Below are 72,089 nucleotides of genomic sequence, written 5' to 3'. Positions count from 1 at the left end.
TCCAGCCCTGCATGGGGCTCTGTTCTCCATGGGGAGTCTGGTTTTCCCTCTCTGTGCTCCCTCTCTCTCTCAAATAAATAAGACATTAAAAAAACAAAAGAATTATCATATGCGTTACCTTTTAACTTTTGTGGTTTTTTTGAATATGAGTATGTACTCCAATTATTTTTGTGTGGTTTTCATGTATGGGTTTTTTTTTTAAGTGAATATTTGCTAATAAATAAAAGGAATGAGAAGAAAAATTGAAAAACGTTAAGGGGAAAGTTAAAAAGATAAAGAACACAAGTAAGAAAAAGAGTTGTTTAACTAAAATATAAAACAAGTACAAAAATCAAGAAACTAGAAAACAAAAAAGGAGGTGGGTAATTTAAAAATCTGGCAAGGGGAAGAAACAGGAAAACAAATGAAAAAAATATTGTGATAAAATTAAATGAGACTCAAGAGGAGGAATTAATGGAGAAATATATGTTGTCCTCCCCTTCCCAAAAGTACGTTGTCCCTCTGTGGCACATTTAGAACTAATTTGTTTCTTCTCATATGTAGTGTTATGGTTAACAGCCTGCCGCGTGGGTATCCTACTTCCACGCTTAGATTGTATACCGAGATCTTTGCTGCTTCTCAACAAGACGAGGAACATATCCAGGGTAAGATTTCCAAATCAGAAGGCCCAGATTCAGATCCTGCCAACTGGGAAAATAAAGTTTGGGCAAATTCTTTGAAGTTGCTTAACCATAGTAGTAGAGACACACTTAATTTGGGAACCATAATTCTAGCACATCGGCAGGCCAACTTAAAAATTAACTTGAAAATGCAAAGGACCTAATTAAGAGAATCTAGAGAAAAAAGGTAAAGTCTAACAAACTTACATTACCAGATTCAAGAGTTATAAAGTGAAAGCTGTCAGGACGGTATGATACAGGGATGAGGACAGACACATAGAACAATGGAACACACTAGAAGAGATTAGAGATTCTAGAAAAAAGATCCTCCCATATATGGAGGTTTGATTGAACACAATGGCACTAATGAGGCAATGGAGTGAGAGTGAATGGTGATATTCGTAAGTGGGCCAGATTAACTGGGTATCTGCATGGTTAAAAAACAAAACAAAATGAAACAAAACCACCCTGAAACTTGAACCTCCATGCCTTACAAAGAGTTTAATTCAAGATATATTACGAACTTAAGGATAAAAAGAAACAAAAGAGTTCCCAGATGGAAACATAGGGCAATATTTTCATGACCTTGCGTAGGAAAAATTTTTTTTCCACAAAATCATATTATAAAAAATTTCAAATATACAGTAACATTGAAAGTTTATGGCAGAAACCTAGATACAGATGCCCTAAATTGTACTACTAACAATTTACTCTATTTGTTTTATCACATCAAACTTTGTCAGCTTTTCCTGAGGAAGAATTCCTAGGTTTTCCTAGGAACAAATCCCATATTTATCCCTTTCTTTTTACCCCATAATATACTTATAACAGTTATAAACTAATAATAGCATACAACCACAAATTATATTATTGGCCACATGTTTTTAATATGTTAGGGTTTTTGTTCTTTTTAGATGGCATTCCACAAGAGATGTAAGAATAATTATGCTTGAAATTCATTTGAATTTGAAAACCCAGGCATGATATGCTGTGCAAAACCCCAACCTGCTGTGGCTAGGTGTTTAGTAATGTGAGGAGCTGTAGGGGTAGGCCTAGGAGAAAGGGTCAGGTTTTAGTAGCCTGGGCCCCTGGACGGTGAACTTGGCAAGTATTTCTCATTTTTTCCCTCTCCCCATGGGGGGTTGGATGGGGTGGGTAGGGACAGGTTGGCTAGAGCCGGCTGCGGCTCTGGTTCTCCTGTCCTTCAAGTGGAAGTCTAGAGAGAGCCGGGTTGGGTGTGTCGCTTCTCCCGGCTTGGGCTTGATAACACCCAGCCGGATGGATACACTGTAGTTAAATAGTTTCTCCTGGGGCCGAGCCTTATTGGAAGAACTGCACGCCCTTGCGTGTTTCCGAAGCACGGGGGAGGGGGTGGGATTCTTCTCGGCCCCAGAGGGAACCTGGAGAGCTCCGGGAGATAAAACCCCAGAAGGCGAGAGGTCCTCTTCCCTCCTTCCGAGAGCTGGGCCTCCGGGGTTTCAAGTCTCAGGCTGGTCTACACTGACCTCCAGCAGTTTTTCGCTGCAAATTTCGGTTTCCCTCCGTGGGTGCTGTTTCCCGCAGAGCTTCCTGCTGCTCGGGTTTCTGCAGGTGAGTCACCCTTCTCCGTGTCCTCCTGTTCCCTTCTCTCCGGTTACGGGGACGCACTTAACTGCGTGTCCGTCCTTCTCTGCGGTTCTAAGAAAAACTGTGGATTTTTCATTTCAGCATTTTTTTTTTCCCAGAGATTTTTTATTTATTTATTTGACAGAGAGAGATCACAAGTAGGCATAGAGGCAGGCAGAGAGAGAGAGAGGAGGAAGCAGGCTCCCTGCTGAGCAGAGATGCCCGACGGGGGACTCGATCCCAGGACCCTGAAATCATGACCCGAGCCGAAGGCAGCGGCTTAACCCACTGAGCCACCCAGGTGCCCTCATTTCAGCATTTGACCGGTTGTCGGTAGAGACCGGCGACTTCCAGCGCCCTTACACGCTGCACCCGAAACTGGAAGTGTCTCTGCTTTGCTTTTTCAATAAGCAATATAGTGTAGGGCGATCTCCGTAGCCGTATAGATGTTTTTCTTACCTTTTGACTGCATGGTCATGGTTGTTTTACTTTATATTGATTATGCATTTTAATAAATGCATAGATTCCCTGTTGGTAGACGTTTGGGTTTCTTGTCTTCGCTAATACCCACAGTATCTATCTATCTATCATCTATCTATCTATCTATTATCTATCTATAATGGTTTTACCAGGATATCTTTACGATAGATTTCTTGAAGTGTGATTCTGAATCAAACGGTCCATAAATCATTAATTTTGCTGGCTATTGCCAAGTTCCTCTGCATAGAGATTGCATTATCTTGCAACCCCACCAGCGTTGTTTGAAAAAAAAAAAAAAATGCCTACTTTGCCATAGCTTTAACAGCTTTATTCAATTGTGTTTTGTCAAATATACGAACTTTGCTAATCTGGTAGGTGATAATGGCCTCAGGGTGTTTAAATTTACATTTTTTCCTCCCTTACTGTAGTAGCAAGGTTAATCATTTTAGCATCAATGTCATGGGCATTTGAATTTATTTTGAATAAGGGTATGCACATACTGTATTTGCCTTCTGCCCACTTTCCTCAGGGTATTTTTTTTTTTTCTAGTTATAGGAGCTCTTTCCGTATTAGGAATATTAACCTTTTCAGTGATGTAACTTGCAAATAGACAAAACTTTTCAACAGAGATTCTATTTCAGTAGAAGCCCGAAGTGGGATGTCTACAGTTTATTTTCCTCCATCTGTGCTTTCCAAGTTTTGAAAACAGGGCAAAAATAGGAATTATTGTGGAAAAGTGATATGGTTGTTTCCATTTATTAATAGGCATTTTTCTCCTAACTCTTTAACATTCTTTATGTCATGCATTTTATTTCCCATGGAGAAGGAAATTTAGACTATAATTTTCTTTAAATATTTCTATTAAATTTTCCACTAACCAAGAATTCATAGCTAGAGCCATAATTATATTTCTGAGCGTGGGAGATGCTTTCCCATTTTTAAAAAAATCCAACCGCCTTGCTTGACATTAGTAATTGTGGCCCGGAGAGATCACTTAGATGCTCCAGGGCCCCAAACTGGGCAGCGGTTCATTTATCCCCGTGTGTATTCAGTTGGGGGGCGTGGGCTCAGGACCAGCGGTGATGTGGGAGGTGATAGATGGGAAGACAGAGGTGCCAGAAAACAGAAAATTGTAAAAAATCTCATTTTACTTAAAATCTAGTGGGAAAGTGGGGCATTCAGGTATATAAAATGGCATCCCTGGGCTCCCATCATTGACTCTGCTTGAGTTGATCTTAAAAGTGAGAGGAATGTGGTGATCGGTCCGGTAAGATGTGACAATAAGACATTCAGACTGGAGTTCTGTACCATCTCAGCACAATATGAATCTAAATAAGTTTTCAGTCGAGTAAGTGTTGGGAGTTCCCAGCCTCGTAACTTCGACCACTACTAAGAATACTGACTATTAGGCAATCACTTTAATTTCGTTCGTCTTTTTGTCTGTAATTTTCAGGTTAATTTTGTAAGACTTCTTCAGAAGATCAGTGTGGGGAGGGTGATGGTACCCTAACAAATGACAGATAAATTTACACAGAAGTTACACAAATGTTTCCATTTAAAAACAGATAAGACGGTAGATATGTTTTGCCATTTCAATTATGTATGTTCAGGGATAAGGTTTTCTTTAACCTGGGAATATTTATGGTATATAATGCAAACAATAACACAAACTTATTTGTCCTTGAAATAATTCATTTAGTGTACTCCTAGAAGAGAGAATATCGGATATGACAATCTTGTTCTGTTTACTCATGCATTTTAATTGGTTTCTGACATGTGTCCTACCAAAAACGATGCCATGTAATAAATCAGTAATGAAAAACCGTATTTGATGCAGATAAATTTGTTATTTGTTGGGGTAATGCATCAGATGACTTAAGGCACTCAAATAGCAATTTCTTTTTTTCTAGCAAGTCTTTTTTTCTTTTTTTCCCCCTCTTAATAAAAAAAAAACAAACATTTTATGTTCTGGAAGGGTGTTTGTTAAAAAAGTAGGAAATGAACTTTGCTCTTAAAGGCTTGATTTAAAAATAAAATCTGTCATCCAACATTTAAAAATATGATACTCATTTAATTTGTTTTCCAGATACATGTATGGTCCCTTAAATTTTCCCTTTGTTAGCTCCTCATTTAGATTTAGTGAAAAGACAGGCTCCAGATTTAGTCATACATTTCAATTTGGAAAACATGATGTGAATTTTAATAAAAATTGACCTTTTGATTAAAATTAATTTTTCCACACTCCTGTGTTAGAAAATAATTTTTAAAAAATTTTAAGTAGCTATAATTTTTCTTCTTTCTCTCCTTTACTGTCTTTCTTCCCTTTCTCTCATCTTCCTTTCTTCAGAGGATTTTTTATCTTTAGTCGTGTTCTAACTTCTTCAGATATATGCCTGGAGCTCAGACCTCTCCCCTGTGTTCTAGATGGCTATATTTAGTTTCCCAGCAGGCTTCCCCAAATAAATGTGACCAAGAAATTTCAAATACAGCATATATAGCATTAAATCTACGCATTTTCTGTCAAAACTTCCTTTCCTAGTCTATTTCTGTTATTCACCCGGTCGGTTAATACGCAACTCACAAATATTAACAGTGAGTTCATTTTTTCCCCTCCAGCTTGTTTCTTAAGTCTTGTTTGTTAAATCTCCTCCTTATTGTGATAATATAGGACTGTATTTGGTTATCTATTTATAACTAGGAAATGTGTTTTGTGCCTTGAGACCAATTCCCCTTCCTGTTATGAAAGAATTTTTCCCCTAAATTAGAAGCCTTACCACCTTATTATCGTGTGCATAAATCATGTGATTTTTTGCCCCTGGTGCACAGAATGAAGGATAAACTCTTCTTAACATTCGAGAACCCTCATGCTTTGGCCCCCATCTAATCTCAATCTTAGCCTCCCTCACCTGATCCATAAAGATTAAGATTGCTCTTAGTTTGGGCATGGCCTTTCCTGTGTTGTTTCCCACTGGAGAATCTTGTCATTCCAGACTCTTCTTTTAAGACAAAGTTGCATCCATAAGCGTGTCTCTGTGAAGGTATCCGAGATACCATCTCCATCCTCAAGGCAAAACTCAGACATGTCCTATTTCATATATTCATACACTTGTCACACATTATCCAGTTTATTTGTAAATGAGCTCACCTTTGCTAAACTGTGAGCGTTTTGAGTACCCAGTCATTTTGGTATCTGTAGCAGACTGCTCATCTCCTAATGGGACTGATGATTACCTTAATGAAGAGAACCTGGTTGAAAGCCAAGACACTTCTGTCTCATCACAGGCCATGTTCATTTCTCAGTCTCTTTGAGCTTCAGTATTTGCAGCTATTCTATGAGGACATTTGATTAAATTTGAATACTCTTTCAAATACTCTTTCAACAATAAAAATAGCTGACTTTTCTCAGTTTTTTTGACACTTGAAAATATTTGCTGTTCATTCCACACAAACAGATTTTTTAAATTACAATTACTTACTAAAGATAGATGCACCAGCCTAGGTGAATATTAAATATCTGTCTCATTTGGAAGTATTTGGCTTTTGTTTATGAATAAGACACAGTTTAAAGAATAGTGTACACTCTTAGCATTAAAGGTGACGTTAAAGGGAATCTTAACACTTCTACTCATTACTGAAATCTGAGACCGACTACTTGGCAATATTTAATGTATTCTGTGTCTTGAGTGAGCTCTGATTATTTTCCAAATATGGCTTTATTAATCTTTATTGCTGTGGAATATCAACAGATTGGTCAGATCTATTACAGTATATATAAGAATTGTTAAGAAATTAAAGTAAAGCAATATCCTATTTTTATTAGACCATGTACTTGAAGCATAGATTTAGGTAGCATGAAGTTTCGTCATTGATAACATCAAATTTGTGCCACATTCACCAGGAGCTGTAGACACACATTTCGTTCCTTTCTTCTTCTTCCTCCTCCTCCTCTTCAAAAATGTTTTCAAATGAGTAAAATAATTTTCAAGTGGTTATTTGACATAACTATATTTACATTGATACTGTATAGTATCCATGTACTGTTTGTCCTTAAAAGGTAAATTATTTCATTTTATATTACTTTAATGAGATGGTGGAGAGTTCCTAGAATTTTACGAGGTGACTTGGGTATATAAATTGCAATTTATTGAAATTATCGAGTATTTTCTACATTCCTACATTTATGCATTGCATTACATTCTGTATCTAAAATATTTTCTGTTTTTGGGAATAGTATTCTTTCTTGTCAGTTTATTTTATTAAAAACTTTAATCTTAGTGATGGTGTTGAAATAAATGTCTGCTTTTAATGACTGAAAATGACTTCCTAAGATTTTTGGATAGAATTGTCCCACTTGATTTCAGTGGGAAGATGTTTTCATAGTAAGTAGAATAGTTCTAATAAAAAGTGTAGGGTATGTATGAGGGACACGTGCTTTTTCTTTTCTTTAAGATTTTTATTTATTTGACAGACGAGATCACAAGTAGGCAGAGAGGTAGGCAGAGAGAGAGGGGGAAGCAGGCTCCCTGATGAGCTGAGAGCCCGATGAGATGATGCCGGGCTCGATCCCAAGACCCTGAGATCATGACCTGAACCAAAGGCAGAGGCTTTAACCCATAGAGCCACCCAGGCGCCTCGGCACATACATTTTTTTGACGCTTATATTTTTGCGGCAATGATAAAATTACTCTATAGTTTGAGGTACGCATTTTTATAGAGTCTATTACTTCTCTGTCGTGGGACCCAGATCATGGTCGGTCTTTGACTTCATTTTGAAAAGACAGGGCTTTTTTTTTTTTTAATTAAAAAAAAATAAAAGGATGGAAAAGCTGTTTTCTGGATGTTCTTATGTTTCTTTGGAAAAAAAAATTGAGGAATTAACACACAGGTGAGGAAAACTCTGAAAAATGACCAGTAAGGATTGAAAATGAGAGATTATGTCTTCTTAGTGAATTAACAGTTCCCTCTTCTTCATGGCAAAGAATTTCCCAAAATAAGTAAATACATGGAAACAAGAGAACTTTAGTTTAAGAATTGAGACAACTAGGTAAATCAGTATTATATGGGTCATCATGATGTTGCGTGGATGGAACATAGAAGGAAAAGAAATTCAAAATTTATTGAGATTCTTTCTAAACCCGAAATAAGATACATCAGCTATACCATAAGAAAAAGTACTAAGATGGTTTGTCATGTTCCAAATAATCTATGTTTATAAACACATTTTAACTAGGAAGAAACAGTTCATGAGCTGTGCAGTCTAAAGTGGGCCAAGGTTCCCTAAAGCTTGAACATTATTTATAAGCGATCAAGGAAGATACTTAAAAATACTTAGGACAGTGATGTGGAACAGCCTGACTATATATTATTTATTTCTCCCTCAATTTTTTATTTGAAATCTTTCAAAAAGGGAGAAGAAAGATCAGTTCAATAAACACCTGTATTCCCCCCGTCTACATTTAAAAAGTGCTAACATTTCCCTACATTTTTCATCTGTCTCACTTTCTTGCAGAGAACGGTTTCAAAAATAATTTGCTAACATCATGGAGCTTCACCTCTAAATATTTTGGCTTGACTTTACTACAAATAGAATATTCTCTTACACAATCAGAATACTACTTATCTTTATAAAAAATTAGTAAATTGAGAGTAATTTGCCAGTAATATCTAACTCAATTTTCAAATCTCTCCCATTACCTGCCCCCCCAGTTTATTGTCCCGATTCCCAACAGGGATCCGTATTTCATTTGGTTGCTACAACTTTTAACTCTACAAGCAACCCCACGCTTCTTCCTCCACAAAGACTTACTATTTATTTCAGAGAGAGCAAGTGAGTGCGAGTTGCGGGAGGGGTGGGGAGGGGTTGGGAGGGACAGAGGGAGATGGAGAGAGAGAATTTTTTTCTTAAACTTTCTTTTAAATTTATTTATTTGACAGATAGAGATCACAAGTAGGCAGAGACATAGGCAGAGAGAGAAGGAGGAAGCAGGCTCCCTGCTGAGCAGAGAGCCCGATATGGGGCTCGATCCCAGGACCCTGGGATCATGACCTGAGCAGAAGGCAGAGGCTTTAACCCACTGAGCCACCCAGGCGCCCTGTAAATGCATGCTTTAAAAAAGTTTTCAATAACATTGATTTCTTTTTGAGTCCAGATCGGTTTTCTTATAATTTAAAACAAATACTGGATATGTTTGCTTGCTTGTTCATTTTTGTCATTTACCTTGTTCCTTTATCCCCTAAATTTCCAGTAAACTAGAAGTTATACAGACTTGATTAGAGTCTGGAGTCTGGTGTACCTTGGGCAAGAAAAAATTTACAAGTGTTGCGTATTATCTGGCGGCCCAGTGAGAATTCCTGAATGCTAACCTGTTTCCTTTCACCACCCCCTTAGTCTTTAAGCGGCGTCTTGCTCCTTGGCATACAAGATGGTGCCAATTGACCTGCCATAGACTAGATTCTTTCTATGCAGGAGAAATGAATGTAAGTATGTATGAGCACGAAAGCAAAATTTGAGAAAGCAAAGTCTTCTCCAGCAAATACACATTCATCTCTTTCTCTCTTTTTCCTTTTCCTTGGGGCAAAGTAGACTTTCCCAACCCTGTTGCTTTGGGGCTGGCCAGGTGATTTGTTGTGGTCAGTGGAATAGAGCAGATGTGCAAGCAGAAGCTTTACATGTATTCATATGGTCCATCTTGTTTATTGTGATCCTTGATTTATAATGAGAATAAGCCCTAGCTAGGTTGTAATTAAAGGGAAATGAGGCGTACGTAGAACAGAAGTACATTCAGTTCACAGCCAACAGCTGAACTGAGATAATCAACAAGTAGGAACAGCCACAGCTAATGTACACAGCAAATGCACAGGGCATTTTATTTTTAAGAAAAGCAAATGAGAAAATATAATGATAAATTTTGCAATATTTTCTGAAGCAGTCTTTTTTCAATAATACCTGACATAGGGCAGAGCATATGTGTCCGTAATCGTACTGTGGATTGCCAAATTTCTATCCATATGGGAAAATAACTGTTTTTTTACTCCCACCAGCAATGTGTTTGTGTTTCCATTCATTATGTCAAAAAAAATGTATCCTCAAGCTTTTGTATTTTAGTCAAGTAATGAAAAGTACTATATAGCTTAAATATGCATTTTTATTCTACTAAAGGTGAGCATATTTTTATGTTTAAAAGTCTTACATATACATCTTCTAGATTATCTGTTCATACGTTTATTTTTAACAAGCTCCTTTTTTTTTAAAAAAAAGATTTTATTTGTTTAACAGAGAGATTGATCACAAGTAGGCAGAGAGGCAGGCAGAGAGAGGGGGAATCAGGCTCCCTGCTGAGCAGAGAGCCAGATGTGGGGCTCGATCCCAGGACCCCGAGATCATGACCTGAGCTGAAGACAGAGGCTTAACCCACTGAGCCACCCAGGCGCCCCAAGCTCCTTACTTCTTGATTTTTTTTAATATTGCTGTATATTTTAAGGATGTTAATGCTTTGTCTCTAAGTTGCAAATGCCTTCTTTTTTCAGTTTGACTTCCCAGATTTTTTTGTGTGTGTGAAGCAGTTTTTTAATGTATTTTCATAAATTACACTTCTAGATTAGATAGACCTTGCTACCATGTTACAAAAAATTTAGCTATATAAGCTTCTAGGGAGTATATGGTTAACTTGGAACACAACATACACACACAGACACAAATCATAGTACTTGATGAAGTAAGCCTCAATGAGTAGAAGTAAGCCAACAAAGAACTGAATGATTCCTTATAGATTCTGGATACCAAAATTTTCTTTGAGAAATAGAAAATATTTTAATTATGTCTAAATAAATAAGAGTATATTAAATGAAAATGAAGGCATGACAGGCAAGTGTATTATAAAAGATTCAAACAATACTTAAAGCAAGAAAATTTTTTTTAATTTTTATTTAATTTTCAGTTAGTTATTACAGTGTAATATTAGTTTCAGGTGTACAGTAGTGATTCTACACTTCCATACATCACCCAGTGCTCATCACCAATCCCCTCTCTAATCTCCATCATGTATTTAACCCTTCCCCTTCCACCTCTCCTCAGGTAACCATCCGTTTTTCTCTAAAGTTACAATAATAGTGGGGGATTTCAAGAAAAAACTTTTTGACATTAAAGTTTCAGGGTCCCATTGGAAAAAAATGATTGTTGTAGCAAGTAGAACACATGAAATTATTCAAAGTGAATCACAGAAGGGAAATTGGATTGAATATATGGCAGAATGTTGGAGAATTTGTAAAAACTGTAGAAATTTATATATGCGTATATACATATATGTATATATATAGAAATTGTAGAATGTATAAGGAGCATAAAATAAAGTATGTAATAATTGAACAAATACAGGATTTATTAAACTTTTAGGAAAGAAAAATGAGAATGGGAACAAAGTAAGTTCAAGAACAGTATGGTTGAGAATGTTCTAGAATTAATAAAAATGTGAATCCTATGATAAAGGAAAACAAAATCTGAAGAAGGACTATAAAAAGTAACACATACCTAAACACAGACACTCGATAGTGGAACTTAAGATCACACATATACACATACACTCTCACACACACACACACACACACTGAGTGGCTAGGGAGGAAAGCCAGATTAAGTATATAGAGTTGACAATTAAAGCAGACTGTGCAGTGGGAACAAATGAAGCCATGAGGAAATGGAATGTGATCAATACATTGTATTGACAGAATATAGCTTTCAAGTCCACAAAGTCATTTAAGGATAACTATGAAGTAAACGTCTCAAATAATACATACAATAAAACTTAGTATTAGGGCACCTGGGTGGCTCAGTCATGAAGTGTCTGCCTTCGGCTCAGGTCATGATTCCAGAGTCCTGGGATGGAGCCCTGCATGGGGCTCCCTGCCCAGCCAGAAGCCTGCTTCTCCCTCTCCTGCTCCCCCTTCTTGTGTTCCTTCTCTCGCTGTGTTTCTCTCTGTCAAATAAATCAAATCTTTAAAAACAAACAAAAAATAAAATTTAGCATTACAGGGACACCTTGGTGGCACAGTTGGTTAAGTGTCCTGACTCAGGTCATGATCTCAGGACTCTGAGATGGAGCCCTGTTGAGCTCCACCCTCGGGGGAAGTCTACTGAGATTGTGCCCCATCCTTTTGCTCCTCCCCACTCAACTCATGCTCGCTCTCAATCTCCCCCTCCCGCAAAGAGCGGTATTGCATTTAGAACATTACTATTTAAAATTCCAAAAGTACTACAAGAATTAAAAAAAATTTTTTTTTCAAAAGGAAATGTGAAGTAAATAATACAAGGTAAAATGAGGAAAAAAATGGTGGAGAAACCTAAAAAGGGACTCAATAAAATGATAATATCTAATTGGAATACAGGGAAATAATATACACATGAACACATTTCAAAATATCAGTATCACTTAAAGTTTTTTTTAATGTAAAGGTTATAAACAAAGTTAGAAATGAAAATATTTTAAAAAATACATATATGGGGAAGAGTTTACAATGCAGCTAAATCACTTAGATTTCAAAGATTAAAATGGCCTTAAAAAATTACTAAAAACTGAATGGATATATACATGTTCACTATTTCCTAATTTTTTATAGATGTTTATTTTTAATACATTTTAAAATAATTTTGAAAGTATAACTCAGGTATTGTATGCTCGAAATGAAATGGAAGAAAAATCTACATTTACATATGCCTATGTTGTGTCTATATATATTTAGATTTTGGGTTTTTCTGTTATATGTTATGAAAAAATAAGATTTCCATTATATAAATTTTTTTTTAAAGATTTTTTTTTATTTATCCGACAGAGATCACAAGTAGGCAGAGAGGCAAGCAGAGAGAGAGGAGGAAGCAGGCTCCCTGCAGAGCAGAGAGCCCGATGTGGGGCTCGATCCCAGGACCCTGGGATCATGACCTGAGCCGAAGGCAGTGGCTTAACCCACTGAGCCACCCAGGTGCCCCTCGATCATATAAATTTTAAATACTTAGAGAACTCACTTTCTGCTTTCCAAGAACTTACCTAGCTATACTTTAAATTACTTTTTTAGGATCTAGTGAAACATTAAAACTATGAAGAGAATACATGTTTAGAAAGTGAAGAGCTCTTTGATATTTTGCTCCTGGTTCCTATATGGAAATTATTTAACAATATTCAAATAATATCCATTCTTTAGACACTCAAAATAGAACTTTGCTTTGTAGAATTAACATATTTCTTTTATATAATCAGGAATTATATTTTTAAAGATAAAATAAGTATGATAAAAAGCCAAACTTCTCACTGTCTGAATGTTTCCCTAGAATTTAGATTTTAGAAAGAAAAGACTACTATTTACAATTATACATATTAATGTCTATTAGAAGACTTAATAAAAAAACTATTTAAAAAGTGTTAATAAAGTTAATGGTGGCTAACACAACCTTAGCCCTAATATGCTCCAAACCTTTTAAGATTCTTACGTGTTAGTTGATTTAATTTTCAAAATACTGTTACTATTTCACTTACAAGTGAAAAGGCAGTTCAGTGATTTAAAGTATTTCGGACTACATATATGTTAGAGTTAATACTGAACAGACAATTTAACAACATAACCTGTTCTCCTTATTGTACTAAACAGGAGTTAAAAAAATACACATTTTCCTACTCTGTAACTGGTCAGGGAAGAAGCATAAGTAAGGAAATGAAAGGGACCAAGGCTGGGGTATCTGCGTGGCTCAGTTAGTTAGGTGTCTGACTCTTGATTTCAGCTCAGGTCATGATCTCAGGGTCTTGGGTTCCTTGAGCTTAGCAGGGAGGGGGTCTGCTTGGATGCTGTCTTGCCTTCTGCGCCCCACCCCCACTTGCTTTCTCTTGCTCTCTCAAATAAATTTTTAAAAAAATTTTAAAAGGACCAAGAGGGGCACCTGGGTGGCTCAGTGGGTTAAGCCTCTGCCTTCAGCTCAGGTCATGATCTTAGGGTCCTGGGATCGAGCCCCAAGTCTGGCTCTCTGCTCAGTGGAGAGCCTGCTTCCCCCTCTCTCTCTGCCTGCCTCTCTGCCTACTTGTGATCTCCATCTGTCAAATAAATAAATAAATTCTTAAAAAAAAAAAAAAAAAGGACCAAGAGAATTTGAGTATGAGTAAGATTTGAACTTTTTTTTTTTTTGAATTCAGTGACAGACTGCCGGGGCCTATAATAAAATAGAATCCTAGAACAATACCAGAAGAATATCCTTGAAGTCTGAAGAACTGAAAAAGTGGAAGTGTTTTGCTTGGCAGGAGGAGAGAGAGGCAGAGGCAGGTGCTTAGGAATGAAGGGTGGCTGAAGGAAGTCTTACTTGAGTGCAGCCTTGTTTTCTTAAGGTAAGTTGGAGTGGGTAGATTGATAGGAAGAGGACACACGCTTGGTACACGAATGACAGCCGTGCAGAATTAGTGAGAAGTCGGTAACTGCGGGGTGTGCAAACTAATATTCACTAAGCGCAGGGAGAAAAATTAGAGATTAATTGGTGTAAAAATATGTTAGAGTGATTGGAGATATTTGGTATCATTATAACAGCACATTTTTCAGAGCTCAGAATCCCAAAGCAGGCAAGAAGCAGAAGCAGGTAGATTTACCAGGGTCTAAAGACTGGTGAGGCTGAGGCAGAAGTGGTGAGGTAAAAGGCTTTACTCATGATGATTCACAGACTTGTACCCCTGAAGCCAATAATACAGTATATGTTAATTTAAAAAAAAAACTTAGTTAAAAGTCTCTGGTCAAAGAAATCATAGTAATAAACTATGTAGGGCCAGAAAATATAAAATAATTGTCCTCTCTTGGTTACTGCCAGGGACTATTTAATAATAGAAGTTTCAAGTTATCACATATCTGCATAAGACATTTAAAAAAATATGTATATGTGTGTATGTATATATATATATGAATATATATATGAATGACAGAAAATTTCCATTGATTAAAAACCAAACACATGAACCTAAGGAACAAACAGGATTGGGCTACTTTCTGGTTTTTGTAAAATGGGAAGTGCATAGGTTTTGTTTCTTTCCCTATCCCATAAATATATTCAGAAGTTTTCACAGTTGGCATAGCTCTAGGAAAAGTGATTGTGGCATACACGGAGTATAGACAAGAGTGGACCCCTGAGTTTGGAGGGTAAGAACTGGGCGGGCAGCATTAAGCTGCCTCATCCAATCACATTCCTTCCACCTGTCCTCCCCCCACTGAAGGTAGAAGCTCAAGTTAAGTGGGAAAGGGTTGAACTTGGCACAAGTTTACTTAGCAAGTTACTTTTATTTCGAAGTAAAAACAACTTTATAAAAGCCTGATTGAACTTCGTCTGAGACATGGTTTGCAACCATAGTATAGAGCAAGATCATGTGGTCTTTCAAAATCCCCGCATGCTCTTTTTCACAAATTCTGTCTTCATTCTTCTTACCATAAATTTTTTATCAGCATTGTTGGAGTTAGAGTACGGGCCATTGGAATTGGAAAGAACAAAAGACAATAAAATCAAATTAGGGAAATAGTGTAGCATAGTGAGTAAGAATAAAGTGTATGTTTCTGATCAGCTAGCCCGGGATGAGTAGAGAAGCATGCGAATATTGCAAAAAACTGACGAAGGCAGGACATGCCAGTGGTGCTGAGAAATAGAAAACCGCAGTGATCGTGAAAGTGTGCAGGTCATAATCTCAGAGGGTTAGGAAACTTAGAAGGTCGGAGCTCAAGTTAAGTTTTCAGGGTGAGATCATAGCATCAGAATATATTTGAGTTGAAATGCTCTATGGGGCTATCTAGTCATTTACCTTATTTTAGAAAATTGCCCCTAAACAGATGACCATCTAAACTGTTATTAGTATATTGAAGGATGAAACCACCTATAGAAAGGCTAGCTCACAGGTTTTCAATATGAAGTGTTAAGGACCTAACTTGATCCTTATATGAAACTATATTTGCTTTCCCTATAACCTGAATTCGTTGAGTCCCCTTTTATTGTCTGGGCCAGCCTAGAATATATTACTCTCTTTCTCATGTTAAAAAGATTTAAGTGTTTTGGAGCTCTTTGGTTTCCTCCCGGTGTTCTTTTTTCAAGATAAATCTCTCCCATTTTGTCAGCTATCTTTTAATTATGTCCTTCCAAAAACACGAATTAACTCACTCTTTTTTTTTTTTTTTGGTCTAAATCTTCTATACCAACAGCTCTTAACAGGTATGGTATCTAAGCCTAAACTAAGTAAAGTACTAGCTAAATCATCCCTCCAAAGAAGAGGGATGATTATTTCTCTTCTTGTATACTTTATAATCTTGAAAGTGGTCTGCACTCTGTGTTCATCATTTCCATACTGTTTTGACTCCTATTTAATACAGTGAATTAAATTCCCAACATTTCATTTTTCACGTATCATGTTGTGAAGTCATACCTTACCTGCTTGCACTTGACATTTTTGCTGCCCCATTAAATGTCATCTTATTTCAATCTGTATTGGATTTTTATTTTTTGCTATTCTTTCCACATTTATGTCATTTAAAAATTAGTTCAGTTCACAATCAGTGTTATCCTTGAATGTGTTAGATAAAAGTTACTGAAATTCTATGACTGCAGGGCATGGTGAAGATAAAATCACTAGGATGTACATGTTGTCATGAGGAAGAAGGTGAAATAGAGATAAACAATGAGGAGACAAAGTATTCTCCCTGAACCAAAATTCTGATATCAAACAGGGTGTTCTGCAAGACACAGTCAAATTTTAGGGAGGGTGCTAGAAGTAAGACATTTGCACCAGCGAGTTTCCCACGTTGGTATTTCAACATGAGCAGACTTCCAAGAGGAGGGAAGGGAGACAGGGCCGGAGAGGGGAAGGGGGAAGAGATGACCGATGAAGAATAGGTTCATTTTGTTTAAGCTTACCTCTGGTTGGTGATTTTTCTTTTCCAAGCTAAAGCTTATTATTTTTCTATTGGAAAAAATGTTACATATTTGAATCAAGGTAGTGCTTGAACTAAGTGGTGTGATAAAACCAAAGACTGCCATTAGATAATATTCCAGAACTGAAGCATAAATCAAAAGATTTCCTTTCCTAAATAATTGAATTCATAACCCATGACTTTGAATTTCAAATTTTATTCATTCATTTTATAATAGCTTTCTAAATTGGCTTTTTCCAGCTGATATGCCAAAAACACTTGATAGCCCAAATTTTCTCATTATAGAACTACTTTGATAAACTAACTTTGAAGTCAATAGGATCATTACAGGCAAAAAAAAAAAATAATAAGTGATTCTGCAATGCTTGCAAATTTAGGTCAATGTGCAAAGATCACCTCAAAAAAGATTTTGTAGTTACAGTCCTTTTCATGTCACCATGCTAAGTAGTAAGAGGAATACAAATAATTAAAGTTCCAGAGCTTACCCTTAGTGCGTTTGAAATCTCGTAAGGTTGAAAAGAAATGCAATATTTATGCGTTCATAATTTATTCAACATCACTTATTTATTCATCATTTATTCAACAGTTCATGTTGGTAAAATACATTTCCTATGCCAAACACTTCTAGGCATTAGAGATACTTTAGTAACAAAACAAATATTCTTGCCTTCATGAAGCTTGTTCTGCAAGCAGCGATAGACAATAAAGAGTATGGGAATTAATAAGTAAATGAAATGTGCTAGAATGGGGTACAGCTGTGCATAAAATAACAGGAAAAGGAATGCTTGAGACTTTAGAGGTGAGGAGGGAGGCTGTTTTATTTTATTTTTTTGGGGGGGATGCTGTTTTATGTTGAGTGGTTAGAGTAGGGCTTACTGAGAGGGATAGATCTAAGATTAAGGGATGGAGTTGGCATGGCTGAAGGACATTTTGGACAGAAGGAAATGGGTAGGAAATACCATGACAAGGGTATTCTTGGCATGTTCAAGCAATCAGTAGAGGAACCACTGAGACTAGAGCAGTGTAGACAGTGGGGTTAGAGTGGGAGATGAGGGAAAAAAGGGATGGATTGAGAGACAGAATCATTGTTGTAGTTTGCAGCTTCTAACATGGCTCCTGGGATCCCCCAGTGTCTGGGATTCATGCTCTCTGTAATCCCCTTCACTTCAGTGTGGGTGGATCTAGTTCATTGCTTCTAGCTAATAGAATATTGCAAAGGCGATGAGGGTGACTTCAGTGACTATGCTACTAACGACTAACTTTTGTCTTTCTGGTCCTTTCTTTCTGGAATTCTTTCTTGCTCTCCTGCTTACTTGGTCTGATAAAAGCCAGTGGCTGTACTGTGAAGTGCCCTATGGGGATGTCTAGTGGCAAGAAATTGAAAGAGGCCTCTAACCAACAGTACACTAGGAATTAAATCTCATGAACAATCCTGTGAGTGATCTAGAAAACAGTATCTTTCCTGTCGAACCTTGAGATGGTATAAGTCTTGTAGAGCTACCACATAAAAAGCTGTTAAACTTGAAGTTCAGGTAAACACTGAAATATTTTTGAAAGAGGATGGTATTGGGGACATACATTAAGAATTATTTGTTGTTTATTTGAAATAAAATTTTATTTGTGTATGCTGTATTTTATCTGCTGAGTCTTGCAATGCTACTTGTAAGTGACCCAGAGAAAGAGAGCTCAGCTAACTCTGATTCCTGACCCACAGATAAAAAAATAATGTGTGTTTATTGCTGTTAGGTTTGGAGACCATTTGTTACACAGCAACAGCTAAATGACATAGCCTGTTTTTGATGAAAGTCAAAGAGGAGTGTTAACCCAGCTTTGAATGAGGGCCAGGGGACTGTTGAAGAAAGTGAAGTAGGTTGTAGTGTGTTTTAATTTATTGGTAAGAATGCTAAGACAGAGTAGAATATACTTAGAAGTTTAAAAATCTTGTTTCTTCTTTTAATCTGGCCTAGAGGGGGTTACAATTCTTTTATTCCCTAATTTACTCAACAATAATTAAACTGTCTCCTTGAACATATTCTTAAAGTTGCCTCATTGTATCAATTTTGCAAGAAAATGAGAAAAGAGTATGTGATATATCCTTGTATCCCTGTTATGTGAAAACGAAAAACAAAACAACTGATATATATAGCACTTTCTGTGTGACAGTAACTTGTAAATGTATATTAACTTAATTTTGTAAGAACTACAAAATTAAATGTATAGATGGGAGACGAAGACACAGATGTAATTTGCCTAAGATTATATAGATATTAAGAGGCAGACCAATATACACTCAGCAAACACCAGAGTTTTGTTTTTAATGAACATAAAATTCCTTTATTTCTATTGTTTGTAATCTGCCACAACCTCGAGGCTCATCTTTTATTATTTAGACTACTAATATTTTTTAGCATAAGAATATACCTTTCATCCCTTAGAAGCTTCATTATTTTTCTTATGAAATCCATCTCTTGAAAAATTAAATAGTCACAGTCAGCTGAATGTTAAAAATGAGGCTTCCTTTCACTGGATTCATTTATCCCCTCAGGCAGGTATTTAATCAATTTGGCTTAAAGTCCTGGCTCTGTCACATATGAACTTCCCAACCATTAGCAGTTTCCTTAATTGCTCGTAGCCTCAGTTTTCTCAACTATAAAATGGAAATAATAATAATTATTATTATGGGATGCTGAAAAGATTTAAAAAATTCATCGTACAGTGCGTGTGCAGCATCTGATCTAAGAGGTGCATGCTAAATGCTAATCATGCCATCTCCCATTTTTCACTGTGCTGAGTATCCAATCATTTCTTTCTTAATCACTTGAAATCTGGCCAGAATTCACAGCTAACACTGAGGAGCCCTCAGTGATTTATATCTGTTCAAAACCAGAAGCATTTCTTCAGCCCTCATTCTCCTTGTTATCTTTAGAATTTTTGACACTTTTATTGTCCCTTTGACTTCAAAATGTATTGCTCCCTGACTTCCGTTGTATTGTCTTTCACTGGTCTCTCCCCACTCTCTCTGATCCTTCCTTTGTGTGCTGTATTAGTACTGCTGCGTCAAGGAATCAGTCCATCTCTATTATTAAGCACGTCCTGTGTGATCATCAGTAGCCTGGGCTTCTCAAAATCGACATCCATACGTGTTTACTTAGTTTCTCTTAATTTTATTAATTTATTTCCAAAATTCTTTTTTTTAAAAGATTTTATTTATTTATTTGACAGAGAGAGATCACAAGTAGACGGAGAGGCAGGCAGAGAGAGAGGGAAGCAGGCTCCCGCTGAGCAGAGAGCACGATGCGGGACCCGATCCCGGGACCCTGAGATCATGACCTGAGCCGAAGGCAGCGGCTTAACCCACTGAGCCACCCAGGCGTCGTATTTCCAAAATTCTTATGGTAAATAACTTTTTTTGCCTCCCCCCTTTTCTTTTTTGGTGCCAGGTATTCACTTGTTTGACCCAGTCCACCCTTACTTGCCTTGCGTTGTGGTACTGGAGCTGGACTCAGGGGCTATTTTGGCCAGCTGAGCTGGGAAGCCCAGTCAGTGAGCCCGCTGGAGGGATCCTGTAGGGGAAAGGGGGTTCTCCTGGTTCTGGTGTGTTTTTCCCCTTCAAGCTCTGGCATTGTACACCAAGCCAGCCTTTGAGCCAGCTGCGTGCACACCCGGGAGTGCTTGTCCTCCAGCGATCCTGTCCCGTGGTTCCTGCTCATGGACCTCAGCCAACCAGCATTCTGGCAGAAAGCTTCTGCTCATCAGGCTTTATTGAGTACCTGTGGGCCAGCTCTAGCAGGAGACAACCTAGGCACCGTCTTCTCCATCTAGTTGGTTTCTCACTTGCCAGCCTTGGTCCCACTTGGCCCCTTGGTGGACTAACTGCTTTGGCAGCTCAGTAACCTTCTCCAGTATCAATGGGCCATAGCCACAGCCTGCTCCAGAAGGCTTGACTCTTCTCTTTGGGGGGGATCCCTTTCCTTCCTGCTGCTTCCTTGCTCTTTAAATTCTTTTTTATTCTGTTGTGTTTTATATGAATTTTATTTTCATATTCAGATTACTGGTGTGGTTTTGTGTTCTGACTAGATTCTACATGATACGGGATAGGTATGGGGGTAGGTATGGGGGAAGATCTCAGGAGATAAACCCTAAGATACAGTATTTTAGAATTAGTTCAGTCATGTTTGTGTGCCTGAGCATGGTGTTGGGCTCTTTGTCAATGGGAAGTGAGATGCTAACAATGTATAAATTCCATTTAGTGTGTTAGGCCAGGTAATTCTCTGAAGTGGTTGTACAAATTTGCACTCTGACTAGCAGTGTAGTTTGGTTCCTATTACCCTATAACCTTGCAAATATTTGCCATCGTGTATTTTTCTGACTTTACTTATCTTGGCAAATGTGTAGCCATGTCTATTTTTAGTTTTAATTTTAATTTATAATTAAGAGTAATGAGGGTGAATATGTTTTCATATGCTTATTGGGATGTTCAAAATATTTTAAAAAAACATTCCTTTTTTGAATAACTTGCCCACCCCCCCCCATGGCTCAGATACTTTTTACTTACTGATTTGTAGGGGTTCTTTATATACCATAAAATATTATAACTATTATTAACTAATAATGTGTTGTAGATATTTTTCTTCCAGTCCATGGAGATAACCATTTAGAGTAAGAAAATTCAAATGCTAAGGAATAAATGTTAAATTTACAGGACATGAGTGTAAAACTGTAAACTGAAAAAAAAATACAGTTTATATGAGCTGCTATGTTCTTGAGTTGGAAACCTACAAGATGTAAAGATATTGATTATCCCCAATATTATTACCTATAAATTCAGTAAAATCTCAATCAAAATATAAGCTCGTCTTTTTTGGAAATTGATAAACTATTTGCAGAATTCATATGAAAACAGGATGTTGAAGAATGTTTTACCGGATACTAAGACCTACTCCGAAGCATTACTAATACATACAGTGTGATTTGGGCACAAATGTATACAAATAGAACAATAAGAAATGACACTTGAGGAACAGAACCAGCATTCTTTTCCTTAGAAAAGAATCTCTAGTCATGGTGCCTAGAGCTAATAGGTTAACAAATTCTTTGACCTCTACATGTATAAAAATGTTTGCTTTCCAAACTTTTTCCCAAAAAGGTTGTGTTTGGAAAACAGGTTTTTCCCAACCGGTTGTGTACTGGTATCTTATATTAGTGCCTCTTCCATGAGGTAATTTTTCCTAAATAGGGTTCATGAAGGAAATTTTGAGTAGCATAGTTTGCATGTAACTGTAACTCACAAAAATTCCCCTTTGACTTTTTATTTATAATGATTTATTCCCACTGGAGTTTTTCATATATTTTATTTCTTAAATTGTTTGAAAGTAGTATTTAGCAGACTAATGTCACAAACATAGTATATTCCTTGTATTTCCTTGTGAATAAATTCATTCCTTTTTTGTAGTCATTGTGATGCTTTATCAGAGGTTAAATTTAACATCTCTCAACTGGTTTAGTGGCCTATTTGTACAGGCTGGTGGGGGGAGGGGTGATCTGGTAATCTTGTTTGATTAACAGTGTTCTTAAAAAAGCATAGCATTTTGACAAATTTGAATGTTTTCATTTAATTTCAAAAGCTAATTTCCAAGGGCTAGTTTTTTTGGAGAATGGTCTTGCCTGTTCACAGAAAATAGAAGAGCCAGTGTTAACAATGGGCTTCCCTTTGAAGATACTGTTGAGCTTCTGAGCTTTATTGAAAAGATCATGCCAATTTGCCATGACTTTCCCAATAGAAAAAATGGAAAACTTTGTTACAACCATCACTCACATATTTTGTCAATTTTGATCGTGTTTTCTTCCCTAGTGGTTGATGTAATTATTCTTAAATAGTTTCACAGTTTTTTTTTTTTCTACAATTAAAGTCAGTGCACTGCTCAAAGAATCTTACATGCATGAATTTTTCTTTCTTTCTTTCTTTTTTTTTTTTTTTTTGAGTATGCTAGATTGTTTTTTTTTTTTTTAAGGGAGGGGGAGAGAGAGAGACAGCAAGTGGATGGGGAGGAGCAGAGGAAGAGGGAGAGAAAGAATCTTAAGCAGGCTCCATGCCCAGCACAGAGCCCCATGAAGGACTCGATCTCAAAACCCTGAGATCAAGACCTGAGCCTCCATCAAGAGGTGGGCGCTTACTGAATGAGCCATCGAGGTGTCCAAGATGTTCTTTTGGTTTTGTTTTCCCCTCAGTCTTTCACCTTTTCCTTATTTATATTAATCTAAAATAGTTGTGTTTTTAAAGAAATAGAATGTGGGGTGCCTGGGTGGCTCAGCCCTAAAAAGTGTCTGCCTTTGGCTCCAGTCATGATCCCGGGGTCCTGGGATCGAGCCCCGCATGGGGCTCCCTGCTCAGCGGGAAGCTTGCTTCTCCCCCTCCCACTACCCCTTCTTGTGTTCCCTTTCTCGCTGTGTCTCTCTCTGTCAAATAAATAAATAAAATCTTAAAAATATAAAAATAAAGAAATAGAATGAATGAAACAATAATAGAATAGGACTTCAAAATGTAAGAACTAAAAAGAAGGGTGAGTTATTCTGAATTAAAAGTAGAAGGATTTTTTACTTTTGAAATAGGTATTTAGCGGATAGCTTTTTGTTTACAAATAAAGGATTGTTAAAATGTATGGAAATATTTAATATGTATGTCAAGACAGCTGTGAGAAGGGAGACGTTAGCACATAGTTCCCAGCTGATAACTGCTTCAGCCACGACAAACTGAGATCCCGCTTTGCTGATACCTCTGCCAACGCCGAGCAAGGCGTGTAGTTAAGGATTTGCTTTTCCGGGGTGGCTTGCCCGCAGCAGTGTTTGAGCAGGGAAGTCAGTGTTTGAGGACATAAGGGTTCCAACAGGGACTGCTAATTAATTGGGTTTCAAAAGTAAGTTTGTTTGAAAAGATTGTTTCTCACAGCTAAAAATACTCCTCTTCTTCTTTGGCACAGGATTTACAGTTCTGTCTCCATTCTTCAACCTCTTTAAAACTCATCAGTTTTCTACGTCCGTCAGGAGGCTTCCTCCCACAACCAGAATCAGCATTTATATTCCTTGTGGCTGTTCTTTGGATTATGTGATTTCTTCTTAGCATTTGATTATATTCAATTTAGCACTTTTCTTGCTGTATTTTTGCATTATTTCCTAAGTTGAAAGTGCCTGACATGTCATCTTTTTCCAAATAGTGTAACTTCTTGCAGGGAGGAATGATATCAAATATTTGTTTTATATCTACTTTTTTTTTTTTTTTTCATCACAAGCTATTGTAACTTCTAACAGGGATGAACCATGTCAAGTATTTAAACAACCAGGAGAATGTTTAAAGTTTCATAACACTTTTATTAAATTGAACTGACAGTAAATCCACTGTGGGTAATACTGTTCTTGGTGTTATCTTCGGTTAATATGGCTGAATGAATGGAGTGAGTCATTCATGGATACTGAATTTTATATGTATGTTTTCCATGAATAAAATTTACTATCTATGAAAATGACTCTATTGAGGAATCTGAAGATTAAATAAAAGTATAAAATAAAACAGATAGTGTTGGAATTTAGTTATAGCTACATGTGAGAAAACATTAATATCTTTAGTTTTCACTTAAATATAATTTGCTTTCTTTCTCTTTCATCCTTCTTTTACCTTCTCTAAATTCCATTGGTGATATAAACAGGTGCTATGAATTCCCACCCGAGTTTTTATATCTCAGACTGAAGAAGCCAGGCATATTTGCATGACCCTAAGTGAAGTAAAGATTGGACTAATTTGTATAGTTGCACCCTATCTTTGCAAAATCTACATACTGGGTGTTAAAGACTTTCAAGACTCTTTTAAGAGTTAATAAAGAGACATGAGGGCATTAAACAACAGTGGTATTTTTACAAGATCAATCAATTATATATTTATAATATATAATTTAAATTAAAAATGTATATAATCATATATATGAATTATGTATCTTTATGTATAATTGAATCAGCAGTATTTAGAAATCCCTTCAATATTATGTTTTATTTATTTTTATTTGTGTGTAAGAGTAGTAAAATATGGGAGTGCATGGGTGGCTCAGTGGGTTAAGCCTCTGTCTTCCGCTTAGGTCAGGATCTCAGGGTCCTGGGATCGAACCGTGCGTCGGGCTCTCTGCTCAGTGGGGAGCCTGCTTCCCCCTCTCTTTCTGCCTGCATCTCTGCCTACTTGTGATCTCTCTCTCAGTCAAATAAATAAATAAAAAATCTTTAAAAAAAAGAGTAGTAAAATATGAACATATAACATGACAAAAACAATTTTTTTAAAGATTTTATTTATTTATTTGACAGAGAGCACAGGTAGGCAGCGAGTCAGGCAGAGAGAGAGAGAGTGAAGCAGGCTCCCTGCAGAAGCAGATCCCAGGACCCTGAGATCATGACCTGAGCTGAAGGCAGCAGCTTAACCCACTGAGCCACCCTGGCACCCAACAAAAACAATTTTTACTTCATATGAAGTCCTTACTATGTTCCAAGCTTTGTTTCAAGCTCTTGGAATATGCTGGTAGGTAAAAGAGGGGAAAAAAATAATCTCTGTCCTCAAGGATTTAGATTGTTGAGTCCTTGAGAATGCAAATGATTGCACTTTTGCGTACATAAGAACAGTTTTTATTGTTCTAATTCCAGGTACAATTGACCTGCTTGAGCTAACCAGGTAAAACATTGTTAGTCTTACATGTGAATTATTTATCATCACATCAACGTGGCATTTCATAGCTTAAAATCCACATTGAAACCTGTCTTTGTGGGTAGTATTTGTGGGTAACCGAGGTGAGCACATCTATACATAGTTAAGAACACTTGGAAACCTACAAGGGCATCAATACCATTTTAAAAGTACAGATGTTCATAAAAACAGATGATAGGTTTTGTAGTCACAGACACCTGTGTACACATACAACCTCTGTGTGTGTGTGTGTGTGTGTGTCCCATAAGCCGATGGTGTAAGTGCAGAAATTAAAGACTTAGTAACTACCAGTTTTCTTGGGGTACGCTCCTCTCATCACCACACAGAAGTGTAGGCTTAAGGCAGAGCATTGCAAGAAAGCTGCAATTGCATTCCTTCAGGCAGTTATATGACAGATGAAATGAGAAAAGATGGATTTAATACAAATAATTCAAGGAAGTTGTCAGCTGTTCTTACTTTTTTCAGAGCAGCCTTAGGGGAAAAAGAGAAATTACCAACTAAGATATGGTTGTGGGAATCAACGAAAAGGAAAGAAAGAGGATTCTGCTAACACAATAGCACTTTCATCTACACCAACTGCATTAATGAGAGAGTAGAGTGCTCAATTAGGAGAGTGGCAGTGTACTTTTGGGGAGATATTTTTTTGCGTTTGGAATTTTAATTAGGTAAACTGTTCAATTCTGTTCCCTACAAACCAAACAAAAGTAATAGAATAATTGAACTAAAAAAAAAAAAATAAGGCATTTGAGGCCAGGTCATAATCCATTATGGAAAGAAATTACATATTCTCTAGCTCTGTTGAAACCGTGGATAAAAGATCAGTTAGTACATTAAATTCGCCAGTCAATATTCTACTTTATTTTAAATTATTTTTTTCTTTTTAACTCCATAATATTTGGTGTATACCCACACTTGGATGTATCTTCATGCAATATTTTTCATAAGCAAAACTTATTAGTGACTTGAAAACTGTAAAAAACAAAACTGCTATAGCTTTTGAGAACTAGCCTAATGAGAATAGTCAGTATAAAATCTATAGATGATAACATAGCCACAGGAATCTGTTTTGAGCTCTAGAGTAATGTAATGGTGAGAGTTTAGGAATTACGCCAAAATGTCGGTGCTACACTTATTGGTAGTATGATACTATACATGGCTATTTCAATATTTTAAAAAAGGAAGGAGTCCTAACTTCCTTGGAATATTTTCTTTTTTTTTTTTTTTTAAGATTTTATTTATTTATTTGACAGAGATCACAAGTAGACAGAGAGGCAGGCAGAAGGAGAGAGGAAGGGAAGCAGGCTCCCTGCTGAGCAGAGAGCTGGATGCAGGGCTCGATCCCAGGACCCTGAGATCATGATCTGAGCCGAAGTCAGCAGCTTAACCCATGGAGCCTCCCAGGCGCCCCTTCTTTCTTTTTTTTTTTAATGGACTTTTAAAGGATGACATTTATATAAAAGTGTACCTATTATTAATATAGAGCATTTCAGATACTGAATCCTCTGAAAATCAGTTACCCGATCTAAGAAACAGAGCACCCACTGACACCCTAAAAGCCCTCCTTATACTCCCTTTCAGACTCTGCCACCTCTTAAGATTAGCTACTATTGTTTTTATTTTTTCCTACTTTTAAAAATGGAGGTGAAACTTAATAACATGTAATTAGCCATTTAAAAAATACAAGACTGGTAGTTAGTACATTCACAATGTTGTAAAGTCAAATCATTCTTTATCAAATGCCAAAACATTCTTACCACCTCTTACCCTTTAAGTAGTCACTTCCCACCTTTCTCCCTCTAGCATCGAGTAACCACTAAACTCTGCTGTTAGTCACTATGAATTTACCTCTTCTGGATATTTCGTATAAATGGAATTACATATTACTTGAACTTTTGTGTCTTTCTTCTCTTACTTAATGTCATATTTTGAGGTCCATCCATGCTGTAGCATGTATCAAGGCTTCATTCCCTTTTGTACCTTCATGACTTCACAATAACAACAAATTCAGCTGAATATTGACAAAGAACTTGAACAGATATTTCTCCAAAGAAGTTGGACAAAGGATTAATAAGAATATGGAAACTTGGGCACCTGGGTGGCTCAGTTGGTTGGATGACTGCCTTCAGCTCAGGTCATGATCCTGGAGTCCCGGGATTGAGTCCCACATCGGGCTCCCAGCTCCATAGGGAGTCTGCTTCTCCCTCTGACCTCCTCGCTCATGTTCTCTCTCACTGTCTCTCTCTCAATTAAATAAATAAAATCTTTTAAAAAAAAAGAATATGGAAACTTGCTCAGCGTCATTAGTCATTAAGCAAATGAAAATAAAAAACCACAAGGTAGCACTTTTTGATGAGTAGTAAAAAAATAGGAAAGGAAGACTAATAAAAAGTAGAGAAAATACAAAAAATGGGGAAGAAGTGTTGACAATGATGAAAGGGGAAATTTGAATCCTTATACATTGTTGGTGAGAAGGTGAAGTAATTGAACCACTGTGGAAAGCAGTTCGGTGGCATTTAGGCTTTCATCATTAAATATGCCATTAATTATAGGATTGTTGGTATTTTTGATCAAATTGAAGAAATTCCTGGCTATTCTCACTTTCTGTTTGTTATTGTTGTCTTGATGAATAGGTGTTGAATATTGTCCAGTACTTTCTCTACATCAGTTAATCTGATCTTTTTACTTTTTCTTTACCCCAATAATATGGTAGGTGGATTACAATGATTGTTTTCCAAATATTGACCCATCCTTGTATCCCTGAGGTAAACCTTATGTGACAGTGTATGTAATTATTTTTATAGATTGCTGAAATGTATTTGATAATGTTTTGTTAGAGGCTTTGACATCTGTATTCAGGAGAGTTATTGGTCCATAGTTTTCCCCATTATTCTTTGGCAAATTTGTGTATTAAGGTAATATTCACTCATAAAATTAATTGGGATGTGTTCTCAATTCTGTTTTCGGAAGATCAAGTAGAATTAGTGTTCATATTTTGGTAGGATTCTATGGGGAAATTATCTGGACCTGGAAATTTCTTTTCAGAAGATTTTAAAGTTAGGAATCCAATTTCTTTAGTAATTATAAAGCTTTTCAAAACTTCTGTTTCAGGGTGCCTGGGTGGCTCAGTGGGTTAAGCTGCTGCCTTCGGCTCAGGTCATGATCTCAGGGTCTTGGATCGAGTCCCGCATCGGGCTCTCTGCTCAGCAGGGAGCCTGCTTCCCTCTCTCTCTCTCTCTCTGCCTGCCTCTCCATCTACTTGTGATTTCTCTCTGTCAAATAAATAAATAAAATCTTTAAAAAAAAAAAAAAACTTCTGTTTCATAATGGGTGACTTAATAAGTTTTGTTTTTTTTTTTTTAAGATTTTACTTATTTATTTGACAGACAGAGATCACAAGTAAGCAGAGAGCCAGGCAGAGAGAAAGAGGGGAAGCAGGCTCCCTGCTGAGCAGAGAACCCGATGCGGGGCTCCATCCCAGGACCCTGAGCTCATGACCTGAGCTGAAGGCAGAGGCTTAACCCACTGAGCCACCCAGGTGCCCCAAGTTATTTTATTTATTTATTTATTTTTAAAGAATTACTTCACTTCATTTAAGTTGTCCAATCTATCTGTGTAGGGTTGTTTTTATTATTATCTATTGTTTTTAATAATGAGGGGTCTGTAGTGATACCCATTTCATTGTTGATATTGCTAATTTCTGTCTTCTCTCTCTTCTTTGTCAATATTGCTGGAAGCTTGTTTGTTGATTTTCTCATTTACTTTTTGCTTTTTCAAATTCATTAATTCGGGCTCTTACTCCATTCCTTCTGCTTATTTTAAGGTTTATTTTGTTCTTATATTTAGTTTCTCCAATGAAAGTTTAGATTCTTATTTAGGGATTTTACTTTTTTTTTTTTTTAATGTAAGCAGTTAGTGTTATATATTTCCCTTGCAGCATTGCTTTGAGTCTTAAAAATTTGTATAGGTTGTGTTTTCAATTTCATTCATTGATGAGTTTTTAGAAATTTCTTCTGAAATTTGCTCTTTGATGAATGGGTTATTTAGAAGTATGTTGTTCAATGGCCAAGTGTTTGGGGATTTTTCTGTTATCATTCTCGATTTCTAGACCAATTCCATTGTAGTTGTATATATTCTGAATTATTTCAGTTATTTCAGATATACTGAGGTTTGTTTTATGGCCTAGGATATGGTATATTTAGGTATTTGTTGTATAGGAACTTGAAAATAATGTATATTCTGGTGTTGCGGGATGGAGTTTTCTGTAATGTTTATGATACCTGTTGGTTGATGGTATTGTTGTGTTCTTCTATATCCTTACTAATTTTCTCTCTAGTTTTTCTAGCATTTCTTGAGAGGAGGGAATTCTCCATCTATAATTGAGCATTTTTCTACTACTTCTCTCTGTTTATCAGTGATTACTTCACATATTTTGCAGCACTTCTGTTTGGTGCATACACATTTAGGATTGCTCTATCTTCTTGGTAAATAGATTCTCTTACCAATATGTAATGTCCCTCTTTTTCTCTGGTAATTTTCTTTGTTCTGAGTTCTACTTTACATGACTAATATAGCCATTCATGCGTCCTTTTGGTTAATATGCTCATGATCTATTCGTTTCCATGGTTTTACTTTCAACATCCCTGTTTCATTTTCTGGAAATGAGTTTCTTAGATAGACATTTAGTTAGTTTCAGGTCATTAACCACTCTGCAGTTCTGTCTTTTACCTTCTGTATTTAGAACATCTATGTATAATACAATAACTGACAATTTTAGGACTGAAGTCCACAATTTCGCTTTTTTGTTTTCTGTTTCTGATGTTTTTTTGTTTGCTTGTTTTTATCTGTTTTATTGTTTCTGCCTCTCTTTTGGGTTCCTTAAACAAATTTACAGTTCCCTTTTTATTTAGCACTATTGTTTTTGAGTGTATCCCTTTGTGTAGCTTTTTCAGTAATTACTCTAGGTGTTACACATATATACTTATTTAATCTATTACTATATTATAAATATATATTTCAAGTATAAGTTATAAATATCAAGAATTAGAAAGTTTGTTGTATTTATCCATATGTTTATTTATCATGTTTTTCATGTTTTTTTTTTCTTTTTGATGTTCTAAGTTTCATTATAATTTCCTTTCTGTTCAGAGAATTTTCTTTAGCCATTCTCTCAGTGTGTGTGTGTACATGTGTGTATGGCATGAATATATATACATATAGATGACAAATTCTAGTTTTCCTTCATCCAATTATATCTTGACTTTTCCCTTCTTTACTAAAGTGTATTTTCACTGAATATAAGATTCTGGGTTGATAGTTCTTTAGTTCGTAACTTGGAAATACAGTGCCTCTTTATTACTGTCCTTTCTTTTCTGTTTTCATTAGAATTAATTTTCCGCTAGAGTTAAGGTGGGTTTTCTGCCCCCTCCACCGCTACTTTCAAGATTTGTTTTCTGTCTTTAATTTTTCAGAAGTTGGATTTAATGCATCTTGCTGTGACTTATCCTTATTAGAGTTTGCTCAGCTCCTTAAATCCATAGGATTTTGTTTGTTTGTTTGTTTGTTTTTTGCCAAATTTAAGAAGTTCTTAACCATTATTTTATTGAAGGATTTTTAGCCCCATCTTCTTTCTTCTCCTTTCCTCCTGGGATTTTAGATCTTTTGTTATAGTCCCACATGTCCCTCCAGCTCTGTCCTTTTTTTTGTTTTTGTTTTGTTTTCTTTTGTTTTAAAGTACATTTTCTTTCTGAAAAATTTCTTTTTCTTTTAAGTTTTTTAAATTTTATTTTATTTTTTTTCAGTGTTCCAAAATTGTTTATGCACCACACCCAGTGCTCCATGCAATACTTGCCCTCCATCATACCCATCACCAGGCTCACTCAACCCCCCCACCCCCTTCCCTCCAAAACCTTCAGTTTGTTTCTCAGAGTCCACAGTCTCTCATGGCTTGTTCCCCCCTCCGATTTCCCCCAACTCCCTTCTCCTCTCCATCTCCCAATGTCCTCCATGTTAGGTAATTTCTATTCTATCTTCCAGTCTAATAATTATTCTTCTGTCCTATTCATTGTGTGAAATCCATCCATTGGGTTTAAAAATTTTTGTTACTGTGGTTTTAGGTCTTTCAGTTTCCATTTGTTTCTTGTTTATATCTTCTATTTCTTTAATAAGGCTGTCTGTTTATTTTATGAGACACTCTAATTTTTAATACAGTTGTTTCAAGAAGGAACAAAAAAATGCCTGTTACTTTCATATGTGAATGGAAGTCCACGTTTCCTGCTCAGCTTCCATTGATATCCTGAGGTGGTGGGCAGAGGACCATCATTACTGTTGGGCCAGGTTAAGCGTTTAGACCCCCCACTAGCCTTCTCTCAGTACCACTCCTTTGTTACTGCTCTTGACACTGCTTCCACAGATGCTGTGTGAATGGGGGTCATTACTTCCAAAATGTAGGGAAAGTCCCACCTTTTCAGTCAGCCTCCTTGGTATCACCCCAGTGGGGACAAGAGGGGCATTTTGTTACTATTGGGTGGGGGTAGAAACACTGCTTTCACATGACTCAAGTAACACCATGAGAGATTTTTTTTTTTCTATGTTTCTTGGTTTTTCTATGTTGCCAGTTTCTCTATAGCACCCAGTCTTGTTTATACTTGTTATAAAGAAATCCTAGGAAAATAATCACATATCATTTCTCAAGGGTCAAGATTCCTAGCTTTTTCTGCCTTCTTCCTACCTTTCAAATTCTTTTTAGGTTTCCTTTATATATTTAAAACCTATATAAACCCAGGGGGAAAAATGTGTCTTCAGGGGTTTTAGCTATAATTATCAGGAGAAATAGAAATCTATCTACTCCAAGAATATGAATTCTCATAAAGTAGATCTTAAGTACCTTACTAAGAACCCTCCATGGGTGGAGGAAAGAAACAAGTTTTAAACTCTGAATTTTATTTAGGATAACTTGAAAAATTTGGAGCCAGCTAATAAAATACTCTAGGATGAATATAAATGTTCACATTTAATTTTGTGTATTGTGTGTGTGTGTGTGTGTGTGTGTGTATCCTGTAAAACACTTCCACTGACTATTTTATTCAGAGAAAAACAAACAAAAAGAGACAAACAAAAATTCTGGTCATTTGCAGTATCTATCAGCTTTCAGTTTTGTTCTGTCCAGAAGTGATTGATGAAAAATCCATCATTCTAGGCCTTTTGAGAATTTTACTGTCTTCTTTACTTATTTTAAGTTTGTGGTCTTAGAAACTCTGACATTTCTTTGCACAACTGATGTCACATTATCTAGCATTTCTTTTGTCTTCTTCTGGAATATCATCTTTTTTCTTAGTTTCTCTTTCAGCACGGGATCTAAGCTTTATCTTCTTCTCCTGATGTTTTTACTTTTTGCCTCCATATTGCCTGCTTCATTGCATCTACTAAAGCAGCTATTTGAGGCCAATAAAACCTTTTTCTCATCCTAAAAGACCAGTTTCCATTGTTGTTTTGGTCCAGTTGCAACCCCATAACAAGTCCACATACACTGATACCAAGGTATCAATGGAGACACAGCCAGATTTCAGTGTAATTCAGGAATCAGGCAGGATGATAGTTGTAAACTGCTCTGAAGGACTAGGGCCCTCATCATTTTCTTTATGTGGTGCTCCCAGTAGAAAAACATCCATTCTCAAGTGTTGTATGTACATTCCTTTATCCATTTCAGTAGCTCTGGTCCCTGAAATTTCACTGAAGTTTGTTATGGTCCAACAGATTACAACAATACCGAGTTGAGTTTCTTCATCTTTTTCTTTCTTTCTTTTTTATTTCCTTCTTCTTTTTACTCTTTTTCTTCTTACTCTTAGCCTTGGTTCCCTTGAATAGGAGTTGGGTGGCATTGACATAGAAGTATTCAGCTTTGGTTCTTGTTATACTCTGTATGAAGAAGTAGGAGTTGATTAAGAGCAAAATACCTCCGCTGGAGTAAACGTGGGTAAAGGAGGCCATAAAAAGAAGAAAGAGTGCAAACGCCCTGAAAAAGGACATGTCCCTACTGAGTCACTGGTGCCTCTCACCCTGCATTTAATTATATTTTTAAAAGTTGCCTTATTTTTCAAAATTTCTTTCCAAAGCTCTCTTCACCTTCCCTCAATAAAACCTTCTCTCAGGAGCACCTCGGTGGCTCAGTTGTTTAAGTGTCTGATTCTTGATCTCAGCTCAGGTCTTGATCTGGTCTCAGGGTCATGAGTTTAATCCCTTAAACAAAAAAAATAGTAAAATAGTAAAAAATAAGACCTTGTCTCAAAACAATATTTTTTGGTAATATTTGAGCTACTAAAGATTGTTGGTTGTTAAGCAAGAATTGCCATTACTCTTATGGACCATTGTCCAAAGTATTTCTAATTCAGATAATTCAAATAAAGACCAATTTAACCCATACCCAATGCCACCCTTTATCCTTCATGAATAATTAGGGAAAGGAGGAAGTCCTGTGATGAATCTTTGGTGCTGTGACTCATGATTTGAGAAAAGCTTTCCCAGAATACCTCTTAAAATTATATTTATGTGGCATTATACTTTTATTTGCCAGATAAATATGTTGTTGGTAAGAGGCACGCGTGCGCGCGCATATGTGTGTGTTTATGTTTTTGTGTCTGGCTTAATGTTAGAAAAGTTGTATTTAAAAGAGAAACAGGGAAAAAATCCCATGGAATGCTCAAAAATAATGTATTCAGAATTTTAGGATCTTGAGACTTACTTAAAATGAACAGGGTCTTGTGCTTGTACCTTAATAGCATCCCTATTTTACACATTCTGCTGGAAGATCACAATTTAAGAAGGCAACAATTTTTCACTAGAAGCAAAGTTGGAATTCTCCACATGAACCTATGTCAGAGTTGCTCTTAGGAGTAACCTAGAAATAAGATAGTTTACTAGTGGAAATTGGTACCTTCAACATTGTTAGATAATCTCAAATTAGATTCCAAAGTAAGTATAATAATTCAGTTTCCAAAATATCATATAGGTTTTTCTTTGATATCCCGACTATTTCACATCAAAAGACTTTAATTTTGGTCAATATGGTGGGCATAAATAGCATATCACTTTCTAAAAAAATCGCATTTCTCCATTTCTGATATTGAGCAATTTTCATGTAGATAGAAACCAATACAGTTTTTATATAATTTCTCTTTCTACATGATTTTCCAATTTTTCAATTGGATTGACTTTTAATGATTTTTCATGTCTTTAAATGTATTATAATCACCAAAGCACATACCCTCCCCAATGTCCATAATACCACCCCCTTCTCCCAAACCAAAAATAAAAAATTATATTAAAAAAATGTATTATAATCACAAAATGATCATTTTAAATATATGTTTAAATTGTCTTCTTACAGAGTATAATTTGTCTTTCTACTTTGAGTATAACTTTTTTTTTATATTTTCAGTGTACTCAAATTTATTAATGTTTTCCTTAGTTTTTGTGTTTCTTAATTTTTCTCTTTAAGAATCTTTTTTAAAAAATCTGAGGTTATATGGGGCGCCTGGGTGGCTCAGTGGGTTAAGCCTCTGCCTTCAGCTCAGGTCATGATCTCAGGGTCCTGAGATCGAGCCCCACATTGGGCTCTCTGCTCAGCAGTGAGCCTGCTTCCCTCTCTCTCTGCCTGCCTCTGTGCCTCCTTGTGATTTGTCTGTCAAATAAATAAAATCTTTAAAAAAAAAATCTGAAGTTATAAGACATTTTCCCATACTTTTTTTTTTTAAAGGGAGCTTCCCCCCCCCTTAGATTTCTAATTAATTTACTGATTATTTTTGTATGTGGTATCTGAGGCTGTAGATGTAATAGTAGTTTCCTATTTTTGCCTGACAATTTTCCACAAACTTAGCAACTTAAGATAGCACCCATTTATTATTGCATAGTTCTGTAGGTCAAAAGTCTGAGTGGGCATTACTGGGTGCTCTGCCTAATGTCTCACAAGTTTGAGACCCAAATGTCACTGGAATAGCCTCTTACTTTGGGGGGGCTTTGGGAAAGAATCTATTTTCAAGTTCCTTTAGGTTATTTGGTAGAATTCAGTACAGATCTGTCATGGAACTAGGACTTCATTTTCTTGTTGCATGTCAACTAGGATCATTCTCTGCTTCTAGAACTGACTCTATTTCTTTCCATAAACCTCCTCCATCTTTCAACCAGCAATGAAATCTCTTTCCCTCCCTCTTTCTCTCTCATAATATCCTTCGTGAACTTAGATTTCTCTTACTTCCTCTTTCATTATCAGCCTGAGAAATACTGCTTTTTAATACTGCTTTTAAAGGATTCATCTGATTAGTCTTGATCCACCCAGATAATCTGTTGATCTTGTGGTCAATTGATTAGTAACAGTAATTACATCTGCAAAATATCTTTTATCATATAATGTATACCAATCATGGATGTAATAACAGAAAGTGGAGCTCATGGGTGGGTCCATCTTAGAATTCTTCTTGCCACAGAAGTGTTCTGTGGGTTGGGTTTGTGGCCCAGTTATTTAAGATTTTCCTTATGGCTTTTGTTTGAATCTTCCCCATAGAGAGCTGAGAGAATGAGAGAGAGAGTTTCAGACCACATGCTTCCAAAAATCATTAAAATTATATTAAAATAATCTTTTTAAATTCTGTATTTTAACTTTGTAATATAGTCAAGAATGTAACATAGTATTTTTGCACATAGTTTTTACCCCAGTTATAAAAACTTTATATACATGTCTATTTTTAATGTATTTAACTTAATAATTGACAAAAAAATTATAAGATATATATTCTATCCTCCTGTTGAGGAGACTTAGATCACTTTCATGAATATGCATGCCATCCATACTGAATTGTTTTTTCCATATTGAATTTAAGGCAGTAACTTAATTATGACCATGTTGATAGGATAGGAAAAACAACAGAAGTATTTGTGTGTTTAGCATTTTCAGAAACTAATGTTCTGCAGGAAACATTAATTTTTTCTCATTCTTAATTGTAACAAATGCAGCCAAGTAAATTTTTGTAATGGAGTCACATACTCTGGAGCTCCTTAAATTACTGTTTGGTTTCACATAAAGTGAACATTACATGTAACAATGACCTTGGGAGAATTGCCTGACCACAGATCCACAAATCCTTGATTTAATACAAATAATTGAAGTAAGTGAGCTGTGTTATACTTTCCAATTGAATTGTGTGGCTTTTAATATATACATATAAAGAATACACACACACACACACACACACACACACTTTTTTTTTTCTTTCTTTGTTCTCAAGGCCACTATTCAGGACTGGGCCCTAGAGATCAACAAAGCAACATAATCACTTCAAATGTAAATCTGTGAGACCTATGAAGATAAAATGTCTTGCGTAAAATTACATTTACTTGACTCTCAAATCTAGGCCATGTGGCTTAGCCTGGTCTTTGTGACATTATGCTAGCTTACCAAGTCATTCAACTTTATAACTCTGGTTATATAGCACAAATTATTTGAAGGTTATAAATCATGGGTTAAGTTCTAAGATATGAATGGTTGAATATTTGGGGTAAAAAAAAAGTCATGTAATAAAAAATCATCCACCTCTTGGAAACTGATTTCTCTTTTATGTGAATGGAAAGTAACTCTGTCTATGTCTTTCTATAACTTAATTCAACCTTTTCTTTAGACATTTAATTCAAGTTCAGTTAAATTTTAATGGAATATGACAATGGCACAGCTATACCTCTTCCATTCTAGACTTTCCTTTTCATAGATTTGATATTTTTATATCTTTGACATTTCAAGCTATGGGATATTTTATATACCTTATTCATAAAATCACTGCAAACAAATGTAATCCAATCTTTGCTGGAAAAAGATGTTGTCTTTTCTTCTGAAACACCTGGGCACCTTGCTCTTCTTTGGTTTCCCTAGGAAATGATGTCACTTTTTGGTGTGTTGCATCAACCTTTACTTCCTAACTCTGTTTATCCTGCAGATTTCCCACCCAACAATTATTCTCACCTTTACAATCTTGTCTCTTAAATATGGTCATAGATCTGGTTTCTCATTACTTTTCTCCTGCTTCGGTCAGCACTAGAAGTGAGCATTTTGGCTTAAGAATATTGAAAAGCCACTAAAAATACCAAGCTGGTGTGTGTTAACATACAGTTAGCCCTGTTGGGTCCCCAGTGTTGGGTCCCCCAATAATGGGTCCAATGGGTCCATGGTCAAAGGAGCGAGACTGATACAAAGTGAAGGTCAAGCAAAGCTTTATTTCGTGCCAAGCATCAAGAATCAGACTGACGGTCAAACACACCAGTTGGGGCCGCCCCTTACAGAGAGGACGACCCCTCCTTGCTTTCCAGACTAACTTTTATAGAGCAAAGGCCATGTGGTTGGGCCTGGCCACACACAGGTGGCTAATTGAATTACAATTCACCCCACAGTAGCCATGGAAACTAGCCCATCACCTTGGTAGCTGGAGACAGTATGCGCCCCCACTGATTGAATGTCTCCACCTGACCTGACCCACCCTTGTATTTGGGCTGTTACCTGGGACTGGTTTCCCTGACTTGCTTTTAAGTAAGTTCCCCTGGCGGGGGGCAAGGTTAATTTAAGTTTTACAACAAAATGGCAGTTCAACCAGGGTGGGGCTGCTCTGGCTGAAGAGGCCCTTCCAAGCCCCACTTGGAGCCAGGGCTAAATTACTACCCAGTTAATAGGGGACAGTAAAGGAAGAGGAGGCCAGTGATGGATGATGAGATTCAAGAGCTGCTGTAACACCTTCCACCAGTTACCAGTTTGTCCTGCTAGAATAGTTTAATGGAAGATGGTACACTCAACCGCAGTGAATGGGAAAGTGGTGTAAGAGGTGGACTGTGGGGCACCTGGGTGGCTCAGTGGGTTAAGCCGCTGCCTTCGGCTCAGGTCATGATCTCAGGGCCCTGGAATCGAGTCCCGCATCAGGCTCTCTGCTCAGCAGGGAGCCTGCTTCCTCCTCTCTCTCTCTCTGCCTGCCTCTCTGTCTACTTGTGATGTCTCTCTGTCAAATAAATAAAATAAAAAATCTTTAAAAAAAAAAAAAAGAAGTGGACTGTGAACGGGAAGCTGGGAGGCTTATGAAGGCTGTTATGATAGAGTGTTACGGGATAAAAACTGCACTAAAGAATTAGAACTGAGAATGAAAAAAGACTGTTTTTAGAGAATACCTGAGCAAGTCTTGATGGTTAAACTGGTAAGAGTAATTAGGGAGACAAAAAAGTGTAAGACAGCTATGCTGTTCTGTTCTTACCCGACCATCGCCAAACAGGAAACTCTGAGATAAATTTGGATTGTTAGAGGAGGATGTAAGTTTGATTGAAGATAGTATCAGTTAAAAGACAGGATGCTGTGAAAGAAAATCCTATGAACCTCTATGACTTATGGAAGAAACATCAGAAATAAGTTCTTTTAGAATACTGCTGGTGTTTTATAAGTGTATGAGACATACAAACAAAATTGAATATTAAATAATTTAGAAGAAAATATATAGCTTTAATTCTTTTTATCAGTGTCTTAACAACTAAGAAAAATATCTCAGAAGATTTAAAAAGTACAGAAGTTCCCACATGATTGCGCTGATTCACCCAATTCCAGCCATGTAGGCTTCCCTGTTTACATCATGGTTGCTTTTACAAAACATGGGGCCTTTGCTCTGGCTTTACTTTACTTGGCCTATCCTCCTGAATATTCACGAGATCAGACGAGATTGGGCGCATTCAGGGTGGTATGGCCGTAGACTCCTCCTGAATATTCACATGGCTGACACCCTCACTGTCTACAAGTTTGTGTCCAAATGAACCTTCTTGAAGTTGTCTCACTATCTTTTTAAAAACTGAAGCCTTTTCCCCCCAATACTGAACTCTCAATCCAACTCTACCTTTTTGTAGTACGTGACACGTTCTGACATACAACTTATTGATTATGTTTATTGGTCATTGTCTGCTTAGTCTGCTAGAAGTCAAACTTCATTCTTTGAGGATTTCTGTTTTGGTCATTGAATATTAAGTTGCTGTAAGCAAATGATAGATGCCACACACACACACACACACATATATATATGTGCATAGATATATATACATATATACACATACATGTACATACAGTCAAGATAATAACTGAACATTTCAATCACTATATAATAGTGAGAATAATATTTCCTTAAAGGGGAATAATACCTAGTACTTACAAAAACTCATGCTGTTTTCATAGCAATATTTCCTTTTTATACTGTGAAAGTAGAAAAGTAGTTGTTCATTTTTCTTGAGTCATAAGCATCTCAAATTTAATCCAAAGACTTTAGTTACTTTACTGTCTTGAGTTGTGAGGTATTCTGTTAGAAATATCTACTGAACAATGAATTTTAACCTAGAGCTCAGTGCTGATCTTATACCAAGAAAAATTATTTATATTTCTATCACTGTTTGGAAAACTGTGATGCATTCAAGAACACATCCTTTAATTTCTTTAAACATTCAGATTTATTCAGTAGATACCTATTAAGTGTCCACATGTTGTAGGCACTAGGCTACACATTGAGGTAATGATGGACAGACATGACTATGATCTGTATCACCAATGATTTTAAGAATAAAGAGATATTAGGTAAATAGTGACAAAAATTTTAAAATTATAGGTGTAACAAATGCTGTGTTACTATGAAAAACACATGTTGCTATGAGAAAAATATTCACTATAGCTAATTTCTGATATATAACTTTAAAGAATGACTATTTTAGATATTATTATATAGATGATCATTATGCAGTTAACAAACTGGTTTAATACTTAATTCCCAAAATAGTATTTTGTGTATGGATCTCTGTGTGTCCTGGTGTGTGTTCATATATTTATGGGTGTGAAAATTTTCGATGTTTGACTGGCTCAGCCAGTCTTCTCTTTCCTATTAATTCATCCCCTTACTGTGAAACACAAATACAGAAACTTCTCTCTGCTTGTTGACAGAAGAGTTACAAAATTGGATGTATCATTTGTTTTTATATTTAGTTAATTCTAAATCAGACCTTTTTTATGTAATACCCAAAGTGGTTTTTTTGTTTCTTTTTGTTTCATGTAACTTGTCCTGCTTCATAAATTCTCTGTGGGAACATGAACTCACTTAATTGCAGAAAATGATTTTCAGAATGTAACACAGGGAGCTTTTGTAAGGTTAGGGTAAATTATTTTTCAGTCATTCCATGTTTAAATGTATATAGGTAAGCAACATAGTAATTTTCATAACCATTTAAATTTGTTTCTCTATGTTTCTCTCTAGTTCTTTATGCTGTACCATCACCATTATTAGTGCTGTCCTTTTTGTCTTTGATGCAAAGCTCATTATTAAAATAGTAAAAATAAGGGCACCTGGGTGGTTCAGTGGGTTGAAGCCTCTGCCTTCGGCTCAGGTCATGATCTCAGGATCCTGGGATCGAGTCCCAAATCGGGCTCTCTGCTCAGCAGGAAGCCTGCTTCCTCCTCTCTCTCTGCCTGCCTCTCTGCCTACTTGTGATCTCTGTCTGCCAAATAAATAAATAAAATCTTTAAAAAAATAATAAAATAAAATAGTAAAAATAAAAATTAAAAAAATAGTAAAAATCAGTACAATAATTTTGTGCGGATAATGAAGGCAAAATTAAATCTCCAGTGAGAAACTTACATTCATGATATTAAATATATTTTTTATTCCATTTTGATAAGAATAAATCACATTACAAAATCTGTTTTCAGATGAGGAATAACTTGACATAGAGGATGAAAAAGTCTATGTTTTTGCCACTTATTTTTGCCCTTCTGCTGTGTTTTTCTTTTGTTGTAGCAGAATGTTCAGTATCAATTCAGATTTTATCATTAGCCTCAAGAGAAAGAGTAATCTATGGCTGGATCATGTATTTAAATTATGTGAAATGGGATGTACACGATGAGGAAAACTAATAAGCCATATTTAAGAAATAAAATATAGTTATTAATTATCTTCTAGTTCCTTTAAAATTATTTTAAATTTTCCAACTGAAGAGTTGATGCAAATAGTCAGTGTTTGTTGTACCAAAAAAAATTAATTCTCCCTAAAAATCAGGAAATTTATTAGTTTTGTAAATCACAGGAAGTGAGATCCGGTGCTTCTCTCCAAATTATCAACTGCCAGTTCTCCCTATGACTCTAAATCTATTTGGTCATTATGGAAATGCCTGATTATATAAGCAACAAAATGTTCTTCTACTTAAAAGTTTGATTTGCTTTCTAAGCTAAGCCAAGCGAAGCAAAATCAAATACTCTTCTTAATTCTCTTATAAATAATTACATTAAAATTATATCTAGATTTCAGGCAGACTTCAGATGGAAGAAAGGTATAGCCATAATTTGGTCAGATTTTTTTTTAATATTATTTATTTATTTATTTGACAGACACAGATTACAAGTAGGCAGAGAGGCAGGCAGAGAGAGAGGAAGGGAAGCAGGCTCCCTGCTGAGCAGAAAGCCCGGTGCAGGCCTTGATCCCAGGACACTGGGATCATGACCTGAGCTGAAGCAGAGGCTTTAACCCACTGAGCCATCCAGGTGCCCTGGTCAGATTTTTAATAAATTATTGTAGCCATACACTATTTTCTTTAAAGATTTTTTTTTTTAAATTTATTTACTTGACAGAGATCACAAGTAGGCAGAGAGGCACGCAGAGAGAGAGAGGAAAGCAGGCTCCCTGCTGAGCAGAGAGCCTGATGCAGGGCTTGATCCTGGGACTCTGAGATCATGAGAAGTGAGCTAAAGGCAGAGGCTTAACCCACTGAGCCACCCAGGTGCCCCAGCCATACACTGTTTAAAATTAGAAATAGGTAGGATATTTTCTGAATCTCAAAACATTCATTCTAAATAAGTCTTAGTTTTTATTTTTTTTTTTAAGATTTTATTTATTTATTTGGCAGAGAGAGATCACAAGTAGGCAGAGAGGCAGGCAGAGAGAGAGGGAGGAAGCAGGCTTCCTGCAGAGCAGAGAGCCCGATGCGGGACTTGATCCCAGGACCCTGAGATCATGACCTGAGCCAAAGGCAGAGGCTTAACCCACTGAGCCACCCAGGCGCCCCTTTAAATACAAGTTCTACATTAAGATATAAGAGATAATTTACCCAAAAATATTTTTTGGAAATCTAAAGTTATTTTTGTTTCTCATTCTTTATTTTATCTAACTTTAAGGATAGAATTCTAAAGCCCAGACAATCTATTCCTAGACCTTTTCAGATCTATTTCAAGCCAAAATGCATTTACAACATTCTGGGAAGTTCCTTTCTCACAACATAGGACTATATTTTCAAGGCCAGAGAACTTCAGATAAAAGAGTTGAGCTCTGAGCCTCTTGTCAAAAAAATTCAATGCCAAAACTCAGGTTTATGTGCTTGCTGCCATAATCCATGAAATTTATAGAAAACATGTTACATATTTTTTCCTAGTGCATAGCCTTTTTCTGACGTAGCTATTTATACGAGAATTTGGTGGAATGGGTTGTTTTTAAGGTCTGTGCTTATAGTTAAATGAAATTCTTATTTAACTCAGAAACATCTTTCCTATAGGTCTTTATATACATAAAATTTTAAGTAAAAGAGAATATGATTTATGACAGAATTATAAGAAATAATACACAGTTCAGGAATATGGAGGGCCAGGCAATATATCCAACAAATGATTTTAGAACAGTGTTAGAGAGATAGCTGATTAATTTACTGCTGATATTAAGCCAAATCCTTTCCACCCACCAGTGATGGTATTTTTTATGGAGGAGGAAATCCCGTAAAGATGTGAGGAGTGGAGAAAGTGACAGGAAAGTTTGAAATATCGGTAAAGGGTCATCGAAGAGTAGGTATTATGCTGTGGGCAATAGGGGTTTAATCTAACTGGGGTCCTCTAAGAAACTTAGTGGAATAAGTCTTAAAATTGTCTTCCTGGGTTCACTTTCACGAAGGATGTGGAAAGCTGGTAAGACCCGTCACTGCTGCCCTCACAACGAGAAAAAGCTGGATTAAAAATAATTAGTTTTCTTTGGATTATTGAAGAACAAAGGTTTCAGTGTAAGCAAGTAGCCTGAATTCTTGGGGAAAAAAACAAAAACAAAAACACCCTCTTCAAAGAGAAATGGAACACCGACATTGGCAGAGCATGAGCCAATGGACACCAAGCACAACATGATTGGATGAAAATAATGTAGACACAATACTTTAAAGGGTGCTAAACATTGAGTGTGGAGACAACAGAAGCCCTGTGAACTTCAGACACAAAAGGAGTTAGGGTGCTTTGGCAGGCTTTCTTCATAGATCTCTACTGGCTACTTAGGACGATGGTTAGGGGTGAGACAGGCACTGAAGAAAGCCTCCCTCTATGGTAGGCCTAAAGCATAAAATTTACTGACACTGAAGGAAGAAAAATGGCCCAGACGGATAGTTCTTCTCTACAGAACACACACTTTAAGCTATCGGGGAAGGGCAGCAGTCTCTGTGAGCACATGGGAAGATCCTACGTGGCTAGAGGAGAGGAAAGTAAGACAAAACAAAATCCAGAAAATGTTTGCCACCGGCTGAGGGGAGGAAAATGTGGAGATTCTCTACTTCTGAAGGAAAGATAAGAAATCCTCTCCTACGTAAGAATTGCCCCAAAAGGCAGAGTTTGGCCTCCAAGAGAGTAAGAGTCCGATGACAGTAGGTCTCAGCAACACTGCACACACGGAGTTCCCAGATTCCTGTTTCTAAACACTGTGGTTTTGGATAAAATTAGCAGTGAAATAACTTTGATTAGAAATTCCACTAGTTTTGGGGTGCCAGGGTGTCTCAGTCACTTAATCCACTGACTGTGGATTTCGGCTCAGGTTGTGAGATCAAACCCCACCCTGGGCTTTGCACTAAGCTTGGGGCCTCCTTAAGATTCTCTCTCTCCTTACTCATACTCTCTTTCTCTCAAAAAAAAAAAAAAAAAAAAAAAAAAAAGGAAAAAACCCACTTGTTTAACAAAGTACTTTTTTTTTCAAATTTTTGAAAAAAAGTTTGTTCAAATTACTTGAAGGATATATGCTTTGATGTATAATGTGTGTATAATTACACAAATATACATTATAACACATTATATGTAATGTATAATGATGTATGAATGAACTAACAGATAAACAGAAAATATTCACAAAGAGGAAAGCAATATTAAGTAGTATTGTGTCTGTTTATTTATTTTGTGAATGTATATGCTCAAGCTGGAAGTAGGATTTTACAACATATATAATACATTCAATTTTTGTCACAAACTTCTCATTGTTTATTTAAGCAATTTGAAATTACTGTACATTGTAAAAATTGATCTTGTAAAAAAACATTAGATGAAACTGATCATTTAAAAATAATATGAAATGAACCCTCTAGAGTACAAGTATGTATAGAATATATTTTTATTATTTTATTATTTTCTAGATGGATCATCAATTCCAAAATGAAATAAAAAACATGCAACATGTATCTTTTCAGAACCGTCTAATCTAGGAATACCTTACTCTTTTGAAAATTGATTACCATCCTTGAATTGCACAAGAGTGACTACCATTCATTAACATCGATGGAGCCACCAAAAATGCAATCTTTATTCATACCCTATCAGAAACATAATAGATTCAAAGGTTTGATTTTGTGTTTAAGTTTAGAGATAAATTTAACTATCATTTTTTAAAAGATTTTATTTATTTGACAGAGAAAGAGCACAAGTAGACAGAGAGAGAGAGACAGAGAGAAGCAGGCTCCCTGCTGAGTAAAGAGCCTGATGCGGGGCTTAATTCCAGGACCCTGAGATCATGACTTGAGCCGAAGGCAGCAGCTTAACACACTGAAACACCCAGGCACCCCTTAACTATCATTTTTAACCTAAAATTTTTCAAATCTAAAGTTCATGAATAATGGGAATTTTAAAAATGTCTTTCTATTCTTGCTTGGTTTTGTGTAACAAATATATTTTATAATAAAACAATTTAACATACTTTTTTAGGTCACACCTCAGCAAGCTCGATAACTCACTCATTTTCAGGAAGAATGTAGTCAGTGATTCATTCAGGTATTACACTTAAAAATTTTTCTTTATTTTTTCCTGGATTTACATGAATTTTATGAAACATATGCTTGGTGAAAATTAGTTGAGCCAGAACATAAATTGACAAAGCATTCAAAGAATGTGTATATTTCCTTCAACTGGCTACCTTGCACATAGTAGGTAATTTTATTTTCTTCAGTTCCATGGATTCTAGACTCTTGAATATTAAAAAGGGATCCTTCTATTTTCTAGATTTTGCTACCATGAAAGATTATCACATATGGTATGAGAAACTTTCTTCTGCCAAAATCAGTTGGGAGTTGGAAGAGTATTAAAGTATGGAACTAGGTGAGAGAGGAAATTCAGATACATAGGCAGGTTCACATCAGAGGATGGTATAATAGAAATATATATCAGGAACCACAGGGGTGGTCTGTATAGTAGCAAGGATGGATATTAATGGATAATGAATTATCTGTGACCAACACCACAGGTCTTCTCATATCTGAACAAGATTTTGTGATAGTGATTTTCTTTCCTAAACCTCTTTTTCTGGCGGTGTTCTCAGTAGTGTTTCCAAGGAGCTGTCTTTTGTGCAATGTAACCCTAGCCTTAGTTGACGCATACACAGAAGAGTCCTAAGAACATCTGACACCTGGTTCTGGTCATTCCCAAGGGGCATTCCTCACTGACATTCCTGTACCTGATATTGTATCTCCCTAAGATTACAGTAATTTTTCCCCTTTTCTTGGGTTTCTTTCTACCTGAGTCAGTTAGCTTTCATTGCTTAACATGCGCCATAAAACCTTCTGTCTTAAAACATTTTATTATTGCTTACGACTCTGTGAGTCAACTGGGCAAGTCTGCTGATCTAACATTAGGAAGGCACTCTGATGTTGGCTGCACTTGCCTCCACATCTTTGTAGTCACATAAAACATCAGCTAATCCCTAGTTAGACTAGGACAGCTTCTGGTGGATGCCTTTTCTGTGCACCATATAGTTTCTCTACCTCCAGAAAGCTAGTCTGTGCTTGTTCAAATTACAGCTAGAAGGTCTCTAGAAGAAGGAAAGGAAGAGAGCAGGGCCACCTGAAATCTAGGCTTGGGACTTCTATACTGTTCTATCTAACACCATTCCCTTGGGAAAAGAAGTCACAAAGCCAAAGCATGTAGAAATAAATTCCGGCTGCCTGCCTGCCTGCCTTCTTTTCTTCCTTCCTTCCTTTCTTTTCTTTCCAGTACACTCTATACCCAGCAGGGAGCACAGTGCAGGGCTTCAACTCATGACCCTGAGATCAAGACCTGAGCTGAGATCAAGAGTCGGAAACTTAAGTGACTGAGCCACCCAGGTGCCCCAAATTCCAATTCTTTTTGTTTTTTTTTTTTTTTTAATTTTTAAAAATGTTTTTAAATTTATTTTCAGCATAACAGTATTCATTGTTTTTGCACCACACCCAGTGTTCCATGCAATCTGTGCCCTCTCCAATACCCACCACCTGGTTCCCCCAACCTCCCACCGCCCCCGCCACTTCAGACTCCTCAGATTGTTTTTCAGAGTCCATAGTCTCTCATGATTCACCTCCCCTTCCAATTTCCCTCAACTCCTTCTCCTAACTCCCCATGTCCTCCATGCTATTTGTTATGCTCCACAAATAAGTGAAACCATATGATAATTGACTCTCTCTGCTTGACTTATTTCACTCAGCATAATCTCCTCCAGTCCCGTCTATGTTGCTACAAAAGTTGGGTATTCGTCCTTTCTGATGGAGGCATAATACTCCATAGTGTATATGGACCACATCTTCCTTATCCCTTCGTCCGTTGAAGGGCATCTTGGTTCTTTCCACAGTTTGGCATTTTAAAAAAGATTTTATTTATCCATTTGTCAGAGAGAGAATGCACAAGGGAGAGCACAAGCAGGGGGAGGGGCAGAGGGAGAAGCAAACCCCCTTCTGAGCAAAGAGCCTGATGTGGAACTCCATCCCAGGACTGTGGAATCATTACCTGAGCCACTGAGGCATCTCCCAAATTCCAATTCTTGATGCATAGAACTTAAAAATCACAATTTAAAGGAGCCTAATCTTAAGATTGGTGGAGAATTATGGCTATATTTGCAATCTACCACACTGTCAACTGCAATCTAACTTGTCTTAACTAATATAAAGTCCTCATTATGAAGAGAATTCTGTCCTAAAACAGAAGAGCTTGCAGTAGGGCTCAGGTTCACATGCCTTTTATACAACAGTGAAAATTTACTAACGACATGTTTAATTAGATTATTGGATGATGATATAATCCTTCATAGCACAGTTATAGCCAGTAATAACTACAGAAAATTTTTTGCTAAGACCAGTTATGAAAAGAAACTAATACAGATCTTAAATTTGAGGTGATGGTATTGCTGGTTAGCTGAAGTTGTTGTTGTTCTGGACTGTGAGAAAGGCAATTTTTGTCCTTCTGTTGTTACCAATATTGAGAGAGCAATATGAAACTTTTTAACAGGGTGCTTAAAGGATCATATGCAGGGAAAGCAAGAACGGTTAAACTTGAGGGTATTAAATGCACGGAGCACAGAAGGACTGAGTAGATGAGGGAATTACAGAATTATTACACGATTAGTCAACAGGGGAAGGTAACAGTGAAGATATCTTCTACATTATAATGTCCTATCACCATAAAGAGAAAATGAAACACCAAATATAATAGATTGGAATCCTGTTTACATCTATTGCGGTACTGATGTCCATTTCGATGTTAGTGATGCAGACGAGAGGTCAGAGTTGAAATAATAATAATAATAATAATAATTATATTATTATAATTAATAATAATAATATAATATAATTATTATAATTAATAATAATAATATAATTATTATTATTATTTTGCTTTGTAATAGGTATCCTAATGGGTATGAATTGTGATTTTTATTTATTTATTTTTCTTAACATATAGTGTATTATTTTCCCCAGGGGTATAGGTATGTGAATCATCAGGCTTACACATTTCGCAACACTCACCATAGCACACACCCTCCCCAGTGTCCATAACCCAACCACCCTATCCCTAATCCCAAACCCTCAGTTTGTTTTGTGAGATTAAGAGTCTCCTCAGTTTGTCTCCCTCCCTGGTCCCATCTTTTATCCTTTTTTCCTTCCTACCTACCCTGACCCCCTGCCCTGCCTCTCAGATTCCTCATAATCAGAGAGATCATATGACAGTTGTCTTTCTTTGATTGACTTATTTTGCTCAGCATAATTATTTTTAATTTAACTTACCTTACATAGTCCTTATTCATAACAGTGTAAAATATTATTCTTTGCTATAAAAGATGACTGCAGGGACACCTGGGTGGCTCATGACCTGAGCCGAAGGTAGACACTTGAGTCCTTGGATCAAGTCCTATGTCAGCTTCCTTGCCTGGTGGGGACCCTGCTTCTCCCTCTACCTACTGCTCTACCTATTTGTACTCTCTGTTTCTGACAAATAAATAAATAAAATCTTAAGAAATTTTTTTTCAAAAAAAATAGTGACTGCAAAATCATACCAGTCATCAATAAGAACCATTAATAAGTCCTTAAAGAGGACACTTTGCTGGATGAGCCAATCAGGAGTCTTTCTGAAATGAATTCTAATCAAGACCTAAGTATTTCTGGGACTGAAACCTTCACCCTCCTCACTCTGCCAACATTTCTGAAAGTACTTTTCTTGCCTTTTTCTGTTCTCCTGAGACTCAGAGTAAATTTCCATTGATGAGTAGAAGCATGCTATTTTTTTTTCTCTTTAGTCGTTGGCTGCTAATTTTCAGGATAAGTAGGGAATATTAGCAGTTACAGAACCTATTTTCCAACATCTCTTCCTGTTCAGTATAAAATACAATTTTAAGCAAATCTTCATGAAAAAATGTTGCAGGTCATAAGGAAAATAAATAGCTTGGACACATGGCAGTGACCATATAAAAGAAAAACCTCAGGATGGCAAGTCTATCTCAGCTCATCTTCCCAACTACAAGAAACAGGGGCAAAAGCACAGCCCATCAGGAAAAACAATTAGGTGAATTTATTTTTTAAAATAGTAAGATATAATATTTGTTACCCCATTTTAATGTAATTAAAAATTATGAAAGTGATTACTACTGATGAGAACGTCCTATTATTTCATGACTTAGTCGTTTCCAATTTTAGAATATAGGAGACATTATTCATCTGTTTTGAGTCCATTATTACATATTTAGAGTACTATTAGTATATTACAAATTATAGTTAGCATATAAACATGAATATATCTTGATTATCTATGAGTTTATGTAGTTATTTGTATAGTCAACACCAGACATTGCATCTAACATTTGTGTTCAGTTAAAAAATGTAGTGCCTTTCAATGAATGTTAATAACAAGATTGAGACCATCAAGAAAATAAATGTCTTGGACACATAACTGTAACTATGTTACAGAAAAGCTTCATAAGACATCAGGTCTAATCCAGGTCATCCTGTGACCTACAGGAGGAAGGGAAAATCCTTGGATAAATACTAATCAAAATCCTTAGATAAATACTAATCATAAGTTACTTAACGTTGAGCTTTTCTTGGTAAGGTCAAACAATCATTTCCTGTTTATCAGTCACTTAAATTCTAGTTCTGATTCAATAACATGCAAGATGAGTTTACTATTGAAATAGATTTATTCTTTTTTTAAAAAAAAGATTTTATTTATTTATTTGACAGAGATCACAAGTAAGCAGAGAGGCAGGCAGTGGGGGGTAGGAAGAAGGCTCTCCGCCAAGCAGAGAGCCCACCCAGGTACCCCAAAATAGATTTACTCTTAAAAAATAGTTCTTAAGAATAAATCTGTCAAAAAATTTGTGAGTTTGTTGTTGTTGTTGTTGTTGTTTGGTAGGGAGGAAAGACATCTTTTTTTCAAAATCTGATTTATCCATTTTAGAGAGCAAGAGAAAGCATGTGGGGGAGGGGCAGAGGAAGAGGGGAAGAGAATCTCAAGCAGACTCCATACTGAGTTGGGAGCCCAGTGTGGGGCTTAGTCCCACAAACCTGAGATCAGGATCTGAGCCAAAATCAAGAATCATACATTTAACTGATGGTGCTACCAAGGCACTGCAGAAGGGCACGTCTTAGTAGTTACAGGACTAAGGGCTATAATTTCCAAAAGTTTAAAAAAAAAAAAATCTAGGGAAAAAAAATTTTTTCCCCCACTAAATATGGAGCAGAGGCTGAATGAGAATTCAGCTAATAACAATTAGCTTCTTATTATACTAAAGAAGAAAGAAATATCAAATTATTCCTGGTAACTGTATTTTTGAATGTTCAAACAAATCTTACTTTTAAATAGGAGTGTGAGATATACAATCTTGCTTACATACATTAGTATTACCTGATGAATTCAGGATTGACAACATTTTAAAGAATTTTCAAAGAATGGGAATGGATGTTCTATAGTTATCTAACAGCTTTTACATTTAAAAAAAGGGCAAAGGTGAAAATTCCGAACCCTTCACCCCTTACTTAAAAGCTGATTAAAATTATTCTCCATTCATTGTGAAAAATGAGGAAAGCAGAGTAAATATAACCTCATTTATGGCAAAGGTGTTTCAAGATTTTTCTAGATAACCTGCTAAGTTTTCTCTCCTATAATGTTCTTCCCCACCCTTCACTTTATTGAGATATATTTGATAAAGCCTGTATATATTTAATGTATACAATTTGATGATTTTGGACATATGCACATACTGGTGAAACTGTTAGCACCATCAAAGTACTACACCTATCCATCATATCTTTCTTTATGGCCCTTTAATTTTGTTTTTGTTTGCTTGTTAACCCTTAACATGGGACCTACTCTCTTAACAGTCTTTTAAGTGCAAATGTACTATTGTTAACTGTAGATACTATTTTATGCAACAGATCTTTAGAACTTGTTCAGGATATAGATTCAGAAAAATTGAAATCAGGACCATGAAGAGATAGAATGGTGATTGCCAGGGCCTGAAGGAATTGGGAAATGGAGAGTTGCTGTTCAGTTGATGTAAATTGTCAGTTATGCAAGGTGACTAAGCTATTGAATTCACTCTATCCAAGCTTTGATTCTGATCACTAAACTGAAATTATTTTTGTCAGAGTTACTGAATCCAATGTTCAACTCTCAGCCCTCCTCTTAATTGGTCTGTCAGTGTATGTAATATAGTTGATTAGTCGCTCCTTCTTGAAACTCTTGCTAATTTTGGTTCTAGGTGAATACATTTTATTAGTGTTCCATAAATCTTATTGACTCTGACTTCTTAATCTTTTTTCCTGGGACTTCCTCCCCTTTTCAAATTCCAAGTGTAGTAGCATTTCATCCAATCTGAACTAAATCTCTTAAATGGCTTTAACACCATGTATATGCTGAAAAATTCCAATTCTTTTATTGAAATATAATTAACACACAATATTATATAACTTTCAGTTGTACAATATAATGATTGGACAATTCTAACATTGCTCAGTGTTCACCATGATAAGTGTAGTCACCATCTATGACCAAACATTATTACAACATTATAGACTGTATTCCTTATGCTGTACTTTTCATCCCTATGACTCACTATTTTATAAGTAGAAATTTGTTACTCTTAGTCCCCTTTATCTATTTTGCCATCCCCTCTGATAACTACCAGTTCTTTGTATTTAAGAGTCTGTTTTTTTGTTTGTTTCTTTATTCATTTGTTTTGTTTATTCGATTCCACATATAAGTGAAATCACATGCTATTTGTCTTTCTTTGACTTACTTCACTTAGCAGTGTATTATTTAGATCCATCCATCTTGTCGCAAATGGGAAGAATTCATTTTTTATGGCTGAGTAATATTCCACCACACATGTGTATGTATGCATGGACACACACACATCATCTTTATTTATTCATCTGTTGGTGGACAATTGGATAATCTCTGTATCTTGGCTATTATAAATAATGCTGCAGTAAACTTAGAGGTGCATATCTCTTTTTGAATTAGTATTTTCACTTTCTTTGGGGAAATACTCAGCAATGGAATTACTAGATCACATGGTATTCCTACGTTTAACTTTGTGAGTAACCTTCATACTGTTTTCCATAGGTTTCACCAATTTATATTCCCTTCAACAGTGCAAATGCATTCCTTTTTCTCCATATCCATGCCAACACTTATTATTTCTTGTCTTTTTCATTCTTATACAACTCAGCACCAGAAAACTAAACAATCCATTTAAAAAATGAAAAGAGATGAATAGACATTTTTCCAAAATAAATAAATAAATAAATAAGATGGCCAACAGACAAATGAAAAGATGCTCAACATCACTTACCATCAGTAAAATGCAGATCAAAACCATAATGAAAAATCACCTTACACCTGTCAGAATAAAACCTCCAAATTTTATATTTTAATATGCTTTCCACTAAGCCTGTTTTAACATAACTCTCTTCCTATGTGATATATATATGCAAATGCCCTCTCAAACTTCACAAAGCTAAAATTATTATTTTTTCTTTATGGTAGTCTATATAAGAGTTGATGCTCCTTGGATTAAGGTACTAGAGGTATAGGGGAAGTCTGAAAACAAAGCCAACAGAATTTGCTGAAGGTTAAGATGCTGTGGAGAGAGAGAACTAAATGAGCAAAACCATGCTTTATGTATTTCTTGCCTGAACTGTGAATGGGAGTCTCATTCATGTGAAATTTTAAGAGAGGTGGATGTGTGAGATGGTGTCCGTTCTAAATCATCAGGCAATATGAATCCTATGAATTGATAATTACGTAAGATTGTATACATTGCAATTAGAGGTAATCCATGCATTAAATCATACAAAAATATTTGGTGAGGGCTCACCAAGATAGAGTAATGAACAAAAACACAAACAATTTGCAGTCACAACACTTATATTTTAATGGGGGAGGAGGAGGAAGTAAAACAAAAATAAGGCAATGTAAATATAGATAAAGAGTAATAGATTTAATCTAATAGGTTTAAGAGATTTAAGATCCATGAATATTATGAGGTGATAACTTGACAGGATGGGAAGGGGGATTACTTTAGATAAGGTGGTTAGGGAGAGACTTTCTTCAGAGGTAAGAGACAAAGATCTGGGGTAGCATGTTCCAAGCAGATTTGGAGTCCACCGTCTAAATGGGTGTTAGCCATGATAATCCCTGGAGAGCAAGGGTTAGGAATTTTGTTCCCAGTGAAATGGGAAGCCCCTAGAGAGTTTCATGCAGGAGAATTACGATGGTATTTTGATTTTACCAATAATGATTTTACATGTATGTGGTTTAAGGGGGGGGGTATCAAAAGTGGCAGGAGAGAGAAAATTTGGGAAACGTGTGACACTTGTACATATCACAGTGACTTGGATTAGTGTTCCCTGGCCAAATTTCAAGGCCCATAAATATAAATATATGGTATTATAACAGTGCGTATTTCTGGAGCTTTAAAGATTTTTGAGAAAGACTTCTTTTGCTTTATGTTAATTTATGTCTTCAGAAAGTATTTTTTGGGCATCTACTTTGTGCTGGCATCTTAGTCCTTTTTAGTCACTTTTAAAAGATTTAGGAATACTACAACTGGCATTTTTTTAAATCAAAAGTTTTTTTGTTGTTGTTTTTGTTTTTAACTCATCTAAGCTTCTAAGCAATAGACAATACCTAATCAGTCTTTCCCTCAGTTAAATGGCAAGAGCCAGACACAAGTTCTTCTTTTCCCTGACTAAGTTACTTTATCTTACTATTTTAGGAATAAATGTAATTGTGCATTCTTATATTAGTGGCAAATATTTCATTTCTGTAACTGTTTCATAGGTAGTTTGTGCTAATGTGTTGGAGAAGCAAAACATATATGCCCCCTCTAGGAACCACTTAAAGTTGCTGTGAATTCTTCGAGAGTGGTATTTAGAATATAAATGTATAAAGAAGTAAACAATATTCATTTCTCCAATCCATCGTTACTTATTTCAAAGCTGTGGACAGAATGTTATAGAACAAGAGGAAAGAGAAGAAAAATCTGAAGAGTCAAGGTAACTGCATTGTATTTGCTAGGACTTGATAAATTGCACACAGCTTCTATTACAGTGCTGTTTTGGTTTGCAATCTAATACAAAATAGGCAATTTTACCAAAATATAAATTCTATTTGATAACTTTTATTTGTAATGGAAATGGAAACAATATCACTCATTGTTGATACAATTTTACATTATGTTAAAGCTTTGGGTTCTTTTATTTCCCCTATTGCATTATGTCCAACAAAGAAGTCATCAATTACCCTCACCATTTTTATTCTAACTTCCACTAACTTCATTCAAGCTCTCATCTTATCTCCCTGAGGTATTGTCCTACGCTTCTTACTAGCATCTAGCCCGTCTTCCATACCACTTGCAGAACAAACTATGGAATGTAGCAGTAGGTGTAAATGGTTCCCCAGATCTCCAGAGCCTATAAATATGTTACATGGAAAAAGGGAGTGAAGTTTGCACCTGGAATTAAGTTTGCTAGTCAGTAGACCTTGATACGGGAGGTGAATCTGGATTATCCAGGCAGGTCCAAAGTAACCAAAGCGGAACAGGGAAGCAGACTAGAATGTCAGAGTGATGTGATATAAGAAGGACTCTTCCAGACCTTGACGGTTTTGAATTTAAAAAAAAGGGGGCATGTGTCAAGGGATGTGGTCAGCCTCTAGAATGTGGAAAAGGCAAGGAGACCAGTGTTTTCCTAGAGCCTCCAAAAGGAAAGCAGACCTGCCGGTACCTTGATTTTAGCTGACTGAAACCCATTTTGGATTTCTGACTTCTGGAACTGTATGATTATGAATGTTGTTTCAAACTACCAAGTGTGTGGCAAATTGTTACAATAGCAAACCCAGATATCAGCACCCTAATTTAAAGTCTTTTAGTGATTCCTCATTACATTTTAGATAAAGTCATTAGTGTGCTAGTAAATGTTTAACAACTAGATCTCTGGGATAAAAAGCTCTGGTGTGTAGTGTTTGCCAATTTCACTGTTATAACTGCTCAAATTATAGCCTATTTCATGCTACTAACCTGATCTAACTGAAATTCAAGTTGGAAAGACAAAGATGTACACAGAATAGTGTCTTACAAACTGATGGGAACATATCACTGGACAGATTCCATCCCCAAGATGTGGCTTTTAGACCATCCTTAATCTAACGTCTAAGTCTCCAACTGCAGTTTATACATCTTTCCCTGGTTTCTTTCATATTGTTTGCATATACTGGCCTTTTCTCAGAGAGAGCTCCTTTTATCTGTCCGCTAGAATTGCATTCATCATTTACAGATCAACGAAGGCAGTGCCTTCTTGTGAAGCCTTCCCTATCCATTTTACCTCCCACCTCATTAAATTCCCCTGCAGCATAGAGACCACAACTGTCTTTTTTTCCCTCCTGAAGCTGAAAGTAACTTGAAGCTTCTTCTGTTGCAGAATGTATCTCAAATTGTAGCAATTTGTTTATCTTAGTTTTCTTCCCCCAGTCTGACTCCAGGAAGTACAGATATTTCTGTTTATCTTAACTTAATATGCTAACATACCCATAGGCCCATAATAAATACATGGAGATTTTTTTTTAGAGAAAATAAGTTAATGTTTTGGAAGGGCTAAGCCACGAGAATAAAAGGCCCAGCATAAAGAATATACTCAATAGTTTGGTGATAGTGATATACAGGGACAGATATATACAGACGCTACACTTGTGGTGACCATACAGTAGTGTGTAAACTTGTTGAATCCCTATGTTGTACACCTGGTATTAATGCATTGCATCAACTATATTAAAAAAATGCAAAAAATTGAATGTGCATTAAGCTCACATTCTTAATATACATAAGAGGTACAAAAGGTTCATTCTATTTGAGACAGAAGTAAAGAAGGTGAGAGAATTAAGAGATTGAGAATGGAATAATTTTGGTAAATGAACAAAGGTTAAGCCCCTAATTTCTTAATAGTCTCTTTAGTACTCCACATTGTGCTGGCAATGCAGGGTAGAAGCGCCTGCTCTGTGCATTCTGGGATATCAAATAGAAACCAGATCACTAAAAATGAGAAATCCTCAGGTTAGATTTCTAAAGGAGAAAAAAAATCTTTGTGGTCTTTACGGGGGCCAAATTAAAAAAAAAAAGATAAAAAGCATAAGAATTAAAAATCTGAATTTGAAGCAAATGGAGAAAGCCAGTATAATATCATAATATAAACTCGAACATGAAGAATAGTAATAAAGTAAAAGAATAACAGAAAATGTTCAAACATTACACAAAAAATAATGTATCAGTAATGTACTTAAAAGCAAATCAACTAACAAGATAGGATCAACCTATAAGGTGAAAAGTATTTTATTAGAATACATTGGCAAGTTTACAAATACTTGGGAAAAGTTAAGTTTATCTCTTTGGCAGTCTTACAGATCAAGAAGAAAAAAGGAGAGAGAAAAAGAAAGTAAATTATTCCAGTTCCAATAATAAGTGAGATAGAAGAGTGGATCCTTCCACTGCGAGAACCAGGTATCTTATATAAAACATTTGAAAAATAATAATTAAAAAAAAAACCTTTGATAAACTAGCAAAACATTAGGTCTTAATTATACCATTTACTGAATGTGTGCATGTGCATTGAATCAAGAACATATTAACAAATGTTGATTTATAGTTCATAATTTTATCTGTACTAAGTTTTTAGTGTTAATTAGCACATTTAAGAGTTTACAGATGGTATTCAGTTAGAATCTAGAGCTTCGTGAGAAATAACATTATAAAAGAATGATCTATTATGAAATACAGGAGTCCACAAAATCTATTTTATTATCTCTAAAATCTTTTAAGTACCCAGCTTTCTAATGTTGAGATCAGTTTTGCTGTTTGATAACATGTAGCACTGGTGGTCCATAGTGATTCAAGGAGGGGAGCATGCTCATTGGCTGAGGTCTCTTTCAGTGGCCTGTTTGTTTCTAAGTGATGTACATGTCACACTTGAAAGGCACAGCAACATGGCAAAGAAAAATTATAGATAGTGACTATGAGGTCCTCCACTGTTCATTATTTTGTTTTGATTGACTTTTCTGGAATACTTGTGATAAGAATCCAGGTCTCCCGTGTATTCAGAGATGGAATTAAAAAAAAATGAGTTCATGGCTCATATCTGAATCTATATTAGCTCAAAAATCATTTACAGCTCACCAGGCACTCTTAGAAAAACTGTGCTAATAATGAATCATTGGAGCCTCTTAATACCCTCCAATAATGGTGTCCTCAATTGATAAATGAGAAACTTAGGCAGAGGTAGATAAGGTAAGTAGATGACTCTCCCGGAGTCACTCTGCTAAGTGGCAGAGTTGGGATGTTAATCTGTATAGTTTGTCTCTATGGTTTGTCCATTTACAGTTTATGCTGATTTATCAGTTCCTTTAACAAACAGAACAGTGATTTTAATTGCATGATAGAAAATGAACATAATTTAGCCAGGACATTTCCTTAGTCAATGTACCTTTTGTTGCAAGTACCAGAAATCCACATTTACCAGATAAAACAAGGAGAGGAATGTGCCGCAGGGGTCTAACAAAATTTATCTGGTTGCAGAGCACAATTTCCAATCAAGTCCTGTGAGACACGAATCCTACCCTTTTCCTTTCCTTCTAGTATAACCTGGTTTTCGTATCTGCTTCTCTTGGTTTCAGCCTCATTTAATTCTTATGGTAAAACAAAACAAAACAAAAAACTCCTCCATAGGGACTTTAATTGTGATTTCCCAATTAGCCTTATCTCCGAGTCTGTTTGGTGTACTTATTCAGGTTTTGTATTTTGTGTTAGACTTTTCATAACTCTGGTGCTCCTAGAATTATTGCAACATGCAAAAAAAAAATAAATAAATAAAAAATAAAAACAAACAAGCGAAAAACAGACAGCTAGATTCTTTGTAGCCGGCTACCCATGGTCAAGTTGGCACCATGATCACTACTTCCATCCCTCCCTGGGCACGTTTTCTGTATAGTTGTTAGTTAGAAATGCCCAGTGATAGGAATTTCCTCGGGATTCACAAAGCAGAAGTAAGACAGTAACCACTGGGAGGTCGCGAGTGATTTCATCGAGGCCTCATCAGTTTGGCAGCTTTGCAGTTTACTTCACAAATTCCCATGTGGCAAATGTGGGAGCTTCGGGGACCTACCCTCTAGCTTCCAATTTGCCTTTGTGGTGGGAACTGCAGATTTCCCCACAAACTCCCTTTGCAACCTGCATTCCTGTACTTCCGTCCAAGACCTACACATGCCTGTATCAGACTTCGGGTGCAACTCTCCACATCTTCAGAGGCACCTGAACTTTTCTATTTTTTTCTAGCAGTCATGTAGGATCATGATTTCCTTTAAACTCTTCTTAACAAGTATACAGAAACTTCTTTTTTTTTTTTCCATTATAAACCCTTTTGCTATACCTTTGTAACATGTCAAGACATTTTTGTGTTTGTTCTCCATATGCAGTATTTATTTGAAATCATGAGCCAATAAATTAGTTTAAAGTTACTGGCTATTAGGACAGTGGCAGTATGTTTATTTATTTATTTTTTTAAAGATTTTATTTATTTGACAGAGATCACAAGTAGGCAGAGAGGCAGGCAGCGAGAGGGGGAAGCAGGCTCCCTGCTGAGCAGAGAGCCCGATGTGGGGCTCGATCCCAGGACCCTGAGATCATGACCTGAGCCGAAGGCAGAGGCTTTAACCTACTGAGCCACCCAGGCACCCCAGTGGTGGTATGTTTAAGTTTTTTTTTTTTTTCCTCTATTTTATATACAACACATTTAATGGCTTAAAATACATACCATGTATGTGTATAACAATACCGCTGCTTGTGTGTTTTTGGATAGCTCAATTATGTAAAGTAGAGAATACTCCATCCTATGAGAACACTAATGCCAGTGTCCCCTGAAACTGATGCACACTGAGTAGGCTCACATTATTAAGAAAGAATTAAAGTTTTTCCGTACTAGATTTAAAATCTCCCTTCATGGTCAGAAAAATAAAAAAGTGAGGGCATGAAAATTTGGAATGCTCCCTGTTAAGGGTAACTCCATTATTTTAACAGGCAGAGGCTGTAGACCTAATAAAACTTTATTAGGGGACCAATATGGTCAGCTATGCTTATCTTTTCCATCCTAGATTTTGTTCAGTAATAAAACTTTCAGCTCTCACACAAATGCTACTTTTATAAAGGGAAAAAGATAATCAAGCCAGAAAGAGAAGTCAAACTTACCTCCTAGTGATAATAATGATGAGAATAAAAGAAGAATGAGAAGACAAAGTCTGGAACCCAATTTGTGGGCTGCCATCCTGGCTTCCTTTTCTTGTAACTTCTATAATCACATGCAGAGGAAATAAATGAGGAAGAAATAAAATCATTCAAATTAACTTGTATCAAAGAAAATAGATTTCACAATTAGATTAATTTTCTTAGTATATTATTATTTCTAATATTTAATCAGATGATGTTTCTAGCCGTATTAAAAAACTATACTAGTAAATCCAAACTTAAGATTTAAAAATGAGGAATGAGGGGTTCCTGACTGGCTCAGTGGGTAGAGCATGTGATTCTTGCTCTCAGAGTTGTGAGTTCAAGCCCCATGTTGGGTGAGAGATAAATACAAAGTGCTTTTAAAAAATAAAAAATAAAAAAAATGAGGAATCTTCATTTTGATACTTTACAGAATTTCTAAGTACAAATATAGTAATAGTCACAGTACATCTTCATGGTATATTGCTTTAACTCTAAAACTGTTCTTAAAGGTAATATTTACTCAACAAGGATTGAAGGTTGATTATATGTATGTACAAGGAAGGCTTCCAGGTTAGGGTTTTTCAAAGAGAGATTTTGGGCAAGATTATGAGGGTTGTACATCTGAAATTTGTAGGGCAGATCAGTAGCTAGAAACTCAGAGATTTCTGTTAGACAGAATTCCTTTTTTTTTTTTTTCCAGGAAATAGCAATTTTTCCTCTCGAGATCCTTCAACTGATTGGATGAGGCCCATTCACATTATGGGGAGTAGTCCTCTTAAATGTAACTGGATTATAAATGTTAATCACTTAGACAAACTACCTTCACAGCAACATCTAGACTAATATTTGACCAAACAGCTGAGCCATAGCCTACGCCAAGTCAAGGCATACAATCAGCCATCACATAGACCCAACAAAACACTTGTAATGCCTAGACAAATATAGTTCTAGATGAGAAATAAGCAATGTTTGTAAAATTGAGATGATCCATAAAACATAACTTGGGGAAATGTTTCAGTATTAGAAGAAAGCTTCCTATATGGCTGTCAACCTTTTATATCTTAAATTTCAATGAGGATAGAATATGGGTCCACAGCTGGGTGATCTCACGCTTATGTCATTAACTTCTTCATGCCTCAGTTTCCATACAGGTGAAATGGAGCTGATAATAGTACATAACTCATAGGGTTTTTATGAAGCTGAAATTGTGAAAAACATAGAAAGTACTTAGAAGAGCACCTACTGATAGTTGTGTTATTATTGTCATTATTATTAGGACTAGTCCTTTTTTTATTAAAAAAAAAGTTACTTATAGCAGGCAGTCTCTTATTAATTATTTAGAGTAATTTCTAAATGAAAAAGTTGGTGTTGTAGTTTTGCAACTATCACTACCACTGGAAATGATAGTTTTAAAATAATAAAAATTAAAAATAAATAAAATGAGGGAAGATAAGCATTTCACTAAACATGACAGAATAGTTGTATTGAGTGGAATGTGCAGCCAGAAATTTAAAAATTTAAAATAGATATTGAACAATTTAAATTGAAGAGCCAGAAAACAAAAGGCAAGAAGACCAGAATATTACAATATCGGACCCATCTCCATATTTTCCCAAGGGTCATCATGTTCTGAAAAAGCTTCTAAAACAATTGAAGGTGTTAATATTTAGGTATAAAATACCAAAAGAAAACCTTTGTTACTGCAAGGGAAGCTTTCTATTGACTGAAGTTTCTGGATAGCCACATTTTACCAGATTACAACAAGACAACACAAGAGTTTCTACCTACCTTCTCACATTGGCTTTCTTACTCACCAGTGTTCAGTCAAGCAAACACTCGCCAGTGTTCAGTGAAGCATGTTCAGTCAAGATAGACATTTTCTGTTTTATGAACACAAATGTGGTAATGTGTGGATAATATCTCTTGAGGCTTAGATAAGATCTATGACACTGGTAGTTAAAAATACAATATGCTAGGTAAACTTTATAATGTAAAACTTGAGGCATGGGAACTCCAGCCTGTTATTTTAAGAAATCTTATGGATTTTAAACATTATATAATAAAGAGATTGAGAACCATATCATGGTAATAATAATGTGAAATTTAAACCTTTCCTATATCATGATATATAAAAAATGATATCATTAAGTTTAAACATTACTTGACTCTATGGAAATAATATTTAAGTAGCACTATGATTTTGCTCATAAAATTAGACATCATCGCAGATGTAGGTGAAGTAGTTACAAGTTATTTTGTAGCTAGGACACTTTTCTGAGTGAAAGAAAGTTTATTGAATGGAATAAAATTCAACTTAATTTGAACATAAGATAGTATTTGTGTTATAAATGTAAAGTGCCAAGTATTTTTATTCTATATATTGATTTTGTATTTTTATATTGTACTTTTAAAAATTATGACTTTTTTTTTTGATTCGTAAATTCAAATTACCAGGTACATATTAAAATGGGTGTATAAGGAAACACATAAAGACTTAAAACTTCAGAACTCTAAATATCATAAATGCCAACCGCTCCATTTTGCAATGAAATCAAGGTAGTTGGTACCTGTTTTGTACTCCCAACATCCTGTATTCTGTCTCAGAATACCTGTTTCCAAGCAACAGACCCCCTTCCTTGTTTGACTACATGTTCAGTGTCTTCTACAGATATTAGTAAGTACTTACTGTATGCTAGGTATTGTTCCAGAACAATACACAAATGAAAGAACCCCAGACTTTAAAGAGTTTAAATTTTAAAAAGAACAGGGTGGCTCAGTCAGTTAAACATGGCTTTAAACATGCCTTTGGCTCAGGTCATGATCCCAGTGTCCCGGGGGTCAAGCCCCACCATGTAGGCTTCCCTGCTCAGTAGGGAGTCTGCTTCTCCTCCCCCTGATGCTGCCCCTGCCCCATTTCTCTTTCTCTTGCTTACTCTCTTAAATAAATAAAGAGAATCTTTGAAGAATTTTAAAAAGAACAGATTTTGACACATAATCAAGTGTGACATTATCCTACGTGTTTTATCTGAAGTGTGTAACCACTGACTATGAAGTTTTCAATGAGACCTGAATGAGGGCCGGAGCAGGTAGGGAGTGTTATTTTCAATCTGAGTGCTGGAAAGTTAATATATAATGATACTGTGTATAAATAGAAGAGTTGGAGCTCAGGCTTTGAATCAACCAGGAGAGAATTGGAGAATGAAGTAAGGTATATGGAGAGAGAGAGGGGAAATCACAGATGGCTTTATTTACTTATTTATTTATTTTTTTAAGTAAGAGTCAGAGTTCTCTGTCATCTGCCTGGTTTTTTATTGCCTTGGCTGCCCTGCTCTCTTTCTGATACAGGGAAACTGTTCTAGCTTTGGTTGCCTCGTGATAAGACATTGTCAGTCTGTTATCCAGGTTAGCAATAGACTTGGTTTTTATGAACTCTCCTGTCCATTCCATACTTCTGCTTTCAGAGATAAACTATTCTTTTTACCGATCTCTGTGTAGACTGTGTATATTTCTTTTTCAGAAGTAAACTACTCTTAAAGATCCCCAAAATGTTGTAGGACTTCTTAAAAATTTCATTTGTCAAGATTTTCTTTGGAATCTTTTAGTGACAGATAAGTTCAGAGAGAGATGTTGCCTTTATTCATCACATTGTTTTAACCCAGAAGAAATCATATTGTCATAAGGAAAGTTAGGTTGCTAGTTTGTTTCCAAAAGGCAAAAGCAAATGAAAAAGAAAAACTTATAAAATGATGATTCATCACTCAAGTGTTTAAAGTGAAACAAGTCAATCTAAACTTCTTCCATTCCTTTTGGTATACACAGCTAAGAAAAATAAAGTGACCATGTTCTTATCTTATAGGACGTGCTATTACAGATAACTGAAGAGGTTTACATTTCTAATGGGAACACAATGCTGATGTCAGTAGAACAGTTCAAAGTGACCTGGAGTACAAGTAGCTTTTCCAATTTTAGTATTAGTGACTTTTTAATGACGTTTTCCCAAGACACCAGCAATCGTTCAATGATGAAGACTGAGTAATGTTTTCATATGCTTGACTCTGCATGATCAAATTGATGAAACAGATTGAGAGAAATGTGCTTTTTTCCCGCAAGTTATAACCTTGTTTTCTAATAATTGCTGCTTAATATATCTGCTGGTTTTAACCTTTAACAGATATGATAATACACAGGTGTGGCTTTCCAATTTTATATGATTCTTGGAGGTTAGACACCTGTTCGTTCCTCCAGTAAGTCGAAGTGGGCCATTTAGTATGTAAATGTGTAGAGATGAGATACTGGAAAGGTAGAGAAGATAGGAGATTTTATGTCTGAGTAAGTGAGAATAGGCAATGTTTCCTGGCAGAGAGTTTTGGTGTACATATTCATCAATTAGAGAGCGAAAGAGAAAGAGGTTGATGTCTCCAACTCTAGTTGTGGACAGGTAAATTTCTCCTGTCAGTTCTAGCAACTTTCACTACATTTGTTTTGAAGCTCTCATTAGCCTATAGAGTTGAGTCTTTAGGCTTCTTGGAGAGCTGACCCCTTTATTGCTGTGTAATATACCTTTATAGTTCTGATTAATTTCTTGCTCTGAAGTCTTTTTTTCTGAATTAATATAACAGTTTTAGTTTTTTTTTTTTTAAGGATTTACACGTTAGATTTTTTCTATCATTTTTCTTTTAGCCAATTCATGACTCTTTTTTTTTTTTTTTTTTTTTTTTTGACAGAGAGAAAGCTCAAGTAGGCAGAGCGGCAGGCAGAGAGAGGTGGGGAAGCAAGCTCCCTGCTGAGCAGAGAGCCCGATGTGGGACTCGATCCCAGACCCTGGGACCATGACCTGAGCCGAAGGCAGAGGCTTAACCCACTGAGCCACCCAGGTGCCCCTCATGGCTCTATTTTTAAAGTGCTTTCTTAATGAGAGTCTACAGTGGGATATTTATCTTTTATCTCACACGACAATCTCTGTATTTTAATTGGTACTATATTATTAATATTATTGATATTATTAATATTATTATTGATAAGGTTGGATTAAAATACAATCCTGATAACTGTTTCCCATTTTTTCTGTCTTTTCTTTGTTTCTTTTTCCTTTTCTGCCATTTTTGGTTAATTAGATTTTTAAAAATTCAGTTTTATCATACTATTTATTTACAAATATTTTAAATATTTTCTAGGGTTTATGGTGTACATCCTTAAATAATAAGTACTTATCTTCAAGGGGTGCCTGGGTGGCTCTGTCATTAAGCATTTGCCTTAAGCTCATGTCTTGGTCCCAGGGTCCTGGGATTGAGCCCTGCATGGGGCTCCCTACTCAGCGGGAAGCCTGCTTCTCCCTCTCCCACTCCCCCTGCTATGTTCCCACTTTTGCTTTGTCTCTCTATGTCAAATTAATAAATAAAATCTTTAAAAAAAATCTATCTTCAAATAGTATTCTACTACTTCATATGTGGTGCTAAGGGCCTTAACAATAATATAGTCCCAATGGTTCTTTTCATCTTTTGTACATTTTTTGTCCCTTATTTTATTTTTACATGTGCTACCAACACATAGTACCCTGCTACTCTTTTGCTTTAAATCATTTTCTTTTATAACAGTTATAATTAGTGGAATGTTTTATTTATTTTCCTCCATTTCCATATTTTTGTGAGGAACCTTGTTCCTGTCCGGTGTTACGCTACATTTTGCCTGACAGTCTCCTTTAACATTTCTTTCAGGGAAAATCCTTTGGCAATTAATTCACTGTTTTTGTCTGTCTGAAAGTCTTTATTTCTCCTTCAGTTCTGAAGGGTATTTCCCTGAGTTGCCAATAAACACTCTTGTACAGGGGAGAGGAAAGGCACAAGAGCAAATGTCAGTTTTCCGTTATTACATAAAAGTTCTGGTTAGCAAACCGTAATCATGTTGTATTGAGCATCATTAATCCAAGGATTAGTAAATATTGTCTCAGCAAATTAAAATGGTTGAGTTAATGAGAATTAGGCAGCTACTTTTAATGACTTGAACTTAGGTGTAAGTAAGCCCATGTAAACATAAAACTGCGTCTCTTATGTTAACGATCTTGGAGCAGGGAAGGTTAGGAGAAATGCTGAATGAGAATTGATTCCTGGTCTTGGGAGACTGTGTGCTATCCTGGCCTGCTGGATTTTATAACGTACTTATCGAGCTACGGCTGAACTCTTTTGCTTCTGCCTCTGCCCAAATGACCAAAGATGGGAACCTAAGGTGATTAAGCCATGGTCCAGAAGGGCCAATGTCCACTGCCAGATAGATACAGTCATTGAGGAATGAAATACTCGTCCTGGTTTTAAGAATGGGAATTTAGAGGGGAGAGACAGTCGACACCACTATTTATTCTACTGATTAATCTAAAAATGAGCATTTTTTTTTCCTTTGGGGAAGAAAGTGTTGATTCATCGTTTTCCATGCGTGAAGTTTAAAGAAAATTGGAATAAGGTTTGTTACCTTGTCTGAAATCACTGTAGCCAGTTCAGGAGACCAATGGGGAAGAAAAAAAAAAAAAAACCTTTAAAGGCTTCTAAAACCCGTATTTACCTACTTACCAAGTTCATATACTAAATAAATAAATAAATAAAATAACTTTTTATTCCTCCAAGAGCAATGTGAGCTAGGTCCTAATGTATGCTCCTCCACATTTTTGGGGCAGATTTCCTGTATCAGTGATTATTAGTTTACTCATAAGTAATTTACTCTGAGATTACAAAAGCCAGGTAACTGCTATTTTGCCGCTAGAGGAACAGTAGCTTACAGTGACATAGAAAATGCAATTCAGTAGCTAAGTTTTAAACATGACAAGAAAAACATGAGAACAACATGAATGTGTGTGTGGTGTGTGTGTGTATGCAGTTTCAGAGGATTTTAAAGAGAACCAAAAGGTGTAATGCCCCTGACTTCTCTACAGTCCTAGAGTCTCTCAATACACAAAGTACCAGGGAAGCCTACCTGCGCCAGACTTCCTCATGCTGTCCCGGTGCTATAGTCGCTCTTCCCAGGTCCTTGTTCTCCAGTGCAGTGCTCTGATTGACAGGGTGTCTCTTCCTTCACACCTTGCCTCCCTCTCTCTGCCTTTGGCTCCTGCAGTCCTGCTGACTAGGCAGACAACCCCTTGGGTGGTTGAATCTTCCCACTTAGCTCAACGAAATACAAACAAAGCCAGATGTTGTAACTGTGAACTTTCTATTTAGACACAGTTTGTCAGTTTTTGTGAAAGCACTTTCTGTCAAGAGTCTGCCATAGGATTTTATAAGAAAGAAGAACAGAAAATTTCTTAAAATGCAAAATGCAGGCTTGAATATTTGAAGGCAGACTTAAAGGGATGAACTAAAATGACCATAGTAATGAGGCGACTATAATAATAACAGAGTGTATTTGCTTCTCTTGTTACTACCTTAGGAAATTGCAGCCTATCGTGATTAAGTTAACTGCCCTCATTTACTGATTTATAAAAGAGTGGAACCAAAATTTGATTCCTTCAGAAACATCAAGCTTAGGTCCTTTCCTCTACAAAGCATGCTTTAGTCAGTGCCAGAGTATGGTGGTGGCTTTTCCAGATTGTGAAAGTTCCAGCATATCTTGGCCATCTGAAAAAACATGTTTGGAAAAATTCATGTGAAAAATCATAAATATATCTTTCGTTTAGTATATAGAATACCTATCACCAGTTTAAATATTATGGAACATAATTTTCACAAACACGTCTGGAAGTAGGTGAGGAATGGGTGAAACAAAGTGGGGGACAATATGTCAGACTGAGAAAGACAAATACTACATGATTTCATTCATGTGGAATCTAAAAAAGAAAATAAATGAATAAGGAAAAAGCAAAATCAGACCTAACAAACTGCTGGTTGCCAGATGGGAAAGGGGTATAGGGGGAGGTCAAAATGGGGGAGGGACGTGAAAGATACAGGTTCCAGTTATGGAATGAGTAAGTCAGAGGAATAGAGTATAGCATCAGGAATATAGCCAGCGATACTGTTACAACATTGCTTGGTGACAGATGGTAGCAGCCCTTGTGGTGAGCATAGAGTAATGTATAAAGAAGTTAATCACTGTGTCTTATACCTGAAAGTAATGTAACATTTTGTGTCAACTTAGGGAAACAACATTTTTTTCTAAATATTTTCAAGATAAGAGAAAGCTAAAATTATCCTATTTTGGGTATCAGTCTTTTATTTTGGAAATCTAGAGTGGGCTTTGTCCATAGGAAGAAAATAACACTTTCTGTCCCATTCGATACCTATGAATTCTAAGGAGAAAATAGAATCACATGATTATATCCATAGATGCTGAAGACTGTGTTTAAAAGTTCAGTATTTATTCTTGATTTTAAAAAAAATGCATCAAATATATGTTGATATTTGCTTATCCATCTCAGAAAAAAAATTTTTTTTTTAAAGATTTTATTTATTTATTTATTTGACAGACAGAGATCACAAGTAGGCAGAGAGAGAGGAGGAAGCAGGCTCCCCACTGAGCGGAGAGCCTGATGCGGGGCTTGATCCCAGGACCCTGAGATCACGACCTGAGCCGAAGGCAGAGGCTTTAACCCACTGAGCCACCCAGGCGCCCCTCAGAAAATTTTTAATGGGGGAAAAAATGTCATTCACTTCATTTTTCTTTTGTCTTTCAAAACTAGAACATTTACTTCAAAAAAATTGCCTTTCACTTTAAAGTTAAGAAAAGTGCCTTCTGTCTCTATCAAAACTACTAACAATTCAACTGAAAATATTAACATTTAGTTAAGCAAAGAAATAAAATGAAGTATTAAAATGGGAAGAAATAGAAGAAAATTGCCAATGATAGAATCATTTATGTAGCAAACCCTAGAGAGTGAGAGATTTAACTCAAAAATGGTACAAAGAATAATTAAATGGCATATGTACAGTGGCATAAAAATTTATGTATAGGTAGCAGTTGGTTTCATGTTTACTATCAACCTGATAGAAAATACCACAAGATGATAAGACATTTTCACAACAGCAAAATAAAGTTATATTACATGGGAATAAATCTAACATATATGCCCTATGTAAGGAAATATAAAATTGGACATAAAGGGAAAAGCATACCAACATGTTGTATAAGGTTACTCAACATTATTAAGACATCATCTGTCCCTGGTCTAATTCATAAATTTAAATTACATCTGAAAAACTACCAAAGTTATTCAATTGATACTCTTTCAGTAAGTGATGCTTTGAACAAATAAACATCCATATAGAAAGAAAAGTAAGTTTTGTCTTCCATCTCACATCAAACACAATTCCATTCATATTTTCTCAATCCCTGTGCAGTTGTTTTCATATTTTATTTTCACATATGTTGTGCATGCATAACATTTGTTTATATAGTCATACTTAAAAGAAATATAAATAAGAAACATAAAATTTAATGATAAATTTAACCAAAATTTAACCATACAGAACCATAACCTTACAGGTAACATTTCTAGTGAATTCTCCTTTTGTGAAGATTCCTATTTCCATTTGGTGTCATTTTTCTTCTACGTAAAGGATTTCTCTTAAGATTTTTTGTAGTGCAGATCTGTTAGAAATAAATTCTGTCAGCTTTTTTACATTTGAAAAAAATTCTGCTTTCATTTTTTTGAAATACATTTTTTTTTCCGAATGGAAAAATTATATGTTGAAAATTTTTTTCTTTCAGGACTTCAGAGATTTTAATATACTGTCTTCTCACTTGCATTGTTTCCAGTGAGAAATCTGCTAATATTCTTAAATTTGTTCTATGTAAGTAACATGCATTTTTCTTTCTGCCTGATTTCAAGACCTTATCATTTTATTTTGAGAAATCTGGTTACAGTGTATATTGGTGTCATTTTCTTCGTATTTCTTGAGTTTAGAATCCATTAAGAGTTTTGGATCTATGAGGTTGTAGTTTTCATCAATTTGAAATGTTTTGATCACTATTTCTTCAAATATTTTTTGTTGCCTTTCTTTTCTTTCTTTGCTGCCTTAAAATTCTCTAAAATCTGTGAACTGGGGCAACAGTCGAACTAACCTCATTTGTTCTCTATGTGTTAAGGATTAGTGTCTTTCATTGCCTGTTGTCTGCTGTCCTGAAAGCCACTATTTCATATATTTTTGTCTGGTTTTGTTGCTGTTGTTGGTAGGAGAGCAAATTTGTCTTCTATTACAAGATGGCTGGAAGTAGAATCTCTAAGTTCTAAGGTGTTCTCCAGAAAATGCAGCTCATTTATTTTATGTATGATCTATGTAGAAAAGTAAACTAATGCATATTTTTTAGGTTTCACTTTATAATCAGAACTGTATTAATTACTGTTAATTATCATTTTCCTCATTTGGTTAAAATATTTTTTCAAAGAAAATTCATATCGATTTAGCATGTTACATATGGTTGATGTTATATGAAAAGAAAATTGAAATATGAATATTCATTGTATACTAATACTTTGAAATACAGAAAATGTAAGAATTCAGAAAATTTTTCTTATTTAAATAAAACTTTCATGTGCACTGAAATGAATGCTGGTGACAGCTTCAAATAGTACTGATAAATTTAGGAAATACAGCTAATATATGGAAATAGACATTTTACCAGTAAAATACATATATGTTTCCAAAATTAAACCAACATGAATGGAAAGCAAAATCAATCACCATGTTTATGTGGTATGTACTGTTATAATTCTCAGCTGTTGTTCATTCAAATTAAGGCTGTAGTCCTTTCAAATTTCCCAGTGTTTAAACTGTTCGTGATGTGCTGGTGAGAATACATCTGGAGATCTTCATATTCCTGTGCTTACTTGAAGATACACCTGTCATGATTGCTGCTCAGATCCCAAAAATGAAGTACTTTTTCCATCAGTTTCTTCAGCAGAAGCTTACTGAAATAGAAGGAAGAAACAATCCTTTTTTATTTTCATATGCTTGCTCGTTTTCATTTTAAGCAAACAAGACCTACCGGCTGTATTTCTGTACAGAGAAATAGCACCATATTTCTCTAAGGAGTTGCAGATAAATAGAAAAAATAACCAATTTGATCTTATAAAATTTCTGATACTGTTTTACTACTAAGTATATTTTAAAATTGATTCATTAATTACAAGAAGAGGATTTTTGTTAGTCTTGAAAATTGTAGGAATAACAACATAACACTGAGGGCTCAGATCATGTCAGTTACAGAACCTAAAGGTTTTGCTTATAATTAACTAATATCATCTTTAAAAACTCAGATTATTCTTATCTCTGTTTTACTGATGTAAAAATTGGAGCATAGGCTCATTACAAAACTTGTCACCGATCATACCTAGATGGGTGAAGCCAGGATTAAAAATCAGAAACATGGGGGCTTAAGTGGGTAGGAGAAGAATGAATGAAACAAGACGGGATTGGGAGGGAGACAAACCATAAGTGACTCTTTAATCTCACAAAACAAACAGGGTTGCTGGGGGGAGGGAGTTTGGGAGAGGAGGGTGAGGTTATGGACATTGGGGAGGGTATGTGCTATGGTGAGTGCTGTGAAGTGTGTAAACCTGGTGATTCACAGACCTGTACCCCTGGGGATAAAAAGACATTATATGTTTATTAAAAAATTAATTAATTAATTAATTAAAAAGAAAAAGACAAATACTGTATGATATAACCTATATGCAGAATCTAAATAAAAGCCAAATTTGAAACAAAAACAAAAACATAAAAAGATTGGAATTCCACTCACACTGTAAAATAGCTGATAATACGTAATCTCTTCCAGTTTGAAAGGAGACCAAGTTTTATTTCAAAAGAATAAACTTCTAATTGGGGCAACCTCAAAAAAAAAATCAGAAACATGATGTAGACCTGGAACTCTCTACTACTGTCTTACTCCTATGTATACCTACCTTAGAAAATCAATACATTATAATTTTTTCTTGACAAGTCAGAGTCATCAATAAGATGACTCATACCCATTCTATATTTCTAATTACTCTATTTTCCTGACTTCACAATTTTTTTTTAAGTAAACTAAAATTTATTGTGATCCTTAACCATTGATCCATTCATTCAAAGAACGATAACTAGTTAATGCTCCATACCCGAAATTCCCTTGAAGTGGTTTAGGTTGATAATATAGATTAATACTGACTTCACAATTTTTATCTTTTAATCTAGAGATCTCTCCTAAAGTACCTCACACATCCCTATCTGGTCTTCAACATCATTGTGAATGAGCTTTGTTATCTTTACCCCCAGGATGATTGTCCTTATTTTTATATGCAGGTTGAAACTCTCTCAATAAGTTTCTATTCTCACTATTTCTTTTTTTTTTTTTTTAAAGATT

The 72,089-nt window shown here is 35.8% G+C and overlaps 1 pseudogene; it reads right to left on the bottom strand.

Moving 5' to 3' along the window:
- Positions 1-32,448: 32,448 nt before the first annotated feature.
- Positions 32,449-33,557, bottom strand: LOC101682560 (annotated as a pseudogene).
- Positions 33,558-72,089: the final 38,532 nt, after the last annotated feature.

Source organism: Mustela putorius, unplaced genomic scaffold (assembly GCF_011764305.1).
Source record: "Mustela putorius furo isolate JIRA1106 unplaced genomic scaffold, ASM1176430v1.1 tig00003845_pilon_pilon_pilon, whole genome shotgun sequence".
Lineage (NCBI taxonomy): Eukaryota > Metazoa > Chordata > Mammalia > Carnivora > Mustelidae > Mustela > Mustela putorius.
Note: the sequence above shows the minus strand (reverse complement) of the source record. Positions and strands in the feature narration are given on the sequence as shown.